This window comes from Panicum virgatum, chromosome 3K (genome assembly GCF_016808335.1).
Source record: "Panicum virgatum strain AP13 chromosome 3K, P.virgatum_v5, whole genome shotgun sequence".
In the NCBI taxonomy this organism is placed as follows: domain Eukaryota; kingdom Viridiplantae; phylum Streptophyta; class Magnoliopsida; order Poales; family Poaceae; genus Panicum; species Panicum virgatum.
Window position 1 is genome coordinate 14,437,680 of NC_053138.1, and position 60,948 is coordinate 14,498,627.

General features: G+C 48.3%; 4 protein-coding genes, 1 non-coding gene and 1 pseudogene across 6 annotated transcripts; 3 read left to right on the forward strand and 3 right to left on the reverse strand.

Moving 5' to 3' along the window:
- Nucleotides 1-18,979: 18,979 nt before the first annotated feature.
- Nucleotides 18,980-23,715, reverse strand: LOC120701238 (annotated as a pseudogene).
- Nucleotides 23,716-28,243: 4,528 nt separating this feature from the next.
- On the reverse strand, nt 28,244-29,597 carry LOC120697744 (DNA-3-methyladenine glycosylase 1-like). The gene has a single exon (XM_039981058.1). The coding sequence runs from the start codon at nt 29,516-29,518 to the stop codon at nt 28,553-28,555; it is 966 nt and encodes a 321-aa protein (XP_039836992.1). The 5' UTR covers nt 29,519-29,597; the 3' UTR covers nt 28,244-28,552.
- A 2,013-nt stretch (nt 29,598-31,610) lies between these two features.
- On the forward strand, nt 31,611-37,000 carry LOC120697745 (sugar transporter ERD6-like 4). 2 transcript variants are annotated; one of them, XM_039981059.1, is made up of 18 exons: nt 31,611-31,812; nt 31,936-32,332; nt 32,423-32,512; nt 32,817-32,876; nt 32,992-33,057; nt 33,965-34,030; nt 34,124-34,199; nt 34,389-34,453; nt 34,526-34,618; nt 34,746-34,826; nt 34,903-34,987; nt 35,294-35,340; nt 35,432-35,494; nt 35,572-35,631; nt 35,736-35,801; nt 35,874-35,933; nt 36,364-36,478; nt 36,558-37,000. In XM_039981059.1, exons 2-18 carry the CDS (start codon nt 32,018-32,020, stop codon nt 36,668-36,670), a joined length of 1,521 nt encoding a protein of 506 aa, XP_039836993.1. In that variant the 5' UTR covers nt 31,611-31,812; nt 31,936-32,017; the 3' UTR covers nt 36,671-37,000. The 2 variants fall into 2 exon arrangements, with proteins under 2 accessions (XP_039836993.1, XP_039836995.1); XM_039981061.1 differs by lacking the exon at nt 31,611-31,812 and having other exon boundaries at nt 31,833-32,332.
- Nucleotides 37,001-37,713: 713 nt separating this feature from the next.
- On the reverse strand, nt 37,714-37,873 carry LOC120701722. Its single transcript, XR_005686277.1, has one exon. It is a non-coding gene; the product is annotated as a U1 spliceosomal RNA (small nuclear RNA).
- A 4,502-nt stretch (nt 37,874-42,375) lies between these two features.
- On the forward strand, nt 42,376-44,355 carry LOC120701239 (GATA transcription factor 15-like). Its single transcript, XM_039985364.1, has 2 exons — nt 42,376-43,437; nt 43,857-44,355. The coding sequence occupies exons 1-2, from the start codon at nt 42,937-42,939 to the stop codon at nt 44,175-44,177; spliced, it is 822 nt and encodes a 273-aa protein (XP_039841298.1). The 5' UTR covers nt 42,376-42,936; the 3' UTR covers nt 44,178-44,355.
- A 9,447-nt stretch (nt 44,356-53,802) lies between these two features.
- LOC120697747 (polygalacturonase At1g48100-like) lies at nt 53,803-57,888 on the forward strand. Its single transcript, XM_039981062.1, has 7 exons — nt 53,803-54,345; nt 55,431-55,562; nt 55,899-56,075; nt 56,193-56,234; nt 56,328-56,535; nt 56,827-57,017; nt 57,105-57,888. The coding sequence occupies exons 1-7, from the start codon at nt 53,917-53,919 to the stop codon at nt 57,498-57,500; spliced, it is 1,575 nt and encodes a 524-aa protein (XP_039836996.1). The 5' UTR covers nt 53,803-53,916; the 3' UTR covers nt 57,501-57,888.
- The last annotated feature ends 3,060 nt before the right edge of the window (nt 57,889-60,948 follow it).

A 60,948-nucleotide genomic window follows, 5' to 3' on the forward strand; every position in this document is an offset into this window, starting at 1 on the left:
AAAGTTCAACATTTAGCCTGCAGTGTTCCTTCCAAAAACAACTACTAACTTTAAAATAAATAAAAGAGCATGGCGAGGGCAAACTACAAGCAAAACCCTAACTTGCAAACATGATCTAGCAACACAATTAAACAGCGTAACGTGAAGACAGTAAAGCATGCCACGGAATTTTTTTCCAACAATGAACGACGATCGAAAGCATTTGCCTTAACCCTAGAAAAGCAAATAAACAACAATTAGATCCACACACTAGCATATAGAACAAGCACCTGAAACTTTTTCAGTGAACTACACATACCAAGAGTAAGCTACTGCAAATTTTTTCATAATTTTTAGAGCCATGGAACTACCTACAATAATTAAACTAGGTTTAACGCAAACTGAATTTTCACCACAGAAAAAGTAACAAAATACAGGCACAAGTATTTTTCCTCAGAAGCTTGTGATTTTAGAAACCTAACAAAATTGGGTTTGCAATTTTTGGATTTTTCAACAAATTTACACGGATTTTTAAAGTTTCAGTTAAATTAAGAAATGGAAAACAATAAAAGGGGGGGCTGACAGCCGGGCCCCACAAGTCAGGGAGTCAGGCCCGCCCCCTCCCCTACTTTTGCCCGGACGCGAGCGCCAGGCGCCGGTCGGCGTGGCCGCGGCGGCGGCGCAGCCGCCAGCCCGCAGCTCGCCGGCGGCGGGGGCCAGCCCGGCTGCGGCCAGGGCATCCCAGCGGCGGGGCCGGCGCCGGGCGGAGCAAGGCGGCGCAGGGGGCTAGAGCGGCGGCTCGCGGCGGCGCAAGCGGGCAGGAGCGGCGGCGCGGGGTCGGCGCGGGCGGCGCGCGGCGTTCCGGCGGCGGCGAAACTCGGCGGCGGCGGGAGCGGGCTGCGTGAGCCTCGGGAAGGCACGGCGGCCCTAGGGCGCGCGGCAGCGGCGAGGGGCGGCGCCCAGGGAGAGCCGGCGGCGGTGCGGGCGGCGGACGGCGCGTTCCGCGGCGGCGCGGCAGCGATTCGAGGGCGGCGCAGAGCGGATTCGGATAGGGAGAGGGTCGGGGAGTGAGCTAGGGTTGCGGCCGGGCTCACCGTGGATCGATTTTGCGCGGAGGAAGGCCGGAAGGTGGTCGTCGACGAGAGGGGCGAAGCTCGGAGCGGAGCTTCAATGGTGGACGGTGGTCTGATGCGCGATTTCGGCCGGGTAGGGCTCGGCCGCGCTCGTGGAGAGATGGACGAGCTTCGGGGCGAGGTGTAGTGGGTTGGAGCGCGATGAATCGAAGCGGGGCGGCGAGCCGTGGCCGGCGCGACGAACGGCGGCGACCCTGCTCGGTTCTGCCCGCTTGAGCTCGACCTAGCTCCGAGGAAGAAGAATGGGGAACGGAACGGGAAGCTTCGGGCGTCCACGAGGATAAGGGCGCCGACGCCAAGGTCGGGCGCGATTGCCGACGCGTGGAGCGGCGCCGACGAGCACAGTCGCCGGTATGGCCGGCGAGCGCACAGTGCCGAGTAGTAGATACACTGTTTCTTCGTTTGAAAGATTTTAGCCCGATTTTGACTAGTTGAAACTCAAATTTTCATATGGGAACATGAAATTTGGCCAAAATAAAAGTTATAGAGAAAAAGAAGATCTACAACTTTCGTTTTGGGCGAAGGTTGATTTGGAGCTCGGATCAAGGACAAAAACGAGATCGAACACAGCTAAGTAGATGTTTGCTAAGCGAACGCGATTAGCGTTAACGATGAATTGAGTCCACGATTAGCGAGATAAATCATGATTAGCGAGACAATTAACACAGGGGTGTTACAGCCTTCCCCCCTTAAAAGAATCTCGTCCCGAGATTCAAGCATGAGAGAATTCAAACAGGCGGAAAGGGTTCGAAGATGTAGTACCTGGATGAGCGTTTAAAAACTCCGGATACTTGGATTTCAGAAATTCCTCCTTCTCCCAAGTCGCTTCATCTTCGGAGTGATTACTCCATTGAACTTTGTAGAATCGGTTGGTTGTGCGACGAGTAACTCGATCCTTGCGATCGATAATCTTGATAGGATGCTCAGAATAAGTGAGATCAGATTCTAATTGAATCGAGTCACTTGCCACAGCTTCAGTCGGAACTCTAAGGCACATTATGAGTTGCGATACATGGAAGATGTTATGAACTGCAGAAAGATTCGCTGGAAGATTCAACCGATAAGCCACAGGACCGCATCGTTCCACAATTGAATATGGACCGATGTAGCGGGGAGCTAGCTTTCCCTTTATTCCAAACCTTTGCACGCCTTTCCAAGGTGATACTTTGAGATAGACGTGGTCACCGACCTTAAAGACGAGTGGATCTCTTCTTTTATCTGCATAGCTCTTCTGTCGAGATTGCGCAATCTTTAAGTTGGCTTGGATAAGGCGAACTTGTTCTTCAGCCTCTTGAACCATGTCAGGCCCAAATATTGTTCTTTCTCCGGTTTCAGACCAATGTAGAGGTGTACGGCATCGACGACCATACAGTGCTTCGAATGGTGCCATTTTGATGCTCTCTTGATAACTATTGTTATAAGAGAATTCAGCTAACGGCAAACATTGATCCCATTTATGTGGATAGGTCAAGACGCAAGCACGGAGCATATATTCCAAAATTTGATTTATCCTCTCGGTTTGGCCGTCTGTTTGAGGATGATATGCAGAGCTGCGAATAAGATGCGTTCCCAAGCAAGCATGTAATTGCTCCCAAAAACGAGCAACGAACTGAGTTCCTCGATCGGAAATGATAGTCTTTGGCACACCATGTAAACATAGTATGCGATCCATGTACAATTCCGCATATTGCTTGGTCAAGTATGTCGTCTTAACTGGGAGGAAATGTGCCGACTTGGTTAATCTATCCACTATAACCCAAATAGAGTCGTAACCCTTTTGAGTTCGAGGTAAGCCGACGATGAAATCCATACTTATATCTTCCCATTTCCATTCTGGAATATTCAAGGGCTGGAGAGTTCCAGCTGGTCTGAGATGACTAGCCTTAACTCTTCTACAGATATCACACTCGGACACATACTTGGCAATTTCCCTTTTCATCCGAGTCCACCAAAATCGTTGCTTCAGGTCTTGGTACATCTTGTTGCTACCCGGATGAATTGATAGTCGTGAAGTATGGGCTTCATCAAGGATCTGTTTTCTAAGCTCAAAATTCTTAGGCACCACTAGTCGGTGCTTGAACCATAACACATTCTCAGCATCCTGGTGGAAGCAATTCACTTTAGGGTCTCCTTCTAATAGTCTTCTCTGAATTTCCTTCACCCCCTTATCTTGCTTTTGTGCCGCTATGATGAGATCACGAAGAGTAGGAGTAAGCTCTAAATGAGCCAATGTGCCATGTGGTACAATACTTAAATTCAGCTTTTCCATTTCAAAGCAAAGAGATTCGCTTAATGGTATAGCTGAGATGCAATGACAGTGAGCTTTGCGACTTAGCGCATCGGCAACTACATTCGCCTTGCCAGGATGATAATGCACTTCGAGTTCATAATCTTTAATCAACTCAAGCCATCTTCTTTGACGCATGTTCAAATCAGCTTGAGTGAAAAGATATTTGAGACTCTTGTGATCGGTATAGATGTTGCACAATGAACCTAAGAGATAGTGTCGCCAGATCTTCAGTGAATGGACCACAGCTGCTAATTCAAGATCATGAGTGGGATAATTTTCTTCATGTCTCTTGAGTGATCGAGAAGCATAAGCAATCACTCTGTTTTCTTGCATCAGGACACAGTCGAGTCCTGTGCCTGAGGCATCACAGTACACATCAAATGGTTTTGTAGTGTCTGGTTGGGCCAAGATTGGAGCAGAAGTGAGAAGTGTCTTCAATTTCTGGAAAGCTTCCTCACATTGGGCACTCCAATAGAATTTGACACCCTTCATAAGAAGTTCAGTCATCGGCTTCGCAATTCTGGAGAATTCTGGGATGAACCGACGATAATACCTAGCTAAACCCAAGAAACTGCGAATTTCAGGGACTGAAGTTGGGGCTTCCCAATCGAGTACATCCTGTACTTTACTGGGATCCACAGAGATGCCCTCAGCAGATATGACGTGACCGAGGAATGGTACTTCCTTCAGCCAGAAGTCACACTTGCTGAGTTTGGCATAAAGCTGGTGCTCTCTCAGATGCTGAAGTACTATGCGAAGATGATGAGCATGTTCTTCCTCATTCTTGGAGTAGATCAAGATGTCATCAATGAAGACCACGACGAACTTGTCTAACTCCGGCATGAATACCGAATTCATGAGGTACATGAAATATGCTGGAGCATTGGTTAATCCAAAGGACATCACCAAATACTCGTAGAGACCATAACGAGTAGAGAAGGCCGTTTTTGGTATATCCACCGGTCTGATTTTGATTTGATGATAACCAGATCGTAGATCTATTTTTGAGAATACCTTAGCTCTGGCTAGTTGATCAAAAAGAATATCGATACGGGGAAGTGGATATTTGTTTTTGATGGTGACTGCATTCAGCGGTCGATAATCCACACATAGCCTCAGTCCGTGATCTTTCTTCTTTACGAACAGAGCCGGACAACCCCAAGGTGAGGTGCTCGGTCGGATATAGCCTTTATCCAGCAACTCTTGTAACTGGATTTTTAATTCAGCTAACTCACTAGGAGTCATTCTATATGGCCTTCGAGATATGGGGGCTGTGCCAGGCTGTAACTCAATGACAAACTCAATATCCCGATCGGGAGGCATGCCTGGCAAGTCCTCAGGAAACACATCGGGGTATTCACAAACCACCGGAATTACTTCTAGAATTTTTCCCTCCAGATGGTATATGACAGTGGCTGGAATTGCATGCTGGGAAAGATGAATGTCCATAGAACCATACATGGAAGAGTTGAACTGAAGAATACGAGAAGAGGTATTGATGATAACGCCATGCTTCTTCATCCAATTCATTCCAAGTATGATATCTATCCCTTGACTTGGAAGAACAATGGGAGTGAGTGGAAAATTTTTCCCACCCAAGGTAAGGGAAACATTTCGAACTACTTGGCCAGCATTTAACCGGGTGCCAGGTGTCTGAATAATGTAGGGTCTCTCTAGGCATGTTACTTGTAAGTGAAGTCGTGCCACACATGCTTCACTGATAAAATTATGAGATGCTCCAGAATCAAATAGCACAGTAACAGGGCAGTGATAAATGGAGAACGTACCCGCCATCACTTGGGTGCCCTCCGGGACTTCCTCCAGAGTGGTGTAGTTCACACGACCAGTCTTGGCAGGTACAACCTTCTTTTTCTGATCTTTCTGGCTGGAACCTTGACTCAGTGCTGGAGTCTTGTAGATGTTCTGCCGAGGTGGCAGACGGCAGTCTCGTGCAAAGTGCCCCAGGTTACCACAATTGTAACAAGGGTAGTTGTTGGGGCGTGGAGCTTGTAGCATTAGCGGCCTCTGCTGCTGTGTCGGGAAACGAGGTACCCACGGTTGCTGTTGCTGGGGTGGCCTAGCGACCCAACGGCCCTGCTGTGGAGGACGGTTTGAAGCCTGCTGATTCCCTGTCTGAACCAGCTTGTACCTCTGGGGTGCATTGCTGGAGGATCCAGCAGGTGCTTTTCTCTTCTTATCCGCTTTGTGTGCCAGTGTGGCATCTTCCTGCGTGATGGCCTTATTAACCAGATCAGTAAAGTTGTTGCAAGTAGTGAGAGCCAGTTTGTCCTGGAGCTTTGTACTAAGTCCCCTTCTGAAGCAATCTTGTTTCTTCTCATCAGTGTCCACATGAAAACCACCATACTGGGATAGCTGGTTAAAGGTCTGAGCATATTGGAGTACGGTGTTGTTCCCTTGCTTCAGGGCTAGGAACTCTGCCATCTTTCTCCTCATCAAGCTTGTAGGGATGTGGTGGGCTTTAAAAGCTGCCACAAACTCATCCCAGGTGAGACGTGTACCAGCGGGAAGTAGAGCCTTGTGATTGACCCACCATATTTTCGCAGGTCATCGCAGCTGTTGCGCTGCAAAGGCGGCTTTGTCCATCTCTGTGCAATTGAGGATGCTGAACTTATCCTCAATGGTGCGAATCCAGGCATCAGCCTCAAGGGGATCATCGGCCTTATGGAACAGAGGTGGCTGGGTGGCCAGAAATCCGACATAGTCAGTTTCTGCTGGTGCTAGCGGGGGAGCATGTCGACCTCTGCCGGCATTGACCTGGGCTTGCACCAGTTGCCTTATCAACTCCGTCTGCTCGTTGCGGTCGGCGATAAGAGCTGCAACAGCTTGAGCCAAAGAGGGAGGTTGCTGGGGCAGTGCCTCGTGATTGTCATTGTCATGATTATCACCCATCTGCAAAATAATCATTCCCCTGGTTAGCCATTTCGCTATCAGGACTAATTCATGCAATATAAAGAATGTGCATATATAATATGAACACACAGCATGAATCCTTCCCCTCACGATATGGTTCACCGAGGGAAGATAAACTAGCTTGCTTTGGTTGAAAATGTATCAACACAACAAGTTTTCGTCCAGAGTAGCTCTAACGTATGCAAAACTGAACCTCGCTCAACAATGTTTCAGATTCGAAGACGATCAAAACACAACTCAAATCTGAAAATTCACACACTGACAGAAAAGATCATTACGGAAGTAAAATTTACAATAAGCAGCCACGCTGCTTCAGCTGGAACAAGGTTCAGTACAACCCAAGCCGTGCTACGGCAACAAACTAACATGGGAGAAGGGTTCACAAACGACCCTACAACACACCACTACGGGGTCTTACACGACCCGGCTACACACCACACTAGGAGGGTTATCCTACATGACTCGAACTACTGAGTCATAAAAGAATTCTCAACCCAAGGTTAGCCTAAAGCTCTATGTTGGTCATCCTACCCAACTATCCTACAGTAAGGCTACACTGCAAGGGGAGAATCACACTATCCATCCACGTCCTCACGGAGTCCCAGGTCCCGACTCGACTCCAGACACTCCCTCGATCTCCTCAGGGTCCTCTTCCTCTTCTTCTTCTTCTGGCTCCTCCTCTGCTGCATCAGCCTCCATCTCTGCTGCTGCCTGCACCTGAGCCTGGGCGTCCTCAATCCACTCCTGGGCCTGCTGAAGCTGCCCCTCAAGGTGCTGCACCATCTGAGTCCTATTCTCTAACTCCTCCTGCAACTCCTGAATCCTGATCTTCCTTGCTCTAGACTTGGCCTTTAGGGTCTTGATCTTGTCCTGGGTACCAATCATGTGCTGCTCATGGAGGTGAGCCTCTCGAGCCTTGCTCCTGCATATCGCATTCTCCTCACGAAGCTGCTCATACATGTTGCTCAAAGCTGAGGAGTAGCTGAACGAGAGTGCTGTCCTGACGCTATAGTCGGGCATCATGATGTTCAGGTTGCGGTTCACCCGATCTGTATAGGCCTGAGTAGTCTCATCCCTCAGAGGAAACACACTATAAGGAGTATCTATCACCTCTGCATTATGCTTCTCTGAGAACTCCTCAATAGCCTTCCTAGCTGCAATCTCCCAGGAGTCTGCCAGCTTCCTACCATAGACAGTGAGCTGCCACGAGTCCCAATCCAAGCGAGCGGGGCAAGCAGGAATCTTCACAATCATCTGACAGCGCTCGGTGCCCAGCAAGCTAGACTCGTGTCCGGAGTACTGTGGGGGCTCAGTGTAGTCAAACGCCCTGAGCATCTGCCACAGCAGACGAGGAAAGTGGCCGGTGTGGAGGGCACTGGAGTGCGCCCAACCCTCAGCGTCCACGATCACGTGCGTGAAGCTAGCCATCTGTAAGAACACATAGCGCTGACGTAAGTGACAGTTTTCAAAAGAAACAGGTTTAAACTTGGCATCGCAACACAAATAAATTTTTAAGAACACATAGTAAAAACATGGTGATCCAAATAAATTTCTGTGAAGCGCAACCGAAGGTAACAAAAATAAACAACAACTCAGGAATGCAAGATGCATGCCACGTTCTAGCGTTTCTCACCCAAACAAGTACCAAAATATGGTATACGAGAGCAATCGGTGGCACAATTACGTTCTCTCCCTATATATAGACTAGTCGTTCCTACGATCAAGGATGTTATAACGCGCTTACGTGGTTAGTTTCCTGCAGAAGAACACAGAGACAGATATAATATCCATTTCTGGACCCTTCGTGCCAGCACACACGAACGGCCCCCATGTGTCCTACGCCACACGGGTAACGCATATGCAGTTTCCCACATATTCACACATACATTACCATCCACTATAGAGATGGCACCCAGACATTCGACGCTGAATGGGCAGCGCTGCATACGTCATAACAACGTATTCACTTCCCGTACACTCGCCTTACGGGACATCCAAGGGTAGACGTGTCCCAAGGGTCACGGTCATGGCCAACCGCATGACAGGTTTACATCTCGTAACATTGCCTTACGAAATGGCCGTGATTACAATCACACGACATGAAATCCGCACTCCATATCAGGCGGCAGATAGCGAGTGGCAACCCCCGGAGGTACTCTTGCGATCCACACGACTTCCGGCAAAATCCGAATCCGAGTATCCCAAGAGATCTAAGCTAGCACCTTTGGGGTACCACAAGCCTATGCTTGGGGTGTGCTTGAGATACTGAAGGATCCTATTCACAGCCGAGAGGTGTGATTCCTTTGGGTTTGCTTGAAAGCGGGCACACAAGCACACACTAAACATTATATCGGGCCTAGATGTGGTAAGTGTAGCAGCACCGTCCAAATTAAACCGGCTTAAATGCACTAACCATCATCTTAATACTTAATCAAGTTACTGTGCACTTAAAACGGTGTAACCTGACAGGCTGTCGGGTAAAATCCCGATTAAACTACTGTACTCCAGGATCACAATTGCACTTAGACCCGTACGAAGACGAGCACAGGTGTTACCAGCATACAGAAATCTTCAAATTAATTTACAACACCAGTTTTACATAAAAGTCTTAAAAACAAACAACAGAGTTCAAACGCACAGTGGAAGTTTAAAACTGAGTTCGAAATACAATACGATAGCTACGACGACGATAAAAGGTGAGCTCCACATCCTGCCCACCGATGTGACGCCAACCTGCCCAATCTTCACGGGGAAGACGGGGCCCACTCGACGGTCCAACCTGGAGGAAGCGGCTGTCCAATCCAGGACGCACAGATCTCCTCGAAGTCCGCAGGGACACAACCTGCTCAGAAGGGTTACAACAACAACCCTGAGTATACTAATACTCAGCAAGGCTTACCCGACTCTTGGTATACTTAGCCCATTACCTAGACATGCAAAGCTTTTTGGCTCTGGAGTGCTTTTGCTGAAAAGCTGCTAGAAGTGAATCCTTACTTTCAATATTTTAGCCCCATTTAGTATACCAAGTATTACTAAGTTCGCCTATTCATCTAAAACACACATGGTGGAACAGATTATCTTTTAGTAACTCCAAACCAGTCTTTTCCATTCCGTTTCCATTCCACTTTCTTACTACGATGTGACAAAGAGATCAAGGCTCTCATAACCGCGAGTCACGGCGAATCGATCCGATTTAACCTTGCAAGGTGGACCTAACTCACACGACACATGCAAGCCCCGTCGGGCCACTCGCGTCAACTGTTTCCACATTACCACGGCATCTGAACTACGCCTGCTAAAACCCAGGTGATGGGCCCCTCGCAGTGAACTCCCGGAGAACCCGGAGGCGGCATCCTATCCAACACCCGCCAACTCCCACGCCCAGCGTAGCATGGCGGAATTCAAATCACCGCTGTAAGGTGGTACACAGCTTACCGGTTTCGACTACCTCCTACTTCCGGTATGTGGTTAGTACTGTTCAATCCTCGATCAGCACTGCCAACAACGGAACGGTCCTCAATCGACACAGGCGGAGCTAACTTTCCATCCATTCCATACCAAAACCAACTCATTTCCGCCCGGTCTCCATTTCTCTTTACTCCACAATTCATTTCAAGCCAAAGCTAAGGGATCAAGATCCTAAACTCGCGAGTGACAGCAATCACTCGACTTCTACCGAAATCCTATTTAGCAAAGCATTTCTATCGACACCTGCATACTAGTATAGGCCCACGGTACCTAGGGCACATGCATACTATGGTTCCATTCAACTCCTAGAACATAAATGCACAATACTTAAATAAACGATGAATACTTTAAATTATGGTTATGCTCCGGGGCTTGCCTTGTAGGTCAGCGGGGTTAACTAGGTCTCCGGGGGCGTGCTCAACGGCGTCCTCCTGCTGCGCTCCTGCTCGTGGCTCCTGGACCGGCTCAGCAACTAGCTCGTGGACAGCGTCGGTCGTGGCGTCTATACGAATAAAATATGTCATGCAATAGATAGGACACAGAGCAATGCATAAGTGTTTACGATGCGAAACCAAAGTTCAACATTTAGCCTGCAGTGTTCCTTCCAAAAACAACTACTAACTTTAAAATAAATAAAAGAGCATGGCGAGGGCAAACTACAAGCAAAACCCTAACTTGCAAACATGATCTAGCAACACAATTAAACAGCGTAACGTGAAGACAGTAAAGCATGCCACGGAATTTTTTTCCAACAATGAACGACGATCGAAAGCATTTGCCTTAACCCTAGAAAAGCAAATAAACAACAATTAGATCCACACACTAGCATATAGAACAAGCACCTGAAACTTTTTCAGTGAACTACACATACCAAGAGTAAGCTACTGCAAATTTTTTCATAATTTTTAGAGCCATGGAACTACCTACAATAATTAAACTAGGTTTAACGCAAACTGAATTTTCACCACAGAAAAAGTAACAAAATACAGGCACAAGTATTTTTCCTCAGAAGCTTGTGATTTTAGAAACCTAACAAAATTGGGTTTGCAATTTTAGGATTTTTCAACAAATTTACACGGATTTTTAAAGTTTCAGTTAAATTAAGAAATGGAAAACAATAAAAGGGGGGGCTGACAGCCGGGCCCCACAAGTCAGGGAGTCAGGCCCGCCCCCTCCCCTACTTTTGCCCGGACGCGAGCGCCAGGCGCCGGTCGGCGTGGCCGCGGCGGCGGGGGCCAGCCCGGCTGCGGCCAGGGCGTCCCAGCGGCGGGGCCGGCGCCGGGCGGAGCAAGGCGGCGCAGGGGGCTAGAGCGGCGGCTCGCGGCGGCGCAAGCGGGCAGGAGCGGCGGCGCGGGGTCGGCACGGGCGGCGCGCGGCGTTCCGGCGGCGGCGAAACTCGGCGGCGGCGGGAGCGGGCTGCGTGAGCCTCGGGAAGGCACGGCGGCCCTAGGGCGCGCGGCAGCGGCGAGGGGCGGCGCCCAGGGAGAGCCGGCGGCGGCGCGGGCGGCGGACGGCGCGTTCCGCGGTGGCGCGGCAGCGATTCGAGGGCGGCACAGAGCGGATTCGGATAGGGAGAGGGTCGGGGAGTGAGCTAGGGTTGCGGCCGGGCTCACCATGGATCGATTTTGCGCGGAGGAAGGCCGGAAGGTGGTCGTCGACGAGAGGGGCGAAGCTCGGAGCGGAGCTTCAATGGTGGACGGTGGTCTGATGCGCGATTTCAGCCGGGTAGGGCTCGGCCGCGCTCGTGGAGAGATGGACGAGCTTCGGGGCGAGGTGTAGTGGGTTGGAGCGCGATGAATCGAAGCGGGGCGGCGAGCCGTGGCCGGCGCGACGAACGGCGGCGACCCTGCTCGGTTCTGCCCGCTTGAGCTCGACCTAGCTCCGAGGAAGAAGAATGGGGAACGGAACGGGAAGCTTCGGGCGTCCACGAGGATAAGGGCGCCGACGCCGAGGTCGGGCGCGATTGCCGACGCGTGGAGCGGCGCCGACGAGCACAGTCGCCGGTATGGCCGGCGAGCGCACAGTGCCGAGTAGTAGATACACTGTTTCTTCGTTTGAAAGATTTTAGCCCAATTTTGACTAGTTGAAACTCAAATTTTCATATGGGAACATGAAATTTGGCCAAAATAAAAGTTATAGAGAAAAAGAAGATCTACAACTTTCGTTTTGGGCGAAGGTTGATTTGGAGCTCGGATCAAGGACAAAAACGAGATCGAACACAGCTAAGTAGATGTTTGCTAAGCAAACGCGATTAGCGTTAACGATGAATTGAGTCCACGATTAGCGAGATAAATCATGATTAGCGAGACGATTAACACAGGGGTGTTACAGTAAGGTAAAGCAAAGACCCTATCATAGAACGATAGAGGGATTGATCAACCGGTTTACCGTCCACATCCAAGTCGAGATGCCCATTGGTTGCCATGGGTGTCTTGATCGGCTTGTATTCATCCATCTTGAACTTCTTCAAGATATCTTTAGTATACTTTTCTTGATGGATGAATGTCCCTTCCTTCAATTGTTTGACTTGAAAACCAAAGAAGAAGGTCAATTCGCCGATCATGGACATCTCAAATTCCCTAGACATCATGGTAGCAAACTCATGGCTTAGTAAATCATTAGTTGAGCCAAAGATAATATCGTCAACATAAATTTGACAAATGAAAAGATCCTCGTTGACGTCTTTTGTGAACAATACGGTGTCCACCCTCCCGATCTTGAAGCCTTGCATGATTAGGAAGTCACAAAGCCTCTCATACCAAGCCCTTGGAGCTTGTTTGAGCCCATAGAATGCCTTGTGCAACCTATAAACATGGTTAGGATTCCTCGGATCTTCAAACCCGGGAGGTTGCTCAACATAAACAAGTTCGTTAATAACATCATTTAAGAATGCACTTTTCACATCCATTTGATATAACTTGATATTATGATGTGAAGAGTAAGCAAGAAGAATGCGGATAGCTTCAAGTCTTGCGACCGAAGTAAAAGTTTCACCAAAATCCAAACCTTCGACTTGAGAAAACCCTTTTGCCACAAGTCTTGCTTTATTACGTATCACCACCCCATGTTCATCTTGCTTGTTTCGGAAGACCCACTTGGTGCCGATAATATTCTTGTTTTTCGGAGGAGCTTCGAGGACCCAAACTTCATTGCGGGTGAAATTGTTCAATTCTTCTTGTATGGCCATCACCCAATCCGAGTCCTCAAGTGCTTCCTCTGTGCTAGTGGGTTCAATACAAGAAACAAACGAGTAATGTTCGCAAAATGAAGCATGCTTAGAACGAGTTCTTACTCCTTTGGAAGGACTACCAATGATTTGACCAATTGGATGATCCTTGGAGATGCGACCATGTTTCACTAGCGGTTCATGCGTGGATGCTTATTGAGGTGGATCATGGGTGACTTGTGCTTGTGGTGGAACATTTTGCTCTTTTTGTTCTTGGACTTGGGGTGTTGGTGTTGGCACATTTTCTTGAGATTTTGGATCATCTTTTTCTTGATCTTCATCCACTTGGGGTGCCATGGAGGTGCTTGGTGTAGACGAGGAAGGTCATCCCCTTGATTATTGCCTTCATGCACCTCTTCCGGCTTGATATCCCATATTGACATCTTCTTCAAAGCTTCATCAATCTCCTCATCACCTACATTGTCATAGTCAACAACCTCCTCTTGGGAGCCATTAGATTCATCAAACTCCACATCACATGTTTCTTCAACTAACCCGGAGGTTTGATTGAATACTCTATATGCTTTGGAGTTTGATGCATAATCAAGAAAGAATCCTTCATCACATCTACTCTCAAACTTACCGAGCCTTTTCTTCTTATAAATGAAGCATTTGCAACCAAAGACTCGAAAGTAGGATATATTTGGTTTCTTCCCGGTGATGAGCTCATATGGCATTTTCTTGAGGAGTTGGTGGGGATACACTCGGTTGGATGCATGGCAAGCCGTATTGATTGCTTCCGCCCAAAACTTCTCGGGCGTGCCATAATCATCCAACATTGCTCTTACTAGAGTGATGAGTGTCTTGTTCTTTCTTTCCACCACTCTATTTTGTTGAGGCGTGTAGGTGGCAGAGAACTCATGCTTGATGCCCCCTTCATCGCACCATTCTTCAATCTTCATATTCTTGAACTCGGTGCCGTTGTCACTCCGGATCTTCACAATTGGAGAGTTGTACTCCCTTTGAGCTCTTCTTGCAAATGTCTTGAAGACTTTCGGAGTTTCACCCTTATCGCCTAGAAACATGACCCAAGTATAACGTGAAAAATCATCAACTATTACTAGGCAATAGAGGTTACCACCAATGCTCTTGTATGTAGTTGGACCAAAAAGATCCATGTGTAGTAGCTTGAGCGGCTTGGAGGTAGACAACATCGTCTTGATGGGATGATGTGTTACAACTTGATTTCCGGCTTGATATGCTTTACATAATTTGTTCTTGTCAAATGTGACGTCCTTCAAGCCGGTGATCATCCCTCTCTTGTGGACTTTCTTGAGGTTACTCATGCCAATATGAGCAATTCTTCTATGCCAAAGCCACCCAAGAGACGACTTGGTGAAGAGGCATGTCATGGAGCTTGTTTGCTTTGATGAGAAATCCAAGTAAATGTTGCCATGCCTAAACCCTGTGAATACCAATGACTTGTCTTTTTCAGGAGTTACTACAACACCATTCTTGTCAAAGGTACACGTTAGTCTAAGATCACATAATTGAGCAATAGAAATAAGATTAAAACTAAGTGCTTCTACAAACAAGACATTAGAAATAGATAAATCTTTTGAAATTGCTATTCTACCCAAACCTAAACCTTTCCCCCTTGAGTTATCACCATAGGTGACATGTTCATGATCGCCGGGGTCTTCAAGAGAGGTGAACATGCTATCATTACCGGTCATGTGTTGAGAGCAACCGCTATCAAGTACCCAATGTTTTCCACCGGCTTTGTAGTTCACTTACACACATGAGAATTCACTTTTGAGTTTTTGGAACCCAAACAAGCTTTGGGCCTTGCACATGTGTGACAAGAGCTTTTGGGACCCAAAGTTGCTTGGGGAGCTTCTTCTTTGACTCCTTATTGATTTTGCCAATGAATTTGGCCTTCACCTTGCCCTTCACTTTACTCGAAAGAAAATGGTTATTTTGAAACATTGATGAGTAATTCTTTGGTAAAGTGGGAAGAGGGCGTGATGGTAAGGTGCACTCCCTAGTGTGGTGCCCGGTGACTTGGCAATGTTGGTAATATGAACCAACTTCCTTGATGAAGCTAGTCTTGATCTCCGGAGAAGGAGTAGTGCCTTGATTTGGCTCCGGAAATGAACCAAGACCTCTCTTGCCATAGTCACGAGCATTGTTGAAGAGAATTTCCTTGTGGATGTATTCTCCTCTTGAGAGCTTCTCCACACTACTCTTGAGGCTTGCCACTTGATCCATCAATTCTTTTTCCCTAGAAGGAGCAAGCTCGGGTACAATATTAGTAGCACTTGCATTAATGAGTAGGTCATCACATGAAGTAGAAGCATTGACCTTTTCAATAGTTTCATTGACAAAGTTCTCAAGACTTGGGTCAATTGCTTCATAGGAAAATTCAAGTTCTTGATATTTGTGAGCCAACTCCTATGCTCTTGTTTAAGCTTTTTGTGGCTCTCTTCAACTTGCTTAGCAAGTACAAGTGACTCATTGTGCTTTTTGAGCAAGTCATTGTACTTGCCAAGCAAATCGGAGTGGGCAAGCTCTAACTTGGCATGAGTGCTCTCAAGAATCTTGACTTTGCCCTTTTCCCTCTTGATAATGGATGTATACTCATTAATGAGGTTAGTAAATTCATAAGGGTAAAGCTCATCATCACTATCATCTTCACTCTCACATACCTTAGAGTTACCTTTGGCCATGAGGCACATGGGCGGTGGAGGTAGCGATGGTTCTTCATTTGTGAGAGCGATGGTGACGATGTCTTCTTCATCACTTGAATCTTCGCTTGATGAGACATCGGTCACCCATTCTTGTTTTTCCACCAAGAAGCTTCTCTTGGTGTGGCATTTCTTCTTTGGGAAGAGCTTGGTCTTCTTGTCATGGCTCTTCTTCTTCCAAAGCTCCTTTTCATCTTCATCATCATCGCTTGAGTCATGGCGATGTTTGCTCTTGTTGTCCTTCTTTCTTCTGTCCGTCTTGGGGCAATCGGGAGAGATGTGACCTTTTTCTCCACAATTGTAGCATGTTTTGTACTTGACATCTTCCCTTGGCCGGAACATTCTTCTTTTAGGGTCAAAGTTATAATCCTTCTTGTTTATCTTGTCACTCAAGCGTGTGAATTTTCTCATCATGAGAGCAAGTTCTCCATCTTCATCATCGGATGAGTTTTCATGATGGTCTTCTTCTTCATTGCTTGGGCTTGATTCTTGCTTGATCATTTTGAGCTTGCGGGGCTTGTTTGCCTTGGTTTTGAGAGCGATTGACTTGCTTGTAGTTGGCTCTTCGGACATACTAAGGATACCCATTTCATGAGCGCGAATTTCGCCCACAAGCTCTCCCACTTCCACCGTATCAAGATTCTACTTTTGAAGCATAGCATTGATGATGTTGTACTTGGGCTTCGGAAGGAGCATGAGAATCTTGCGGTTGATGGAGCCACTGTCAATTTTACATACTTCAAGAGCATTAATGTCCTTGACAATGACATTCAAGCGAGAATACATATCATTGCAATTTTCATGAGCTAGCATCTTAAAGGAATCATACTTAGCTCTAAACAAGTGATATTTTTGTTCACGCAACGCTGGTTAATCCGACGATCCTCCAATTGTCAGCGTCAGTTTAACCGATGAATGCAAACTGCCCCTTTTGGAAACTAGCCGTTACAACTCGGGCAGATTAACCGACGTATCATCGGTTTAACCGGTGAGTGTAGTTGTCCACTGATCAACCGAAAAACCAACCCTCTGGACAATTGCACCGACGTCAACTCAAATCCATCGTCGGTTTAACCGGTGAGTATAACTTCTGAAATCCCTCGAAAAACCAACTCACTGGACAAATGCACCGACGTTAATTTCAAATATCGTCGGTTTAACCGGTGTATATAATCTTGAAACACCCTGGAAAACCAATCTTCTGGACAACTGCACCGACGTTAATTTCAAACATCGTCGGTTTAACCGGTGTATGTACTTGTCCAGACTCTGCTAACTGCGTTTAACCGACGTATAGAAAAATGGAGTCGTCGGTTAAACCAGTGTATAGACTTTTTCTGATTTTGACTTTTCTGATTTGAGTCTTGAATGAAATTCAAATATTCTTGAGATATAAGTTGAAAACCACTTATTTGAACTTCTTAGAACCTGAGTGACCATAGTGTGCATCCAATTTTAATTGACCATGTCCATGCTCAAGTTACTTGGCCTTAACCCCTCTTAATAGTGCGATCACTACAAAACTATAAAACCTATACTAACCTAAGTGTCCTTCTCAACCTTACGACACTTAGGACTAGAAAGATCCTTAGTCTTGATATATATTTGAGTTAAATACCGAGATCGCCTTTTTGAATAATGAAATTGAGGGGCCTCTTTAACAAATGACCAAATGAGCGATAATATTTTATTAAGCTGCACAAATTCATTAGTCACAATAATGGTTGTCATTAATCACCGAAACATACCTAGAGGGCCTAGATGCTTACAGAGGAACTAGGGATCCTTGAGCCATACCAGCTCAAATCTGAAAGTAAGTTTCCTCATTGATTGTTTTTGAGAAGAAGTCAATACGAGGGGGTTATGATCAGACAATTCTTTGGGTAGTTTGTGCATGAAGTATTCAATGAAGTCTATTTGACAAACTTTGTATATTGATGGGTTGTAAATCGCGAGACGAATCTAATGAGCTTACTTAATTCATGATTTTCATCAGTGATGCTACAGTGACCATCCGCTAATTATAAATTAATCACGAATTAATTAGGCTCGTTAAATTCATCTCGTGATTTACAACCCATCTTTGCAAAAAAGTTTTGTAAATGGACTTCGTTTAGTACTTCATGATAGCAACATTTCCTTTCAAAATTTTTACGGGTAAAAATCTAAAGTTTCTAAACACACCCTTAGCTTAGCGCCATGATTGCAACCAACAGTTGAAGCGGACACGTCTTTCCAAAGCCTTGCTGGACCGAATTGCATTCACCCAATAGCCAGATCCATGGGTGGTGAAATGTATCCTTGGGTACGCACCCTCCATTTCGCGTGGCACCCACTTGAAACAGACTCCATTTCATAATTAGAGGTGTATGAGTCGTTCTGCTTCACCACTAATCTGCTTTCTATTGCATTCTTTGCGGGAAGGGGGAAATAGGTTGAAGGAATCACAAAGAAAATGATCCACGGAAATATGTTTACATTGCATAGCACGAGAGGTCTTGCTTAATTAGTTTTTGCTTTTGCCACATGGCCAAAAGCCAAAAGCAACAGGTACATTTTATTGGAAGAGCAGGACTGAAGATGCATTCGTTGGCTTACGTAGGACGTTTTGTTGAGGTCACTGTGTCCTGTACAACTTATTAATTCATTCAGAAGTCATTTTACAAGAAGTACAGTCTTTCAGCTCACCAAAGGTAAATTTTTTTAGCGAAAGGGCCTCTAGCTAGTGGTTACAAGAGCCTCAATAGCATCTGAGGTCCTGAGTTCGACTCCCCGTGGGAGCGAATTTTCTAGGATTTAATGGCATTTGTGATTTCAATGGTAGGCGATGTTCCCGTCGACAGCGGAGCGTCTGTGGTGACTTCGTCAATCTCGAGGATTTGCCGGCTCAGTCTCTCGGAGGTGCTCATAGGGGTACGGTTGTGTGCGTGTATTCATAGGGATGAGTATGGGTGCGTGTTTGTGAGCGTCTGCGTCTGTACTGTGTTTCTCAAAAATAAAAAATAAAGGTAAATTTTTTTACAAGACCCTATTGAAGACAGCTTCTGAAAAGCAACTGGCTAAATAAACAAGCCATTAGTTCTTTTCTTAACACAAATCCGGAAGCTAGCAGGATGGTATGAATGGCACACATGATCTTGACCCATGCAACAGAGAATTCAGTATGTAAACATCGTGGAGGGTGTCACATCGTAGATGATAATCACAATCAGTGGCCCCTTTGCCACGTTGTCAATTGGCATGCCGCATGCAACCAAAGCTTCGATCACAGAAACGACTGCAAGCGTAGACGGCGGCTCGCGCTCCCAAAGGCGGTGGACATGTCAGTCTCGCCGCCCTCTCCTGCCAGCCAACCAGCTGCCGACGCCTCCGCCATGGCCTCCCCTTCGTTTCCTCTTACCCCAGCCACCGAGCCGTCACCGTCATCGTACCGTGCTTGGAAGACCACCCGGAGCTTCCCGGCGAGCAGCATCTCCCTCATCGCCCCGCGGCGCAGCTTCCCCGACGTCGTCTTGGGCATCTGGCCACCGTCGACCAGCACGACCAACCCAACCCTCACCCCTTCTTCTCGCAATACTGCTTCCCTTATGCGGTCGCAGAGTTCCCTGTGATCGCCGACGCCTCCCTTCTGCAGCTCCGCGACGACGGCCACGTCGGTTTGCGAAAGCGACCGCGGCGTCGACGACGACGTCGTGAAAGCCGCGACGCAGCCGCCTCTCAGGCGATCCGGCGCGCTGCCGAATGCCGCCGTCTCGACGTAGTGCGCGTGCACGCGGCGCAGCCGCCCGCCCTCGTCGAGCGCGATGACGTCGGCGCTCCGGCCGACGACGTACAGGTAACGCTCTGCCCCCTTGACCACGCCGCGGTCGCCCGTGCGCACGAATCACGTGCCGGCCCGCCCCGGCACCCTCGCGCAGAACACCTCGCGGCTCGCCGACGGGTGGCCGAGGTACCCCGACGCGTTGCTCGGCGAGGACACCCAAACCTCTCCCTCCACGCCGTCCTCCACGGGCTCGCCAGTCTCCTCGTCCACGACGGCGATCTCGATCTCCGGCCACACATCACCCGAGGACGGCGGCGGCGGCGGCGGCGGCGACAGCCTCGCCGACGGCAGAAGCCTCATGTACGACGGGAGGTCATCGTCAGAGCACGCGCCCCGCCACGCGGTGGACACGAACGTGCAGTTCTCGGCGAGGCCGTAGGACGGCGAGATGGACGTGGCGCGCAGCCCGTCGCGGCCGAACGCCTGCACGAACTCGTCGACGCGCGACTTGTAGATGGGGTCGTTGATCAGGATCAGGTTGCGCAGGCTCCCGAGCTCAAGCGGCCGGCGGCCGTGCGCCGCCGAGCGGCCGCGCCGGAGCACCAGCGGCAGCGCGAACGACGGGACGGGCGTGCACGTCGCCCTGAACTCGGTGACGAGCTCGAGCCAGAGCTGGGGCCGCCGGACGAAGGCGCCGGGGGCGGCCAGCACGCACGTGGCGCCGGCGACGACGGTGAGGAGCAGGAACATGAGCCCGCAGTCGTGGTACTGCGGCAGCCACGACACGACGACGCTGCCGGGGCACAGGTCGTAGGCCTTCCTCGCGGCCCGCACGTTGTGGGCCGCCGAGCCCGCGGTGACCCACGACGGGCTTCGGGACGCCCGTCGCGCCGGAGGTGTACTGGATCAGGTAGGTACAGCGCTTTTTCTTTTTTATATTTAAAATTTTTTTCAAAAATATATGACCGTTTCAATAAATTACAAAAATAACCCCTATCGCCCATTTGGGGGCGACAGGCACCTGTCGCCCAAGCAATGGGCGATAGGACCTTTATGTAAAATTTTTTATTTTCAAACAGATCCCTGACGGGGACGCGACGGCAGGGGGGCCGGTCGCCCGTCCCACGGGCGACAGGGTGCATGGCTCACGAGCTCGAACTCCCGTGGACGACGCACGCAGGCATCATGTCACTCGCTGCTGCTGCTCAGGCCTAGTTGACATGTTGGGGGTCAGATGAGAGGTCAGCAGCTAGCTTCTAGCTCTGCATGCCTGAACGGGGGAGATGACAATGCTGGGCTGTCGTCTGGCCAATAGTGCTCTAGCTAGCTACTACACCCAGGGAACAGGGTGACGACTCCATGGCTCATCCATGGATTGTTCTTGTTCAGTCCATCCACCATCCACAATATGATCATGTCCTACAATCTACGGCCTTGTTCTCTTACAAAAATTTTACACCTAAAAATATCACATCGAAAGAAATTTTACATGTATGGAATATTAAATCTAAATGAAATAGAAAACTAATTGCATAGTTTATGATCATGTCTTACAATCTACGGTTTTGTTCTCTTACAATAATTTTACACCCAAAAACATCACATCGAAGGGAATCTTACATGCATGGAGTATTAAATCTATACGAAATAAAAAAAACTAATTACATAGTTTGTTTGTAAATCACGAGATGAATCTAATGAGCCTAATTATACCATAATTAGACACTAAATTGCTACGGACTAGTTTACGAATCTTAAAAAAATCGTCTCGAAGTTTACGAACTAGTTCTATAATTAATTTTATAATTAGTCTATATTTAATACTTCAAATGTAAAAAGATCTCCCGTAAACTTTACGGAGAACCAAACAAATCCTACATACTAATTATAAGTTGCTGACCTCCCCGTTTACATACCCGTTTAGATCTCCCCCGTTCAGGCATGCAGAGCTAGAAGCTAGCTGCTGACCTCTCATCTGACCCTGACATGTCAACTAGGCCTGAGCAGCAGCGAGTGACATGATGCCTGCGTGCGTCGTCCACTGGAGCTCGAGCTCGTGAGCCATGCACCCTGTCGCCCGTGGGACGGGCGACCGGCCCCCTTGCCGTCGCGTCCCCGTCAAGGATCTGTTTGAAAATAAAAAAATTTTACAAAAAGGTCATGTCGCCCACTGCTTGGGCGATAGGTGCCTGTCGCCCCCCAAATGGGCGGCAAGGGGTTATTTTTGCAATTTATTGAAATGGCCATATATTTTTGAAATTTTTTTAAATATAAAAAGGAAAAAAGTCCTCAAGTACACGTCGTCCTGCCCACAGCCCACGTACCCCACCGCCGATCCCGGCCCACCACTGCCGCGTTCCCGCTCCAGCTCGCCGACGGCGAGCCAGCGCAGGCTCCTCAGCATGGCAGCCAGGCGGCCGGACTCTCCCCCTGCGGCGGCGGCGGCGGCCGTCCTCGTGACGGCGTCGATGTAGCGCGCGTCGGCGATGGCGACGCTCGGCCTCGTCTGCGACACGGCGCGAAGCAGGTGCGCGTGCGCGGGGCCGAACCTTGCCGGGTCGGGCGGGATGACGGGCACCGCCGTGAGTAAGGCTGGATGAAAAACTCGTGGCTCGGTAGCTCGCTCGGCTCGACTCATTAGTGGCTCGGCTCGGCTCGTAGAAAAATATAAACGAGCCAAGCCAAAGTTTTGGCTCGGTCTCTTATCGAGCCAGCTCGCGAGCCGCAACCAGCCAACGCTCAAATCTAGCCGGTCCAGCAGCCCAGCTTCGACTCGATGAAAGTGAAACCCTAAGCCTACCTCTCCGGCTCTCCCAGTCCCACACTCCCACTCCCACCTCTGCGCGGCGGCGACTCGCGAGTCCTGTCGCCTCCCCCGACCTCGCCCCGTCACCTCGCCCGTCCGGTCGTCCCCGGCAGCCCGGCCCGCCCCTCCAACGACCCGCCTCCGGGGGCCGGCGCCCTGCCCTGCGGCCTCGCGGCCGGCGCCCCTGCGCGCGGCGCGCCTCGCAGCCGGGGCCGGCGCCCTCCCTGCGGGCTACGGCCTCGGCGCCTCGCCCGTCGCCTCCCCGGACCTCGCCCCGCCACCTCGCCCGTCCGGTCGTCCCCGGCAGCCCGGCCCGCCCCTCCGACGACCCGCCTCCGAGGGACGGCGCGCTTGTGTGCCTCGCGGCCGGCGCCCCTTGCGCCTCGCGGCCGGGGCCGGCGCCTTGCCCTGCGGCCTCGCGGCCGGCGCCCCTGCGCGCGGCGCGCCTCGCAGCCGAGGGCCGGCGCCCCTGGGCCCTCGCGCCCCCGCTGGACCTGCTCGGCGCGACGACGGCTCCTCCAGCTGCAGGCCCCCCTCTCTCCGCAGCCATGGAGAAAGACCCTGGACATCTTGTTGCGCCACCACCCCGCAGCCATGGAGGCATCTGGCTCTGCTAGTGCTAGCTGGCTGGGTTTTTTTTTTGAGCTGGCTCGTGAGCCAAACGAGCCAGCTCGAGCTGCCAAACGAGCCGAGCCGAGCCTGACTTTCAGCTCGGCCAGATAACGAGCCGAGCCGAGCCAGCTCGTTACCATAACGAGCCAGCTCGAACTGAGCCGAGCCGAGCCGGCTCGACATCCAGCCTTAGCCGTGAGCCCGGCGCGCTGGCACGCGAAGAGGAGCTTGACGAGGCGGAGCCCCGGCGAGGCGAGCACGAGGACGGCGTCGCCCCGGCGGAGGGTGCCGAGGAGGTTGCGCGCCATGCTTTCGACGGCAGAGTCGAGCTGGGAGTAGGTCAGTGCGGTGTGTGACGACGCGTAGGGTGCCGAGGAGGTTGCGCGCCATGCTTTCGACGGCAGAGTCGAGCTGGGAGTAGGTCAGTGCGGTGCGTGACGACGCCGCGTCGTCGTCGGCCCAGATGAAGGCCGGCTTGGCGGCGAACACCGGCAGCTTGGCCCATACCGGGAGGTAGCGGTCGACCACCAGCTGGTCGGGGTAGCACGGGTCGTAGTTCTCGGTGCACATGGCCGGCAACTTCATGCGCTGCTCGTTACACTCCTAGTCCAGCAACTTAGCTAACGCGTGGAATGGAAATGCTGTGCATGAGACGATGCGTATCAGGATGGAGAGTTGGTCTATTTATATGGGAGATGAGGTGATCGAAGGCAGGATTTTTTTTTTGTTCCCTTCCCTTGGAAAAAGAATGGCAGGATTTTTGTCCATGTTCCTTCAAAAACAATGGCAATGCGATTTGTTTCCATTCACTCAAACGTAACTAAAAAATCACAATGCGACGGTTCGTGCAAATCCCAATCTTTCAAGCTGTGGCATTGCTATTCATACTGCGCAAACGAACCTGCTGATAGCGTTCTGCAGACTAAGTAAAACGTTGGTGACGTGGGTGAAAGCAAAGTGCAGGTTGCCGCCGCAGGCAACAAAGCAAAGTTCTTGTTCCCTTCTCTTTGGGCTTTTAGCCCGGCAATGGTGGATATCTCAGAGCATATTCCCCACTGCTGACCTGCTTATTTACGTTTTGTATGCCAATAATCTATGTTCATGCCAAAAACAAAGCTCGTTTTTCTTTTGGAGGGCCAACACTTGCACATTCATTCAAAGATGGCACACGAATGGAAGAGCCGAAGAGGAGATACGCGGATAGGCCATGTTTAGTTCTCAAAAAATTTGGAGTACACATCACATCGAATCTTTGGACACATACATGGAGCATTAAATGCAGTTGAAAAAATAATTAATTACACAGTATAATTGTTTCATACAAAATGAATCTTTTAAGTCTAATTAGTTTATGATTGAGCATTAATTGTCAAATAATAACGAAATGTGCTATAGTTAGGGGTGGTAGTGGGCCATGGCCCTAGTGGCCTCTTTACAATCCAACAAGGCTCTTAAATATTTTAGTTCAAAATTATATAAGATTAGAGTCCAGTCCTTAAATTTTCTAGTTCAAAATTTTGGACCCTTTATCACAATCAGCAAAAGTACCAAAATCCAAACTTTTTCGCCAAATAAACACAGCCTCGCCGTTTGAATCCGTCGACGACAAAAGGGTAGGGGAGCGACCAAGGTGCAGGACAAAAGATGACCAGAGTAATCAGCATCTCGCAGAGTATATTCCACTGTGTATTTTCCTGGGGGAGAAGCGATAGCATGGCGCCGGTGCCGGCGTGGCCTACTGGTCATTTGTCCTTGGTCGGATTACTTGATCAGGACCGCAACAAGGACGGACGGTCTAAGAAAGATTACCACAACCAGCATTTGCTGCTGATAAGGAGGAGATCAGCAAGAAAGATTCAGGCCATGGCATCATAACTGCATGGCATGAATACAACGGTAGATCTCTGCATTTCAGCGAATGCTTGCTGTACATGGATTCTTTTTTGATAAAACAGTACCTGTATTATACCAACATCATATGTGTACAAGACCAGGACCATACAGGCACCTACTAGAACCATAGAGAGGAAACAGTTGTCCACATACATTTGCACAAAAGACCTTGACAAAAAAGAAAATTACAACTAGGTCCAGCAGATCTTTTGCACACACTGTGGCCACCAGACGTCGCCGTCGCCGCCGCCTTCCTCCGCCCATGGTCAGGGCCAAAAGAAGACGACGTGAACACCGAGGTCAAAAAGAACTCCATCGCTGCAAAGCTTTGAATCGAGCCGCAATAGAAGAGAACGAAGAAAGCGCATCGGTCGGGGACACACCCCAAGCTCCTTTGATCGTGGATCCGCCCTCCTCGCCGACGAACAGCAAAGAACAAGTCCAGATCCACCCACCACATAACCAACAAACCAGCAGCCATCCCCCTCCAGAGCTTCGCAGACATACCTTGCTGGAATCTCTGGAAGCCGACTCCTACCTTGGAGTCACGAAGGACCAGAAGAAACCTCGCGTCAACGAGGCACCCCGCTCCATGGGACCCCACCCTCACTAGCCCCACGCCGATGCCGGAGTAAGCATCATCGAGACGATGAAGGAGCTGAAGGGACTTATTTCATCGCGCCGCCGCCGTCATCGCCTCGCCGACGCCGCTTGGACACCTACCTGGAAACACAAACCTAGACAAGCTAGTACCTAATCTACACCACCGGGCAGAGAACCGGAGATCCCCCTCACATCCGAGGCCTAGAAGGCCACCGGAGGCGGGGGAGATCAACGGCCTCGCCGGCGGGAGCGCGGGCGGCCTCCTTTTCACCTCTCCCAACTGTAGCAGAGGAAAGGAGAGAGTTCGAGAGGCTAGTCGAGTGCGCTACTGGATCTGAGGGCTGTACATGGATTCTGACCCCGATGAGGACCAGCAGATGACGCCAACGAGCCGCACGCGAAAGGAGGTATAACACAGAACGAACTGCCGAACTGGCCGCTGCAAGTGAGAACGCCAGTGCCAGTGACATGGCAATAACGACCGCTACAGTTTTACGGCACGACTGTCCGTATATCCTCTCCAGATCCCCCAGTCAATCCGACCTGCACCTGTCCAGTTCGCAAAGCGCAAACCAATTCACGTGGAGGGTCCCACGCCCACGTCACCATCTTCTCGCATCTTTATCCAGTGTCTAGTCTTCTCCTTTTCTTTTCTCCTTTCCGCTTCCTCTCTCTTCTCTTTGCTGGATTCTTTTCCTGCGACCATCTTCTTGCTTGCAGCCTGCAGCATGCGCGGAGAGGAGGTGCGGAGCTATAGCGGCGAGCAAGGAGGGTGGCAGGCCAGCGTCTGGAACTCCACACGGCGGGCGGGGATGCATGGCCCAGACGTGGCCGGCGTCGGTGACGACGGAGCCCGGCGTGGCCGGAGGAGCTGCGGCGGCGCTTTTGCTCGTCAGCTATGCTAGTGAGTTGAAAGCGCTGCGATGGCTGCCTCAATTTTTCTTTTTTCTTTTGTTGTATAATTTTTTTAAAAAAAGTTGTCCATAAAACTTTTTTGCTGGTTCATGAATTTGTTGATCAAATGTTTTGTTTGTCGTTTTTTGGTTCTGAATTTTTGTTTTTTTAAATTCTGGTTCTAATTTTTTCTCTCTCAGATTTCTTTTTTGTTTCAAAAATTTTTATCCTAATTTTTTTCCTGAGTTTTCTTACAAACGTTTATACAAAATTTTGTATTTCAACAAAATATATACATGCAAAACTTTTTTGTTTGAACAAATTTGCATAAATAATTTGGAACACAAATTTTGTATTCAATAATTTTTTTAGTGAAAAGTTTTTGTTTTAAATATTTTTCACGCACTTTCCCCATCCAAATTTTACACACAATTTTCTTACAATCTGGAAAAAAAAGAATCGCTTCTAAGAAATAATTCCTGCCCGGTGCGGGATGCAATAGGGTAAGGGTCGGTGGGGGAATCTCATTTTCTGTAGCGCCAGAATTGATTTTGATGTCTCGCCTAAATGGAACGTATGGGACCTGGACATATATACCAAAAAAGGGAAAGACGAAGGATGTCGGAAAATCGACCGTACCAATGAAAATAAACGGGCGACCGTAAACTAGATATGCCCTCCAGATCCCCATGTTAAAACCATTGAATAGCTGGAGAAGACAAGGGCACGGCGCCCCCTTGGCGGGAGCACGAAATGCACCTGACAAAATGCCGAGCTCCACCTGATACTCCAGATCTCTGATGTTCCCCACGACACCGAACGGCTTAATCAGGAATCAAGAGAGCTTGGGGCGACGCGTAGTCAGATCTCTGATTAGGGCTCCCCACAACACCGATGATACTGGCATCTCGAATGATTCAGATCGGAACAAATGTCAGGCAAATGGGCAGCTGTCATGTTAATTCTCTGTCGAAAGTGTTGATGCAGCTAAAAGAACAAACATTTTCTGGATTCATATTCATCACCGTCCCCTGTCGTGATGGTGGATCGCACAGCACATGAAATGCTGTTCTTTTCATACAATCATACCACGCATGCCATAAGTAAGGATATACTATACTGCAACATAATCTTTTCTGATTAACAATCATCGCTACTTTTGTAACGAACCCAAATCTTGATAGAAGCGCACATATAGCTTACACTCACAAGTCATCCAAAAGAGACTAAAAACATCATTAGTATAGACGGGATAAAACGTCGTACACAGTAGTAAGTACTTGATGATACTATGGTTTTTCCTCCCCAGACTGGTTACACCGTGAATTCTTCACTACAATCCTAAAAGAAAGGCAACCTTAAATCTTAGGAGGAAGTGCTTGGCAAATAAATATTTAGATTCCCACAATGCATCCTCTCTCAGAACAAAGATGCTATGTTCCTATTGGTTTATCCTAGGATAGCAAACCATTTTGCAGCCCCAGAGAATGGTACTAACCCGAACCCCACCAACATCTCTACCTGAAAGCGGACAGATCAATCTTGGATTATTGCTTCAAACCTAATGGAGCAAGTGTGGTTGTTTCCATATCCTGTTCATAACCTGCATACTTCTGTTCAATGGGAACAGATCGAACTTACTTCATACCAGTATTCCCTCTTTCCAAAGCTCTCAAGAACATATCACAACTGTGATATTATGGTTGTTTTCCTCTTAATGCGAAATGTGCATAACACATACCCAGGCATGTTCTGGAAAATTTATTATTATGGTTTCCAATTTTTCAGGTTTATGTGCTCAATCACATCATATGTTGTTTGTTCATTTCAACCGCAAAACAATTATGCAAATGCTCTAACATGCAAACTTTGTACATGTGTACTCTATACAGTAAATACCCATTCTGTCTTACTAAGCAATGGCACGAAAATGCCAATGGAATTAGAAGAGGGATTCGTGTGCCTAGCATGCTCTTAATCATTTCATCACAGGTAAACTTCAAGGATGGCACAATCCCAGTGGGATTCTAAGACACTGCTAACAAATTTTACAATGTAAAGAACGGCTAGCCACGATCTTCACAGACTTTTGACAAGGATAAACAACACAAACCACATCAATAATTTAATAAGTTCAGACCAAAGTACTCATTCCCAATGCTACACTCCGGCCATTACAAAACAATAATGTGCAGAGAAACCAACTGATTCTCACAGAATCCATCATCCATCTAAGATGAAGAACTAATAGGTGAGTGATAACGAATTTACCCCATTCCTGGGAGCATCTGAAGGGGATCGATCATTTGGATGACGTTCTGTTGTTGCTGCTGCTGTTGCTGCTGATGCTGTAGCATAATCTGGCCATCAGGCGAAGGGAGGGCAAGTGATCCCACAGGGATGGCCGGCGCCGGCTGCGGCACTTTGGACTCAATGAGCCGCCACATATACCACGCCCCGACGGAGCGGTAGGGGCGCCACCGCTCGCAGAGCTTGTCCATCTGCGAGGGCCGCGGCACGTCTTCGAGCTCGTAGAGCATCTGCACGCCCTTGCGCACGCCAAGGTCAGCGGAGGGGAGCACATCGGGGCGCGCGAGGGAGAAGATCATGAACATGTGGACGCTCCAGGCGCCGATGCCCTTGACCATGGTGAGCATGGCGGCGAGGGAGCGGTCGTCCATGTTGATGATGGCGGAATCGGAGAGGATCCCCGAGACATACTTGCGGGCGAGGTCGTGGAGGTAGGACGCCTTGCGCGGGGAGACCCCGATCTGGCGGAGCTGCTGAGGGCTGAGCGCGAGGACGGCGTCCGGGGACACGCTGGCCTCGCCGCCGAGGAGCGAGAGGAACCGGGAGTAGACGGAGGCGGCGGCCTTGAAGGCGAGCTGCTGGTAAAGGATGGATCGGACGAGGGAGTGGAACGGGCGGTGCGGGCACTGGAACACGGGGGCATCGTGGGCGTCGATGACGGCGGCGAGGACGGGGTCGGCGTCGCGCAGGTGACGGATGGCCGCGCCCACCTCGCCGGCGGCGGAAAGGGGCCGGCCCGGGATCGCAAACGTCAGGCGGGGCTTCTTCGGCGGGTTGGAGTTGGGTGGTGGGTGGGCCGCCTTCTTGGGGCGCGAGGCGGCGGCGATGGCGAGGGAGCTGGAGGTGGAGGTGGACGCGGCGGCGGCGGGGGGCGACGGGGAGAGGGGCTGGGGCTTGGGCTGGGAGAGGGATTGCTCGCCCATGGATGGAGGACGGGGAGGGGAGCGTCTTGACTTCTCGGCGGATTCGGTTCGGGGTTGGATTGGGGGTGTTTGTGGTATTTCGATGCTTTGGCTAGTGATCACCAGGGTTTTATTTCCCGACCCGTAACCGGTAACCGCCGGGCTCCGGTTCCGGTTTACCGGACCGGTTTGATCGGTTACCGGGCGGAACCGGTTGAATTCAAATCCAAATTTAAATAAATTCAAAAGCTCCCGTGCAACCGGTTCCGACCGGTTTACCGGCCGGTTTGAATTCAAATCCAAATTCAAAAGCTCCCGTGCAACCGGTTTACCGGCCGGTTTGACCGGTTTGACTGGTGGGCTTTAATGGGCCGGCCCATTTTTTCTTTTTCTTTTTTGATTTAACTTTAAATCCCCGCAAACTATACTAAATGAATGAATTTTTGAGAAAATTTGATACCATTAGATTCATCGCAAGTTGAAGTATTTTTAGAAATTTTTTGGGAATTTTTCATTTTTTGAATTTAAATTTAAATTTTGAATTTTGGCCGGTTGGGTACCGGCCGAAACCAGAACCGGTCCGGACCGGTTTGACCGGTAACCGGTCAAACCGGACCGGTTCCCACCGGTAAGGTTAACCCTGGTGATCACTAGGGAGGGAGGAGTGAGGTGCAGCCGCGCAGGTGTTTGACTGCAGAGTTTTATTTGCTTCAGAAAAAAATCTTCATTCTATTCGACTGGACGTGGCTGTGACTGGTTATTATTTTTTTTCCAAAAAATATGCTTATCTCTATTATTAGTTGAATTTGAAATCATGGCAATCCATTACCATATGAATTCAGAAAACTGCAAGGTGATTTTTAAGCTAAAATATAGTTATATTTATATTTATTCAAAGTTAAATATTTTTGTCTTTATTAGTTAACAATATTTTAAAAACTAATTAACTTTAAATATAAAAAGTTAGATGTTATGATAGTTACTTTTTGTGGCGAATCAACTAATTTTATTTCTATATAGTCAATCTTTATGTTTTTTTACTATTCATAGTTAAAGTTTAAAAAATTTCATTTAGAAAACCTAAACATAGGTAGAGGGAGTATGATACTTGAATAATGCATGGTTGATTATGGTTCATAAACACTTAATATATGGGTGGTTTCAGTGGCGAACCTAATAGATTATGCCACTAAGGTCGGGTTTATTGGTTCATTAGGATTAACTATAGAGATGAACAGTGTTGTATGTGGAATTTGACAGATTTTATTAGGGTCCAGCAACACAATAAGTAAAGGCAACTCCACCTCTTGATCCAATGGTCCAAAATTCGAATGTGGGGAAGGAAAAAAATACCCAGGTGTGATATAGATAACCCCAATATATTTGCATGGTCATGTCTCTTGCTCTTCATTTTGTTGATTAGATTCCATACCGTGGATCTTTAAGTCAATTGGATACCAAATTAAATACGTAATTATTTGTATGGTCACGTCACTTGCTCTTCATTTTGCTGATTAGATTTCATACCGTGGGTCTTTAGGTCAATTGGATTGGATACCAGATTAAATACGTAATTATTGTAATCTAATGTAGGTATAGTTGAAACTATCATATATAGTTATGCAGTTTTTTTAGTTCATCAGCCCACACACATAACTGTATACTAATATAATATAAAAAACACAATTAAATTATATTAACTCAACATTGAAAGTTATGGAGTTGTTCCATATATCTCTCCATGGTTGTTTGTTTGTCTATTAGATTAATTTAAATATCGCTTGAGATTAGTTGATTATACATATAGGTATCAAAAGTGATAGGTTAGTTGATATGCATATAAATAATCGAAAGTGATAGGTTAATTAATATTCATATAAGTATCGAAAATGATAGGTTAGTCGGAACAGTATTATCTAACAATTTATAATTATTTTATATAGAAGCTCTTTTATAAGTTTGAATTACCAACACGTCAGGAATTACCACATTGTAGCTTTTTTTGAAAAAAAAAAGAAAAGCTATAGAGCGGAAAGAAAGGGTTGGATGCATGGCCACCTCCTCTGTCCTGTCCAGCTCACCAGATTTCTCTGCCCACGACACGGACCAAAGGAAAACGGAAGAAACCATACGGAAAGACAGACTACCACTTGCTTCCCTGTCCGTCCGTCCGTCCGTCTCTCTTCCCTCAAAAATCTCTCCGCAATCAAACCGCGGTCGCTCGGACCCTTCGCGAAACCGCCGGGCGAAGCGCGAACGCTATCCGCTGCTGCCGGGGAGATCCGTCCGGCCCTGGTCTCTCCTTCCTTTTGTCGGTAAAGGGATCCTAGCTCTGGTTGTGTGGGTGTGGATTGATTGATTCCCTTGTTCTCGATCAGATCCAAGTTAAGTTTGTATCCGTCCGCCCGGGTTTTGATTGCGTTCGTCTTCTCCGTCAGCGGCTGAGCGCTCAAGATCGGCGCTGATTGGCGCCACGGCCAATTAAATTTGGCGCCCTGAGAAGAATTGGGAGGTCCAGGCATGAGCTTCCGGGACCAGGAGAGTGGCGGGGAGGATGGGGTCCGGACGTCCTCCGCGTCGGACCTGCGGAAGCCGCTCCTCAACAACGGGAGCTGGTACCGGATGCCGCCGCCGGGGGGCATAATGGGCTCACGGCAATCCAGCCTCATGGAGCGCCTAGGCTCCTCCGCCTTCTCCATCCGCGACGTCTCTGTCTCGGCCACGCTCTGCACGCTCATCGTCGCGCTAGGTCCCATCCAATTTGGCTTCACCTGCGGATACTCCTCGCCCACCCAGGACGCCGTGGTTGCTGACCTCGGCCTCTCCCTCTCCGAGGTGAACCACTGTTATCTCTCATTGGTGCGTCAATCCTTGTAATGCCTATCTTTACTTGATGTTGCTTGCCTTTTTTTTTTGTCTGTGCAGTTTTCCCTGTTCGGATCACTGTCCAACGTTGGGGCGATGGTGGGAGCCATTGCCAGTGGGCAGATTGCAGAGTATATCGGACGCAAGGGGGTGAGGTTTTTCTCTCTCGTTCTGTCTTTCCTATGTCATGAGATGCAATACAAGAGGGCAAGAGGAGAGATTGACTCATGCTCTAATTTTAAATCATTTATTTGAGTTCCCATTGTAGCAGTACTATAAAAAGGGCGTACCCAGTGCCGTAGGCTTCCCGCATTGTGCGGGGTCTGGGGAAGGAGGGTAAAAAGGTTGCAACTTTGTTAGTGGAGTGGGAAGCTTCGAAGATCCACTTTTGACGATTTTCAGCTGAAATTCGCTAGTGCACTGATTGATGTTCTCTCTTTGGCTGGTCTTGTAGTCTCTCATGATCGCTGCGATCCCGAACATCATAGGGTGGCTTGCGATATCTTTTGCAAAAGTAAGGTTCCATTACCATCATTTTTTATGCTCCTGCCGATGATTTTTCTTTGTTTTTTATGATGATAGGATAGGATGTGAACATCTTAGTTTCGTCTGAATTGGTTTATTTTCAGGATTCCTCCTTTTTGTTTATGGGACGGCTGCTAGAAGGGTTTGGAGTTGGTGTAATATCTTATACGGTATGCAACTCTTTTGTCTTCCCTCTTATTAGAAACAATTTACACTTTCATGCTCCACCGTCTTCCAACCCTTAAAGATTATAGTGCTTTGATATGTATTCTTTTTCCAAAATAGAAAACAATACCTGTCATAAAGATATAGTCTTCACAAGTTCATATGAACAAGCAATCCCAAGATTCAACACAATGGAAACAAAGTAGCATGGTGGAATTGGAAAGTAGCAACATACTAAGGAGTATAGATTTATAGGATGAAACAAAACTAAAGAAATAAATCTATGAAGATTTACTCTTAAATATAAGTTATTTCCTTTTGTTATGTACTTCAAAAATATTCATGAACTAGACAAGAAAATCCAGCACTGATCCTCATTCAATAATATGGTATGCATATTTCACTGTCAAAAGATACTAGCCCTTAAAAGTAACAGGAATTCGGTGTCGACTTATTTTTACTAATCTGACTTGCTGAATATGTCCCATATTGTACAGTGAAATTTATTTTTTTAATGAAACCTGAATGATAATGAATTTCAATATTTTTTCCTTGCTTGGCAATAACATAGATAGGTAGCCTTTCTATTCCTGCACACTTGCAGGTGGTTTCTCAATAGTGCATTCATGGTTAAACAATATCGTTTTTAAGTACATGTTAGCAACACATTCATGGTTAAATAATACCATTTTTAAGTACATGCAGCCTTATGTGTTTGTACTGGGCGGGTTACAGGCCCTTATCTGTAACACTTGGGGCTCTTTTCCCCACCTTTTCTTCTTAATATATAGATGCGCAGTCCTGCGTGTTTGAGAGAGAAAAAAGTACATGCTAGCAACTTAGTTGCTGATGCTTTTTTTTTTCTTATGACCATTTACTTGTCTGATTGTAACTCGTATTTCATGGCCTCAGGTACCTGTTTATATTGCAGAAATTGCCCCACAGGACCAGAGGGGAGCTCTCGGTGCTGTCTTTCAGGTAGTTTCTGATGACTGATAGTGAACATCAGCATTTTATTCATGCATAACATGTTTTTCTCAACTTCAAACCAATCCATAATTTCTTTTGCAGCTCTCAGTTACTATTGGTATATTGCTTTCATACCTGTTTGGCATGTTTGTTCCCTGGAGAATTCTTGCTGTTCTAGGTATGAATATGATGCGTAACTATGGTCTTTTTTTTTAACCGAAAAAACAGTGAGGGAGGCCCCCACTGTTAAACTATGGTCTTTTAGTTTAGCATGAAGCAACATATGCTATGCAATTGGCTAAGTTGATTGTTTTATTTATACAAATCATCTTACTAACTATTCTCAGTTACTTCTTCATATTTTTAGGCATTTTACCTTGTTCAATCCTGATTCCTGGGTTGTTCTTTGTTCCTGAATCTCCAAGGTGGCTGGTAAGTATTGCATCATAGTAACTTTTCATAGCATCAGTGGCGGGGCCTGAATAGAACAGATTGTTGTTTCAGGCGAAAATGGGAAAGATGGAAGATTTTGAGTACTCACTGCAAGTTCTGCGGGGATTTCAGACTGACATCACAGCAGAAGTAAATGAAATAAAGGTAATCATCCTGGTCAAGCTGTCAATGTATTGCTAGTAATAAGAGATGTTGTAGAGTTCTCTTATTTTGCAGTATAATGTAGCCAAAGGAGGTTTGAATTACATAATTATCTGCCTTGTTTACACAGCGATCAGTGGCATCGTCAAGGAGGAGGACGACCATTAGGTTTGCCGATATCAAGCAGAAGAGATATAGTGTTCCTCTTATGGTTGGTGGACTGCTTCTAATTACTTTGTGTTTTCACATATTGTGTTTGATTTTTTGCTTACTGGCTTGGTTTTTAGATAGGAATCGGTCTCCTCGTGCTGCAGCAACTAAGTGGTGTCAATGGCATCCTATTTTATGCTGCAAGTATCTTCAAAGCTGCTGGTATATTCTTCAGGACATGATCAATCTTTGTATTACTAAGCATACTTTTGTGTACTAGTTTTTTGCCACAAATGTTTCAAAACTCCGATTCTGGATTCTACTATAACTGAGATGTGCTGACCAATGCTTGCCGTCTTCCATATTTTGGGACTTGCCTAGCAAATGAAAACCACCTTGTTTCTGTGTGATTTATGCTTGTGTGGAGATGCTGTCAATGTTTCATTTGATACCTGCATTGGGGAGATAATTTTCTAGAATATAGACTTCATCAAGTCTGATATCTTACCAGATTCTCTTTCTTAACAGGTATTACAAATAGTAATCTAGCAACATTTGGTTTGGGAGTTGTTCAGGTACATTTGTTTCGCAGGTGTTTTATCCCTTGTTGCTCGGATAAACTTTAGCAGAAGTGAGCTTGGTATTTATGGGATCTAATCATTTTAGGTGATTGCTACTGGAGTGACAACCTGGCTGAGTGACAAAGCTGGTCGAAGGCTTCTTCTCATTGTTAGCTTCCAACTTTCCCTCACAATTGTTTATTCGGCGTGCTTATCCAACTATGCTAATTGAGTTGTTCTTTTCAGATTTCTACTACTGGAATGACCATTACTCTCGTCGTTGTTTCTGTGTCATTTTTTGTTAAGGTAATGTCACTTAAAAAGGTTAATAGTAGCATGTAATTGTTTGTTTCTGAAATAATCGGTTATATTATCATTCCTTTATGAAATATTCTTCAATTCTGAAACAGGACAACATAACTGCTGGCTCACACTTATACTCTGTAATGAGTATACTTTCGTTGGCTGGACTTGTGGTTAGTTGCATACTATTTCATCCCCATGTTGTGATATAAGATTGTTTAAGGCCTCGTGTTTTCCTACTCCAGGCATTTGTGATTTCGTTTAATCTTGGATTGGGAGCCATTCCCTGGATCATTATGTCTGAGGTATAGGTTGCTCGTCCTGGCTTCGCTTCTTATAGTTCAACTGTTGGCTCTATATTGTCTTATCTTTACTTGATTATTGTGACTGTGAATTGACTCCCAGTTGTGAATTTCTACATTTTTTTCTGCTTACCAACAGATAATGAAACCCCCAATCCCCAACTTCTCCCCAACAGAGTTTCCTTTTGGATTGTTTAAACTCACTGTTATCCGTTAACTAGTTGCTCTTGCTCCCACGAAACTGCATTATTCTCTCTAGCCAGATGAAATTAATCATATTCATAGTCACAATTACTGCAATCACCTCAATTAGTAAACTGGTAAATTTTAAAGTTGCAAGTAACAGCCTATAATTGTGCGTGTATAATGAAATTCCTAGAGCTCATATACCAACTTCTAGGGAGATTTATGTATTTGCCTTGTGTTCCTTCAGATTCTTCCTGTTAGTATTAAGAGTCTTGCTGGAAGTGTTGCCACCCTTGCAAACTGGCTGGGAGCATGGGCCGTTACTATGACCGCAAGTTTGATGTTGAGCTGGAGCAATGGAGGTACCCTGCTGTCCCTCTTACTTAAAAGTATCTCCTTTCCCTTGCAGCATCAGATCTGACCATTTTTTGTTTTAATCAGGAACTTTTGCTATCTATGCTGCCGTGTGTACCATGGCTCTCATTTTTGTGTGCTTGTGGGTGCCGGAGACCAAAGGAAGAACGCTCGAGGAAATTGCATTTTCATTCCGCTGAAGCAGTCCAATGTTCTGAGACCTAGCATCATCATGAGAGTCTGAGATCTCCCCATGTGCTATCAAGACGTGCCATTTGGGACGCTGAACCCATGAAGTCCGCAGCAATCTTGCAGCCATGTTTTGTTTGGATGTACCATCTTGTGTCTGTACATTGTACAATATGATTCTTTAGCAGGAGGCAGCTGTGTTTATTATATGTGTAAGATATAATGGAATATTAGGCACTGAAAACCCTTGCACGGGTTACGGAAGAGAGCGATTTGTTTATTTCATTGAGACACATTTAGAATAAATTTTTTTTGAGCAAATACATCTCCGAAGCTGTCAACTGTGAAATGCAACTCAATCTCAATGCGCCTGCCTGCCTGCCTGCCTGTGGTTGCCAGCCTCTGGTGCTGGCGTGGTGGCGGCTTGGGAAAGACTGGCACGCGAAGCCCATCCCCACGGACGGCGGAACTCATCAACCGCGGCGATGGCGGATGGCACTATGGCAGGGGCTTCATCCGCCGGCGCCTCTCCCGCAGTACGAGCCTTCAGCCTTCGTGCACCCGCCGTGGATCAGGGACGGCAGGGCCAAGCCATGTTCACCGTGCCCAGTCAACACTAGGAAGGCCCGCTTAATCATCCTGTCATCACCTCTCTACAGCCCATTGAACAGCCCAACCGGATGCGACATCGGGGCCAAGACTCTAGTTTTCCAGGCTGCCAAAATTTAGAATGTTAAGACATTTTGTCCAACTCAAACTTCATCATTTGAAATCCGAAGAAAACAAAATTCAAAGTTGACAGTTTATTTCATGTAGTGCAGAACCGAAAACCAAAATACTAACAGTTTTTTTAAAGTCTGATCGACGGAAACACACTTTCTAATCAAATTCCATCTAATCTAAAAAATTAAAAATGTTTATAATCAATAACTTAAATTATTTATCATAGAACACACTATTAATTAAATTAAATATTAAATAATGAAATTAAATTAAATTAAACAAATAAAAATCAATCAACCAATAGATTTAGATTAAAATTTGAAGTTTATTGATAGGGGCCGCGCGAACGCGTACCCCTCTACCACAAATTATGACATCCACTCTCCCACTTGGGGAGATGGTAGGCTAGTACTCCTTCCAAGTGCAATGAAGGCCACTAGCCTAGACCATGACCCTTCTTGATCGGCCATCGACCCCGTCCAGGTAAGTATGGAGCAGGGTTGCACCCTGGAATCGTTTTGTAGCTGATCCCGGGGAAGGCAACTACTAGAGGACCAGTATGGGACTAAAAACTTATGCTAATCCCCTCCTGTGTGGTTGGGTCATGTCGATGTCGGAGATCCGAGAGGACTACGATACGGTTAAGGCCTCCTGTGCAGCCCGTTGGGTCCGGCCAAGCCCGTGCCTTTCTTTCTGGCTGTCCGCAAAGCAGGCCCACGAGAATCCCCACGCGGCCCAACTCCCGCCGCATGTGGACCGTGTGTTATTGGGTGCCCACGGGCCACGGCGCCGGCGCGCCGAGCTGCCTGGCAACGCTGCCGCCTGGCGGCGCGCCGCGGGGTGTTTCGACTGGCCAGGCCGACGCAGGTGGGGTGGGGGGCGGCGAGCTCGGTCAAAGCTGCGGCGGGCGAGCCGCCAATGCGGCGTAGCGGGGGCCGGGCAGCCGGCGGCCTTGAGGATGCAGAGCTCTGGGCCTCTGGCCGCCGGGCCAAGGCGCAGACGACGGTGGCGGTGGTCCCACCACCGGGTCAAGCGAAGACGCCGGCGGTGGTCCCGTCTCGTAGAGCTAAGCTAGCCGCCTAGACAACTCGGTCGTATCTCTGTCTGTGTACCTGCGAGCTCGTACCAGCATGTACAGTGCCCCGTGCATGAAAAGGCACGACCAGGCCAGCTGAGCTGCAGCTGCCTCTGCCTGCCTCGGAGGCCCGGCCGGGGTGCCACCCTACAGGCAGGCTACTGTGCCATGCTTTAACGGCTCGGGGGGTAGTCTTTGCGAGAAGAGTTTCGCACACGTCGGATGATTTTCTCGGGCCGGGTGACGTAGTGAGGAGCTGGCAGGCGGCAGCATCGGCCGAGGGCCAGGCGAGCGGCTACTTGGCTTGCTTTGGGGTGGTGCCCATCGACAGACGACGCCATGGTCATTTGGTCAAGGAAAGGGGGAATCAGCATGTCTCAGCTCTCAAGGCGACTTTGCAGAGCTCAAGCTCATCCGCCCCACCGCCTCGGATCTTTTTCTGGCTATCCATCTTGTGCAGGGCATATTCAATCGCTGGGTTTTGGAAGTCAAGTTTTATACTGGTAATCCTACCATGCATATATGCGTGGTAACCCAGCAGGAAATTAAAACCATGCATTTTTTCCTCCATTTCCAATTTCTTCATCAAAGCATTTACAGGATGTTCATCGCAACTACTCCATGTATGTCTGCTCATCAGTGGTGGTGGCACTCTTCAGAAGCTAAGAATAGAAGGCATGACTGCAGATGCTAATGCTACGCTGCTAACGCATTGAGGGCGGCGTGTTAGAATTTGGTGAGACGCCGGGTGCCCTGAGCGGAGCAGCCCGGGGTCCGGCCAGGCGGCCACCAGCTGCTAGCTAGGGTACAAAGAGGACGCTGCAACTGCATGCTGCTGAAAACCATCTCAAAAGATGCTCTCGATGTATCTATCTCTCGTGCTTAGCGCGCGGGGGGGCGTTCTTAAAGCAATCTCGAGGACTTTTTTTGGCAGGCGGCGACAGCCTTTTTGAACGCCCTGCCAGCATAATCACCGTCTCCTCCTCCGATCCTATAGTTTAGCGCGGTGCCCCTCCCCGACCGATGCGCTGCCACCGGCACCAGGGAGGGTAGGAACAAATACTGCTCCGAACTAATCAAATCGATGCGTTGATCCGATGGATGTTTCGCCGTCACACGTGCGATGCGATGCATACCCTTGATTGTGTTGCCAAGCTGGAGATCACTAAACAATTACCAGTAATTTTTTATGAAAATCGTAAACAATTACTAGTATTACTGCTAATTAACCCCTTCTGCTTTTTTTTTGCTGGGCTGTCACAAGCAATGGCAATGGCTGTTTTAAAATCGAAATTTGAAATTCCTGCGATTTTCGGTACTATGTAGAGATCTTGCTCCGAGGCCAGTCCATGCTTCAAAAAGTTTGTGCGTGTTCCCAAGCAATGTGTCCATCGACCCAGGCTAGGCTACGCGGCGCTCCTTTACCTCGTGAATCTGAGCTATGCTCTCTTGCTGCTCTTCTTTTTCTTTTTTGGGAATATCTCTCTTTCTCTTCTTTGACTCGAGGAGTCCGATTGCAATAACGAAGAAGGGGAAGAACTTAACAACAGGCATGGGTCGGTACGTAGGAGTAGTGTCCGTTGATCGAGTTCGTCGCTATTATACTACGTGGGACACATGCGTGCGTCCATGATTTACCATCGATTTATCTGCGCGCCGAGATCCGTGCGTGCTTGCGACCCCGACGAGAAGAACTGAGCCGATCGATCGATCCAGCGATCAGCTGCCATGAAAAGAAGAGGGAGACCGACCGACCGACCGATGTGCGCTTTGGACTGGGCATTCTGCAGAATTAGTTGGGGTCTTTGCATGCTATTAAGAAGGTGCATTGCGGCAAAGGCTGGTAGTTCTGATGCTGGAGCATTCTGTTTCTGATCACTTTCATTCTTTCATCACACCTGCTGCTACTTTGGTTTATTCCGTTGGTTACCTGTCACTTCCATTTGGACTAGAAGTAACATAGGCTGTGTTTAGGTAAAAAGAGTCACATCGGACACTGTGGCACATTGTAGTATTTTTCGTTTATTTGTGGTAATTGTTATTCTACCATGATCTAACTAGGCTCAAAAGATTCGTCTCGTCGTGTACATCAAAACTATGCAATTAATTTTTTTATTTATCTATATTTAATGCTCCATGCATGAGGCAAAAGATTTGATGTGATAGGTGAATAGTGAAGTTTGGAGAGAAAAATTTTGAAACTAAACACAGCCATAGTATAATGAGTTAAGTTATGGCAAACAATAATGAGACCTTCAGTGATGTCTAGGTAAGTTAAGTTATGGCGGCGAAAACTGTTGGCAGATTTGCAGGCCGGCTAGAGATGTGTAAGGAGCTCAAATCCGTTGTTACAATGAGTTGATACCCTGAACAGATGTCAAATGTGAGAAAGTAGAGATTAGTTGTGCTTGATTTCGTGGGCAAACAAAATTGTTCGGGAAGTGGGGGCTTATTTTAAGCCAATAAGCACCCTGCCATAATGGGCTTAAAATAAACTTTAGATATCTTTGGAGCTTATGCACAATAAGCAAATAAGCACCAGCAAATAAGCACAATAAGCATGCCCTCATGATGCTTACAGGTGTATGGGTGCTAAAACTGGTGTTTGAAGGCTTAGTTTGTAACAAGATGGCTTATATTTTGGCCAACTTTTTTTCTTTTTTTTAGCAGATGAAAATTGTTGCATAAGAAAAATCGTTCTCCACAGCAGTCGAGGCCTGGGATTCTGCTGTCCACGTGATTAATCTCACCATCTCAGAAGTCAGAAGCGCCCCGGCTTTTTTTTAAAATAAAGACAGAAGCACTGTCATCATATAAGAAGAAGAAGCGCCCCGGCTTGGCAGCTGGGCTCGCACCACATACGGAATGCAGCACGCGCATCGGCATTCGCGGCAGCTAGGTACAGCATCGTCTTGGTGAATCACAGCGCGTACGCCACCCTCTAGCTCTGTTGACATGTCATGGGCTGATGGGCGTACTACGTTCCCCCGGTGCAAACGAGTAACGACCCGGACGCCGGGGCATTGATCGGTCGGGTCGATCCATCGCTGCCGCGACCCGCAGCGCCACCGCCCACCGGTCACCGGGCGGGGGGCCGGAGGGGATGGCAGACCCCGCCGCCTCCCGGCCGCGCGACACGCACCGGCGCGCACGTACGCGCGCCATGACGTTACCTAGCCGCCCGTATCCAGCCGCACTGCCGCCGCCCAGCGTCGCAGGGCCCCCTGGCCCCCGTGAGCCGCCGCGCGCGCGTACGACCCCGGCGAGCTTCCGGCCGGCGGCACTGCAGCGGCCTGCAGGCGCCGGGCCGCCGGCCGTGCCGTTGCCGTGGGCGTGGGTTGGGTACTTGCAGTACTTGGGTGGGCGGGACGCGCGCGGGCCTCGATGCGACAGGCCGGGGGGGGGGGGGGGGCAGCGCTGGCGCCGGGTACGTATTCCGGTGGCATGGCAACAGCGCATCCGCCACCGCCTGCGGCGTCGTGATCCGCGCCGGCGGGCGCGCCGATGCGTATATGCACGGCCCCCGCGTGGGAGACTGTTCCGACGGGGTCACATGCAGGAGCCCGGCTTTTGACCGCCCGATCTCGCGCGCCGTCGATGCGTCGCACGTCCAACTCCTCGACGCGCCGAGAGAGAGGCCGCACGAAGCGGGGCTCACTGGCAGGCTCTCAGAGGCACGCCCGTGGCCGCGTGGCTAGGCTTGCTGCTGCCGGGATGCCCTGGCGCGGCGCCAGGGCTTTCGTTCGATGCCCCTTCCCTCCGGTCTTGTTGTGATGTAAAAGGCCCGGAACAGTCGCTCGTCATTGCTATATATGACGCCGCCTGACCAGGCTGGCTGGCTCGCTCGATCGTTATCGTTGCCAGTTCCCAGGACACCGGCAGAGGCATCGTCGTCCACCGCTGCTGCCGTCTCGGCCTTGGCGCTGGCAGGTGCTAGCCTGCTCCATTGATTCTCCCTACGGATTGCTGCGGCTTGCCTGGCACGGGCACTGCTCCGGTAGATAGCGTGAACAGTGAAGGAGGCGGGCGCGTGCTCCGGGATAAGTGCGAGGCCGGGATCGCAGCGGCCAGCGGTTCTGCTTCGACCAGTCAGTCCGTCGCGTCGAGCCTGACCGGCCACTGCGCGCGCCACCGCATCCACAGCGCCTCGGTCCGGCGGCGTACTCGTTGAGCCAAGCTAGCGCACGCAACGCGACCGAGGAGGCATCATCGGTAGTATTCAAAGCAAGCAAAGCTTTGTGTCTCCAAGCCACGGCATTGGAATTTGGCCCCAAATAATCGACCAGACAAAGGCAAATCCGCCTGTGGCAAGTGAATCTAATCCTATAAATCCTAGCCCTGCTCCAGCCTCCCCTAGCTGAGCTCCTGCACATTGCCGTCCCAGTAGCCCAGCCTGGTAGCCAGTTCAGTTCCTCGGCAGCTCGGCTTGACGCCTCGCCCCTGCCCTTTAAGACCCGCACTGTGGCCTCGCTGCGGATCATGCTTCGCCACTGCACCGGCAGCAGCCACCACCAGAGCGTCGCAGCCGCCCCGGGCACCATGGCGTCCACCACCTTCTCGCTCTTCTTCCCGCTGCCGCAGGCCCAGTGGCCGGTGGCGGACGAGGCCGCCGCGTTCGACGACGACCGCAGCTCCATCACCACCTCGCCATCGTCCCCGTCCTCCGCGTCCTCCGCGGGCTCCGTCGACTGCACGCTCTCGCTCGGGACGCCCTCGTCGCGCCGCGCCGCCGCCGCCGACCGGGCGGAGCTGGCCAGGCGCGCCGCGCAGCCGGCGTACCCGTTCGTGTCAGCGTCGCCCGTGTCGTGGGACGTCGCTGCGGATCAGTCCTACTACTGCTGCCAGGCCAGCAAGCCCGGCGCCGCCAAGGGCGGCGCCGTGGCGCGAGCCGAGCACGACCCGCTGCTCACGGACCGCCGCTGCGCGAACTGCGGCACCTCGTCGACGCCGCTCTGGAGGAACGGACCTCGCGGGCCCAAGGTATGCTTTCATCTTCAGTTCTTCACCTGCAGACACCTGCCATCTCCCTAGTGTTGGTCCGGCCAGTTGCCACACCAAAAATGTTGAGTTCCTGACAAAGTTTTAGATCATCCTCAAGCATTATTTTGTAGCTTAAGCATTATCATTATTTTGTAGCTTAAGCATTAACATTATCTTGTAGCAAGGGATCATTGATTAAAAAAACAAGTCAGTGCGAACGTGACATACTGCAATAGCATCGCGACGTCACCTGTCACGTGAGCACGGCATGATCTCGCGTCGTGCCCGTCTCTGTCCCGTGACACCTTTGACGCCCTGTTGAAACTAGCGCGGTCTTCCATATATGCCGAGCCGTATGCTCTCTGGTCGTCGCATCCATGAGCATGACTTTTGCCTCTCTCTCTCTGTGTCCCGTGCAGTCCCTGTGCAACGCCTGCGGCATCAGGTTCAAGAAGGAGGAGCGGCGCGCGGCGGCGACGGCGGCCATGGACCCTCAGGGCGCGTGCGGCTACGCCGCGCAGCGGGCGCAGTACGGGTACGGGCCGGCCGCCGGGAAGCAGGCGCCCGCCGCCGCGCCCTGCTACGGCGAGGGGGCCTTCCCGTGCGGCGGCGGCGACGTCGCGGACGCTGCCGAGGCGCCGTTCCTCGCGTGGCGGCTGAACGTCGTCGCGCGGGCGCCGGCGCCGGCGACCGCGTTCGGGGTCTGGCCGGAGCGGGCGGGCTTGTTCCAGTACAACTAGCGTGGGTGTAGTGCCGCCGCCTCGGTGGGGTGGGTGCACCGGTTCATTTTTGGGGGGCGTTTTGGTGCGCGGGTGCACGCGGCTGGACTTGGCAAGGCGTAGGGTGTGGCACAGTGGGTCTTCATGTAATCATTGTGTTCTGTTCATCCATAAATTTAGCTGATCGGATTAACTAGCATCCCCTGCTCTTTTCACCAACCTGTCGTTAAATGGGGTTCCCAAAATTCGAATTACGAGCGCTGTAATCTGTCCGATCTCGTTTTTGTTTATCTCTACTCAGATTGTTCACCTACAGTACGCACGCAGGGTTCATCATCAAGTAGCACGGATAAATCAGAGCATGTCCAAGACGTTTAGGGTCATTGCATCATTGATCTTGCTTTTATCCTGCTTTTCAGTTTGGATTCATGGGCTTTTTCACCGGCCCATGTGCTTGTCAACGACGTACTCAAGCCCATATCTTGCTTTTCAGTTTGGATTCATGGGCTGGCCTGTATTTTGTATCACATCACACACCTGCCCACTGAATCAATCTCAAGAAAAAAAAAACTGCCTACAGAATGATTCGAACAGAACAGGAAACAAACAGCGATTTATCCGTGAAGAGCTCGGTGGCGGCCTGGCTGGGATACTTCTACAGCACTGTCAGCAGCCAACATCCAAAGGAAGATACACCCGTCATTTCTTGGGGTGTTGGTTTCCATATCATACCTATCGCATATGATTCCCGAGAAAAAAATCTCACATGTATGGAGTACTAAACGAAGTTTATTTGCAAAACCTTTTCACGAATGAATGTAACTTTTCAGCACATGATTCCCGAGAAAAAAATCTCACATGTATGGAGTACTAAACGAAGTTTATTTGCAAAATCTTTTCACGAATGGATGTAACTTTTCACAACGAATCTAATGATAGTAATTAATCGATGATTGGTTACAGTGATGCTACAATAACTATTCTCTAATCGTGCGGTCAAAGGACTCATTAGGTTCGTCTCGCGAAGTAGCGCAAGATTATGGAGTTAGCTTTGTAAATTACCTTTATTTAGTACCTCTAATTATTGATCAAAATTTTTGTGCTATTTCAAACCAAACAGCCCCTCGAACACGAGAGCGGGCGAGCCCAAGCATCGGCTGCGATGTCTTCTTGCTGCTGCGGTGGGATGTGACACCTCCGACCTGCCAACCGGCGACTAGCTGGCACCCGATGCCACGAGGCAGTCCCCGCATCTAGTGGTGGAACCATCAGTCTGGCGTGCCCATGACAGCCGTTATATATCTACCGGGCGACAAACACCCCGATTACCATTATAGTTTATCAAATATAACTGATTAGAATACAGTAGGTAGCAGTAGATTGCGTACAGCCACCCGTGCCCCGACTGGCGGTGTTAGCGTTGGGGCCATCCCCGTTCACAATCATCAAGTAAAATCGCCCTAAAAAATTATCAAGGTAAAATCTAACGTGTTAGGCAATTTAATTGAAGTTTCACTACATTAAATCCTACGATAAATCATCAATTTTGCTGATATGATAAGAAGAGAAAAGAAGAGACTTTCATGGGATGTGAGAGGAGTTTCATCACCATAAAACTCATCTGTCATAATTACTTAATTTTCAGACTTAATAATTGTGCCATGAAACTGTGCATTGAGACTGATTTTAGAACATGTAAAACCAATGCGGGCCAAGCCGTCTCACGTTTTTTTTCTTTAAGGAGCCAGGCCGTCTCACGTGGGAAGCCAGCAAAGAACGATGGGTTGGGCTGGGTTCCATCGTTTTGCGATGGCTTTCATCCATGCGTCTTTTTTATTTTTGCATTTTTTTAAAAAAAAAATTACAGAAATATATTTTTGGATTCAGGTTTTACAAATCTATACCCCTGCCGCCCGGTAGGGGGGCGGCAGGGGGCCTACCGCCCGGCAGGTGGGCGGTAGGGACCTATATATAAATAAAAATAATTTTTTTTGCGCTGAGGTCCTTGGATGGAGCCTGCCGCCCCCTGCCGGGCGGCAGGCCCCCTGCCGCCAACTGGTGGGGCGGCAGGGGGCAGGGGGGCGGCAGGCTCCCTCCTCAAATATAAAACTCCAACCCTTCTCTCTGCGAACTCATTTTCTGCCCACGAGATCCAGAGAGGGGAGAGGGAGAGAGGTGGGGTGAGGGAGGTAAAAAAACCGGCGAAGCCCTGCAGGATTTTTGATCCGAACCGCAGGTAACCAATATTTTTCAACTTTGTCATTCCAGATTTTTTTTTATATTTAATTTTATGATTAGTATTTTTTATTGTTGTAAGCACTTAGGGTTCGGATTAGTGGTTATAATTGAAGACATAGTATATTTGTAGATATTAGATTAATTAAAATGAAGTCTTTGCACTTCCAGATATGTCGAGCAAAGTGGCATTTCAAGTTCATTACGGTGACTTCTATAGAATTACTCATAATTCCTATGGAGTAAATCTATCAGCATTGGAAAGAAGACAGTGCAGTCTAGACAAACCCCTAGAGAGGAGTTTTGAGTCCATACGGAAATGTCTTCACAAGATGTTCAATGTGAATTCAAAGACCCATTTGCTTACGGTTCATACCTTGACTTCCTGGGAAGCTAATGGGGATTTCTGGGAGTTGACGCATATAAATAGTACGAAAGAATGGCAACATTACATGCACGCAGCTCTTGAAAGTGGGTGGCCTCTCGCAATGGTAATTCAAAATCACCAGAAGACCGGTGATTTAGGTGAAGGGTCAACACACACAACATCTGACTGCAATGAAGAGATGGAAGATGATAAAGAAGAAGAGAACGTGCAAGCTCTAGAACCAGAACCAGAACCAGAACCACAAGGTTTAGCAGATGAAGGCGAGCGGATACCTGGAATTGTGGAGGATATGGAGAAAGAAGACCAAGATGCACAAATAATAGAGCAATGTGGGGACTCATCGGACGATGAGGACGATGAGCGCTTCCCAGTGCTAGGTGAATGGCGTAAAGAGGGTTTTGGTAATACAGTGGTACAAGATATTAGATGTCCGGAGTTTGAATACAGAGTGAATGAGGTCATACAAGGGGCAAAGTATCGTACCATTGAGGATGTGAAGGATGCTGTGAAGCTCTGGGCTGTATCTCTGAGGAAGGAATTCAGAGTACTGAAGTCTAGCAGCAAAGAATACGAGGTGAGGTGTGCAGATAGAGACTGTACATGGCGAGTGCATGCATACAAGGGAAAGTTCAAGACACACTGGGAATGTTCAATTGTTACACCACATACTTGTAGAATGACAGGTGTAGTGGGACATCATCGTAATATCACATCAACTTTCGTGGCTAAGAAGATGTATGGGGTGATTCTTGACAAAATGGATTATGAGCCTGCATTGATAATTAGGGACATCGAACAGAATTTCCAGTATGTGATCAGCTATGCAAAGGCTTGGCGGGCTAAACAAAAAGTACTTGAGATGAGGTTTGGCACTTATGAAGCATCATATGACAACCTACCTCGTATGCTTGAAGCAATTGTGCAAAGAAATCCTGGAAGTGCTTTTGATACATACAGTTTACCGTGCTTGTCAGGGGGGCCAAGCATTCTGCTGCGAGCTTTCTTCTGCATTGGAGCATGTGTGAGGGCATTCATTTACTGCCTTCCTGTTCTGTGTATTGACGGCACTTTCCTGACAGGGAAATATAAGGGAACAATATTGACGGCAATCGGAATTGATTGCAACAAGCAGATAGTTCCCATCGCCTTTGCCTTTGTTGAGAATGAGAACACAGAAAGCTGGTACTGGTTTCTTGAACGTTTGAAGATTCACGTTGTTGCTGGAAGGCCTAATGTTTGCCTTATCAGTGATAGGCATGCAGGTCTACTTGCAGCTATAAGACAGCTCCAAGAAGGTAGTCAATTTTCACCTCCTATATGGCCAGATGTTGTCAATAGGTGGTGTGTGAGGCATATGGCTGCTAACTTTTATGAGCGGTTCAAGAATAAGGATCTGATGAATTTGTTCAAGCGATTGTGCACTCAGAATCAACAGAGGAAGTTTGATGCTTTGTGGGTTATAATTGATGACATGAGTGCTGAATTGCTTAAGAGCCAGGCCTCATCATCCAGCAGGAGACGTTCTACAGATTCATTAGTTGGACATGCTAAGCCATTTTCACAGTGGATTGATGGTGCACCTAAAGAGAAGTGGTCACTTCTGTATGACACGGATGGGAGACGTTATGGGATCGAGACGACCAACTATGCTGAATGTTACAATATGGTAATGCGTTGTGTTCGTGGATTTCCTCTTGTTGGCATTGTTGAGTTCATCATGTATGGATGCATAAGGTATTTTCGGGAGCGATACACATCAACCGCTCCCTTACTTAATGATCCAGGAGTGCATTTTTGCAGAAGGGTCAATGAGTACATGGAGAAAAAAGTTGAAAAGTCTCGATTTCACTCAGTCATATCGATGGGCACAAAGGAGCAAAGATTTGAGGTATCATGCAGGGACAGGACCGGACGGGGTGTCCGCAGACAAAGGGTAATTCAAGAAGTTTTGATAACCATTGACGGGAGGGTGTTCTGCCGATGTCAGAAGCCAAAGGTGCTTCACTTACCATGCTCCCATGTCATCGCGGCTTGTTCTGTATCTGGGTTAGATGCTGCGTCATATGTTTCTCAATATTTCACAAAAGAAGCCGCAGCACAGACTTGGTGTCATGAGATATACGACATTGGTAGTCTAGGCCCATTCACTCAAAAAAATCTGCATCCAATTCTCAACCCTGATGCAGCTACGAAGCGGGGCATAGGCCGAAGGCAGACACGTCGTATCCGGAACGGAATGGACGAGGCCGAGGCTGGAAAGAAGAAAAAACATTGCAACTTGTGTGGAGCGGACGGTCACACTTACAAGAAGTGCCCACAGCTATCAGTACCCAATGCTGCTGTCGAGGCTGGACCTTCCGGGAATCCGACGGATGGATCAGCTCCACCTACAAGAATTCGCCGCATCGAGTTGTGCATTTATTTGTGTGTACGAAATTAAGTATATTGTGTATGTACTATGTCTAAATGTCTTGTTTAACTAGTTGGCAGTGCGTATTTCTATAGAATTTGGTTGTAATGAACGTAACCTTTAATGTAATATCTTATGTGGTATCTTGTTTAACGTTATATTTATATATCGTTCATTGTATCAAATTGGCTAGCCCCAAATGCTTGGACACATAATGTGACACATAGAAGATAGCTAAATGAGTACACATCCATGATACTGAAGAATCCAAATTATTTCAGTACAGTTTGCTTCACAATCTAGACTGATGAACAATATATGTTACATATTATTTCATGAAATCATCTAGGTAGTCACGCACAGGGGGAGGAACATCATCTCTTGGAGGTCATGGTTTGGGGGGCATGAAATCATCTAAGTCGTGATCCCAGTTAACAGAACTTGGTGCTGGAGGTGGTGCAGTTTGACTTGACGAACCTCTTGACTTTCTCTTTCTCTCTTTTATGGTTCTACTTTCATGTACAGGGGGAGGAACATCAGGTGTTCGAGGCCACGATTTGGGGGGGCATAAAGTCATCCATATTGTCATCCCAGTTTACACAACTAGGTGCTCGAGGTGGTGCAGCATGACTTGACGAACCTCCGGTCACGTGTTCTTGCGGAGGCCGAGAACTATGACCCGAAGATCTTTTCCACCTCCTTCGTCTAGTTTGCGGCATAACTCCACCGAAGATACATACCAATTTTTTGAAATTTGGTATCGATTTGTTAATCAACTCCGTGTCCTCGGGGTAATCATAGCATATAATTACACAATAATTTTACTATTTCGTAAATATGGATTACAAATAACGGACGTGATTAGAACTGAATAAGAGTTATCTTAATGTGCATCTCATACATCTCTGGCCGCATCCATATGTTACAAGTAGTTTGTAAGAATCAAATAACATGTTGATGATTCGCTAGTTCACATACCCTCATGTATATCTTCCTACGTTCTAGCAGGTATTCCTTTAAATCTTGCATTGTAATACCTCGAAACAATGTCAAATATTTAAACTCAACTAATTTGGACAACACCATCTCTATCGTACCATCCGCTAATGGATCCAACTTCTTACTGATTACAAGACGTGTCATGATCTCAAGAAATATACTGGATTTTTCTTCGGTCCATGAAAATCCAATAAAATTGGAGGCAGACATTGCCTTATGCTGCAATAACAGTAAGGTACTGTCATACTAAGTTTACTATTCTATATTTCACTATCTAAAATCTAAATCTATTCTAATTCATGATTATTTTAGAAACAAGTCTATAATAGTTGAGAAATATTGGTTACCTGCGGTTCGGATCAAAAATCCTGCAGGGCTTCGCCGGTTTTTTTTACCTCCCTCACCCCTCCTCTCTCCCTCTCCCCTCTCTGGATCTCGTGGGCAGAAAATGAGGTCGCAGAGGGAAGGGTTGGAGTTTTATATTTGAGGAGGGAGCCTGCCGCCCCCCTGCCGCCCCACCAGTTGGCGGCAGGGGGCCTGCCGCCCGGCAGGGGGGCGGCAGGCTCCCTCCAAGGACTTCAGCGCAAAAAAATTTTATTTTTATTTACATATAAGTCCCTACTACCCACCTGCCGGACGGTAGGCCCCCTGCCGCCCCCCTGCCGGGCGGTAGGGGTATAGATTTGTAAAACCTGAATCCAAAAATATATTTCTGTAAATTTTTTTTTGAAAAATGCAAAAATAAAAAAGGCGCTTCATCCATTCAGTTTGGATCACGGGCCGACCTGCACGCACTTGGGCTCGACTTCCATAACTGCACCCGTTAATTCTCTCGAGTTCTATTCCGGCAGGCTCAAATCTTGGCGGCACACACATGGGGGGTGGTACCGTCCACTCCCATGCTAATTTCAACTTTAAATTTACGCAGCTGCAGCTCATGTTTGGGCACGAAATTTCGCCGGACATTTGGTATTTCCAATCCCCGTTACCACGATCTATCTCCTGATTTCCCCCGCGTCTCGGTCACCGGCAAATGGGAGCGCCGGGGTGGACTGTATTCGAAATACCGACCCGCCTCAAGGAATCTCTGCTTGCGAATTCGCGAAGATCCCTCCAGTTCAGGTCGCTCTCCGTGTGGAAAATGGCTTGCGGGACTCAGGCGCCCTCACATGGATGGCTGATTGGTAATGCCGAGGATCGCGGCGACATGCCGGCGCCGGGCCGAGCCCGTCACGGGCTGGGCGCGCGCCATCCGTCACGGCGCCACTGGAGCAGCAGCTAGCGCGGCCTTTTCTTCCCCAAGTGGCAACGCCGTGGCCGTCCAATTGCCGGCGGCAACTTGCTTGCTTGGCCGGAGGGGGGACAGGCAGCGCCGGGCAGTGCCAGTGGCCAGTGCTCTGCGCTTTGCTCCTCGCCCAAGAAGGTTTGTTGCGAATGGTGTGCGCCCGCGCGCGCGCAGCTGTTTCGGTGCTCCTCCTCTGCTCCTGTCAGTCACGGAACAGGGGACGTCCAGCCATTGAGCCATGGCGTCGCCGAGCGTCACGTGGTTGCTTGCGCGGAGCTACTGGGCATTGGTGCATCGCGTGAGAGATGAGGAGATGCATGTTTGTTCTGGAATGTTCCGAAGATCCGAAGGGCGAAGGAGACAGCAGCTGCAGCTGCAGTGCAGGCGATGGAATCAGGGGCGATCCGGCAGGCGGCGGCAGCAGGAGCCCCGTGAACAAGAGGGCCGCTCAACCCGGCGCCCCAGCCGCCAATCATGTCCGGGGAACAAACAAAAGCTCTGCCTCCCTGACTGTCAGTGGCCAATCAGTCAGCTCCAAGGCTCCAAAAGGATCCATCAGGTAAGGGGCGGTTACATGTATTGACACTGCATAACCCAGGAGCTCACGGCACTCAGAACTCTCAGATCGCAAAGGTTTCCGGCGCCGACGAAGCATGCATTTCGGCGACAATTTTCTGAATTAGCGATCGCCCCCACTGTACTCGAACCCAGTGCCAATCTGAAAAGAGCTCGCGATCCCAGCTAATCTGGACACACCCGGCGATGCGGCTCCGATGTGCCCACGCGTGGACACGTTCTGCAGCCGGCGGCGCGCGTTCGTCGGGCACGCACGTTTGCGCCGGATACACCGGGCGCGGATTGGATAGCGATCGCCCGAATTGAGAAGGGAGCCGAACGGGTGGAAGCTACGGGAGGCAGCAAGGGCAGGGCGCCGTCGAGTGGTGGTGGTGGCGAGGCGAGCGCCCGGGAGGAGCGCGGCCGGCAGCCGGGCATTTGGTGGGTGGGTGGTTGATGGGTGTCGCTGCCGTTTCTCGCCGGGGTCCCGTCCCCGTCCCGGTGGGCCTTGCTTGCTGCTCCGCTATTATCATCTCGCCCTCGCGCGCGCCCGTGACCGTGGAGGGCGAGGAGGCCGGCAGCTAGCTCGCCACTTGTGAAGTCGTGAGCTTGTGATTGCAAGCTTGTAATGTTGCGCTACTTGTATAATGCCGTCTCATAAGAAATTGTGCGGCAACCTCCCAACTGTATAATGCACCACCTACCAGGCTACCACGTTACATTTAGCTTGCATCTAGGCTCGGTATGGTTTGGTTCCAACCACACGGTCGCCACCTGCCAGCAATGGCAGCTCCGGACATTCCAGATGTAAGCTCAGCTTCTCTGTGATATAAACTAATACTTCTACTCCGATAAAAAAAAACTAACACTTCTACTCAAGTAGTCAAGTGATTGTTGAGTAGTCTGTTGGAAAGAAACAATGGCAGGGCAATGTTGTCACTTAAATCGGGCCACACATTACCAGTTTGGTTAAATTTACCAAATCTGATGGCCACTTGTGTCGGCCCTTGGAGACCTTGTCAGCGTGCTTCCACACCTCCTCTCCTCCCCTTTGGGACCCCGGCCAATCACTGTCTGAGCTTGGTCTTTGCAATCATACAACGACCTGCTCGCCTGTAAAATGTGTACAGCTAATAGAAACGCCATAGGCACTGTTCATCAAATTACCATAATTTTAATAATAAAAACAGTTGTATAGCCTTTAGCAAGCTCATACTGTCACAATTGAACGACAGACGCCAAAAGAACTCGCATTATTCTCCAGCAGCGGCCTGCGGACGCCGATACAAGACGAACCAAGCAGTCAGTTTAATCACCTGACAGATCGTGTCACACATCAGACTAAGAGCAAATAATGCGAACAGGCCAGTACATACAGACACGCCACTTCCTTCCCCCGTGAACCATCAGCAGTTTAGTATAGTACGAGCACAGGTAAGCTGCCTTGTCTGTTTTTTTCTGGACTCTGGCAAGTGGCAAGTGGCGAGAGCCAATGTCTTCAAGATGATTCCTCCAACCAATTCTCACGAAAAGAAGTCGGTAAAGGAGGATAAAACTGTGATATGTTCATGCACAAAAGTGACAAAGAAACAAAGACGCCACCTTAAATTCTGTGTGATGTTACGAGCCAATGCTCCCCACAAATGCACGTGAGCTTGGGCTGGTCCCTAGCCATTTCCTTCTTTCACTCGACCTTGCTGAAGCAGAGACGATGGCCATGGGCATCGTTATTTAAACCCCCCCCCCCCCCCCCCCTCTTTCCCTCCTCGAAGCCACATACTCTATCCCCGCCTTTCATCATTCCTTCTTCATCTCTTATCTTCCAAACACACATACAGACACACACCAAAGCCGAACGGGAGATAGATACAAAGTTACGAACACAAAGATGAGGCGTGGGCTAAAAGGTCTCACCTTCCTGCTTCTCCTTGTCTTGCTTGTTCTGTGCTCCAGCATTCGTCTATGCTATGCAAGAAGTGGGAAGCATTGGAGGCGAAGCAGAGCGACCTCCACCTCTATGCTGAGAAAAGGGAAACCAAAGAGCAGCAGTTCCCACAAGCAAAACGGCAAAGGAAATAGGAGTCCATACCAGCCAAGTCCGAGCACAAGCCCTGTCAGCCCGAGCACAAGCCCTGTCCAGAGCAAAGGAGGCCAGGGTCCAACAATGCCAACACCAGGCGGTGGCAGTGGATGTACAGTGCCACCTCCACCACCGTTGCAGCCGCCTCCACTGCCGTCTCCACCGGCAGCGCACGACACAGTCTTCAACGTGGTTGATTTTGGAGCCAAGGGTGATGGGGTTACGGATGATACTCAGGTCTGCTTTGAAAATACTCTGCTTCCAGCTAACACTTTTGTCACCTGAATCATATATTCTGGGTTATAATTTCTTTTTCCAGGCACCCCGGTATACTTAGTTTGTTTTCATGATTGCTATTACTATCCTCAGATGAAATGACTAAGCTTATGTCCATCCGCAAAACACCTCATAACCATTATAACAATCGAGTTCAATTTTAGAATGCCACTAGTATTGGAATTTCAAATGAATGCTCAGCCAGTAACATTATTTCACATTGATCACATTTCCTGCAGTAAGTCTTCTTAAAAAGTATTTTGTTTAAAAAAATGCTATCATATATTCTCACTAAGCACACTTCAGGACATGATTGCCAAAGTTACCGTTCTTTATTAAAAATGGTCACATGATATTATTTCCAGAGCACTAGCCTTTTAAAATGGTTGTTCATTATATATTGTTCATTCTTCAAGCTTGGAGTCTCACATCAGAGTGCAAGTGCATATAGCGCCACAACCAAGTTTTTTTTTGAGCTTTGATTGCTCATTTCTCACATGATTGGGTGCATTTCTAGAAAGGCATACGTCTTTAGTCTTTACACATCATGCTGGACACTGCATTTATTTGGAGTCTAAGGAAATGGGAATGTGTAAATAAATGGTTCGCAATAGCGCAAACATCTTATAGCAGTACTTGCAGAACTTGTATGCCTGTGATTTCCAAAGAATATGACAATTATCAAATTCGGTACGGAGATTTGATATATTGATTCTTTTTATCAGTTCTTTTCTGTGTCCTTTGCTTTTTCATGAGCACAAAGAATTTTTATGCTGAACTAAACTAGAATCTGTTGTCATCACCTGAAAAATTACCTTTGTTCTATCACCTAGAGTTAACAAGAGCATAAATGGATTTTAGATAATATAATAATTATCTTTCACCATTTATTAACACAGATATGCTGACAATCATGCACAATAAAAGAAACTTCCAACTGCAACTGGAATCTGAGTATATACTTGGGCTCAGTTTTAATGATATAATGACACAGAGAAGCACCCTTTCCCAATGAGTTGAACTAAATAATTAAAAGATATACACAGGCTTTTGAAGCAGCATGGGCAGCAGCATGCAAGGTGGAGGCATCTACGGTTCTTATACCATCTGAACTCGAGTTTGTCGTTGGCCCAATCTCATTTTCTGGACCTTACTGTAAACCAAACATTCTATTCCAGGTAAATCTACTTCAAAACCCTAATGTGTGTCCTAAAATAACAAGATACAAGGCTTGGGTTTTTTCCCCAGCCATAACGCCTAGTGTGCCTGAAACGAGATTTTTTTTTTGAATTATATGTCAGTATCAACCTGTTTTTGCTGTTTCATTAGACATCTTAAAACCAACTCTTGGTGGATGTATATTTGTTTGCCAAAAAACGTGAGATCAATTGAAGAGCTCTATACTGTATTTTTTGACCATGTCCCAATAAGTGGGCAAATTATGCAGCAAAAATATAATCCAAACGAACATAAGGAAAAATGCTGGTACTAAATGACAAGTTCTAATTGTGCAGCTGGATGGGACTATTTTAGCTCAAACTAGTACGAGAGTGTGGGGTTCTGGTTTGCTTCAATGGCTTGAGTTCACAAAGCTAACTGGAATAACAATCCAAGGCAGTGGTGTAATAAATGGTAGGGGGCAAGAATGGTGGACCTACTCAGATCCAAACGGTGACGATGACGATGATGCCGTAAGACCTGATCATCTAACGACATCCAACTTATAGACAGTATTTTTCTTTTTATGGATACCTATAGACAATTGAAAGTAGACAAATTTATTTGCTTACCTGGGTGCTTTGCAACAGTTCAGAGTGGAGCTGGACAAGATGCCACAGATTAAACCTACGGTAAGTAGACTACTATTGCAGGCTTGCAGCAATTGACCATCTTTTTAATTGCATACAAACAAATTACAGCTATGGTTGCTTACTCTGATGCAGGCACTGAGATTTTATGGCAGCTCCAATGTCACAGTAACGGGTATCACGATTGTTAACAGCTCACAGTGCCATCTGAAGTTTGATAGCTGTCAAGGAGTCATGGTTCACGATTTAACCATCTCTTCCCCTGAGAATAGTCCCAACACCGATGGAATACACCTGCAAAACTCCAGAGAAGTCAACATTCACCACACTAACATGGCTTGCGGTAATGCTCATAAAATTCATATAAAGTAGTTACCCAATACGATCAGCCATTTATGCTTGTTAAACAAATTCACACGAATTTTAGTTAAAAGCCACCTCATGTAGTATAAAGAGACAGATTACCTATTCTGCTAACCGGTCACTTTAGATAGCCGCAGAATTTCTAAAATGGCAAGATTCAGGACTAAGGGAGCAAGCTCAAAAAACACTAGTAGGACCTGGGTTATCAACTGATTTCTTCTAAAAGTAAAACTTGCAATTAACATGAAATTTTGTGCTTTGTGCAATGCAGGTGATGACTGTGTTTCCATCCAGACAGGATGCAGTGACATAAACATACATAATGTGAACTGTGGACCAGGCCATGGGATCAGCATTGGTGGTCTAGGGAGGTACAACACAAAAGCATGTGTATCCAACGTCACTGTGAGAGATGTCAACATGTTCAAAACAATGAATGGTGTCAGAATCAAGACTTGGCAGGTAAGCATAACGTGACAACTCCAGAGTTATGTACCCAGCAAGTACCGCTGCATTCACCGAGCTAAACACACTGAAATCTTGATGCAGGGTGGTTCCGGGCTGGTTCAGGGTATAAGGTTCTCAAACATACAGGTCTCAGAAGTTCAAACGCCTATCATCATAGACCAATTCTACTGTGACAAAACAACATGCAGAAATCAAACTTCAGCAGTGGCCGTTTCAGGTGTTCAGTATGAGAACATCAGGGGGACTTTCACAATTAAACCGGCCCACTTCGCGTGCAGCGACAATTCACCTTGTTCAGATATCACTCTTACAGGAATACAACTCAAACCTGTGATAGTACCGCAGTACCACCTATACAACCCCTTCTGCTGGCAAGCCTTTGGAGCGCTGTACACCCCTACTGTACCTCCCATACCTTGCTTGCAGATCGGCAAACCAGCAGGGAACAGCGTGCTGTCAGATGGTGACCTTTGCTGAAAGGCTGAGGCTCTCTGAGAAGGAGCAGAAGTGCTCAAGTGCCTTAATCGGATTCGGAACAATACTGTTTGTGTCTATCAGTTAAGGCGGTCGTCGTGATTCTTCCGACCCCTTTGCACAATGCCAAGTGCTGTGCATATATGCAGCTGTTGTCAGGAATCAGGAATATGGCTTCCATGGCACGTGCCAACTCGCCTCTTGATAGGAAATATAGGAAGTGGATGATATAGTATAGGTAGTGTTTGTCCAGCGTTTCCAGTGATGTATCATGCATACGTATGAGATGCTTCAAGGGAAAACATAGAATCAGCAGTCTGTACTCTGTAGCCCGCTTCAACGCGATGCACATACAGATAATGAATGGTAGCAAAGCCTTATTCTCTCTTCAGACGCAGCTATCGCTGGGCGGCAGATCGAACTATTCTTTCGGTTTGGGGGTCAGGGAATGAACTGAACAGAAACCCCTTCAAACCCGGCGCTATCGATGTAGTGTATCATGCGTGAGTGATCAAAGACCAATTGAAGCGGGAGAGGAATAGAGGATGCTAACCGGTAGCGAGGTGGCTGTCGGCAGCGGCTGCGGCGGAGTAGTAGCTGCTGAAGCCTCTGCGTGCACCGGTGGTGAGAAGAGCTGAAGGGTGGAGGTATTTCCAGCGGCTGAGAGGGCGCTAGGGAAGCGCCACGCGAGTTGGCGGAGGAGGTGCGTGGAGGCGCGCTGCCGGCGCCGCCCCCAACCCCAAGTGCGTCGCGATCTGTCCCGTCTCATCTAGCCAACCGGCCACCTCCCACCTCCCACCTCCACTACCGCCCGCCTGTGGAATGCGCCATTGAAAGAGCTTGCTTATGGTGCCGTGCGCATGGAAGCACAGGCTGCGCTTGGAAGCGTGGCCGCGTGGGAGGCTGGGGAGCGGGAGCTGCGCGGTGCCCGATTGGCGCTCGACGAAATGCGTAGGCGCGCGGAGGAAGAAGAGAATGCTTTCGCCCATCCTCTCATTTTTTTTTCTTTTTTTTTGGATTCAGCACTCATCAATTAAGCGTCCGACCGAGGACTGGTCAGTGGTCGGAGTTGGCCATCCCTCGGTAACCAGTTCATATTCCAGATACTAGTAGATTCTCCCGTTCCGATTCTACGAATAATGCCTTGTATCAGCACTTCTTTCCCTTCCGTGATTGCACGCCACACACGAGAAGGTGATGCGCCCTGATCAGCATCCAAAGAGTCCACTGTAGGGTAATATACAGCTTTAAGTATTCGTGAGCTGAGGGAATTTGGTGCCTTCAGTATCCACCAAGCTTGACGTGCTAGCAAGGCGAGGTTGAATAGCTCAATGTCTCTGAACCCAAGTCCTCCCAACCTCTTGGGTTTGATCATCTCTTCCCAGGCGACCCAACATGGTTTTCTTTTACCTTCTTTGCTGCCCCACCAAAAGCCTCTGATAATTCCATTAATGTGCTCGCATAAGCCTCTTGGCAGTTTGAAACAGGACATGGAATAAGTTGGAATTGCTTGTGCTACAGCCTTGATCAAAACTTCTTTCCCCCTGCCGACAAGCATTTTTCCATCTAGCCCTGGACTCTTTCTCAGACTCTGTCCTTCAAATATTTGAACGCGCCGTTGACAGACATGCCCACATCTGAAGGCATTCCCAGATATTTCTCACTAAGTGACTCATTCTGCACATTCAACAAATTCTTGATTGTCTCTCTGGTGCTATTAGGTATTCCTTTCGCAAAGTGAATCGATGACTTATCCATATTGATTTGTTGGCCCGATGCACAGCAATAAATGTTCATCACATCATTGATCTCCTGGGCATTCTCAACATTTGCTCTAAAAAACAGCAAGCTGTCATCCGCGAAGAGGAGATGGCTTACCACCGGAGCCGATGGAGCCACCTTAATACCCTTGAGGTTTGATGACTGTAGTCTTGAGTTTAAGAGGCACGAAAGGCCCTCTGCTGCCAAAAGAAACAAATATGGAGAAATAGAATCTCCCTGACGGATTCCTCTCGTCGGTTTAAAAGAATCAAGTCGTTCACCATTGAATAAAACTGAGAAAGAAATAGTAGTAATCAACCGCATTACCATGTCAACCCATAAATTATGAAAACCGAGCTGGGTCATGATAGCACATAAATACTCCCACTCCACACGATCATAAGCCTTCTTCATGTCAAGCTTCAGAGCACAGCATCGTGTATCCGTTCTTTTTCATAAAGTGCAAGCCACTTTTCCTCATGAGTCGGCCAGGGACAAATGCTGACTGTTCCTCAGTGATGACCTGAGGGAGAACTTCCTTCAGCCTATTCGCGGCCACTTTTGAGGCGATTTTGTAGATGACGTTACACAAGCTAATAGGGCGGAACTGAGTCAGCTCCTGTGCACTTGCTACTTTTGGGATGAGCACGATTAGGGTATCATTCACACATGATGGATCATCCTCACCCTTCAAAATTCTCAGCACTACTTCCGTAACTTCCTCCCCACACAAGTCCCAGTGACGTTGGAAAAAATGTGCTGGTAGGCCATCAGGCCCTGGCGCTTTGGTGGGAAACATTTGGAACAATGCCTCCTTCACTTCCTTCTCCGTGAAAGGGGCAATCAAAAGGTCATTCATCTTCGGTGTCACCTTAATTGGCACCGTATCCAGAACCCTCTCCATATGTACAGTTCCCTCCGATGTGTACAACTCCTTGTAGAAAGAGGAAGCAAGGCCCCCCATCTCGAGTACATCCTCAGTGAAGTGCCCATCGGGTTTCTTTAATTTTGTGATTCTGTTCTTTTTTCTTCGCTGGCTCGCTCGCAAGTGGAAAAAGTGAGTGTTTTTATCTCCTGCTGCCAACCAGAGAATCCTGGATCTTTGTTACCACATCACCTCTTCCCTGTAGTTCAGCTCAACTATTCTGTCGTTGATCTTGATCTCCCTGTGTGTTGGGCCTGTCCGAGCTGGGTCAGACTAAAGCTTCTCCAGCTCCTCCTTTAGATTTTTCAGCTCTTGGCGAACATGAACAAATGTTGTCGATCCCCAACCATCAAGTTTGCTTGTCACGACAGCCATCTTCCTATGTAAATCCTACACCGTCTTTGCCTTTCCCTCCTCCTGCCATGCATTAGCCATCCATGGGGTAAAGTTTTCATGTGATTCCCACATAACCTCATACCTGAACATCTTCTTTCCTCTGGATTTTCGTCGACGTCCTCCCTGACGCCATTGGAGTAAGATAGGTCCGTGATCCGAGGTCGCTGCGGTCATATGTCGCACTGTTGCAAGAGGAAAACGAGCACTCCAGTCGGGGGTGGACAAAGCTCGATCTAGCCACACTCGGCAATACGAGCCTCCAGCAACTTTTTTCTCGAAAGTCCAACTACGTCCTTCATATCCAAGATCTTGAAGGCCGCATACATCCACCATCTCTCGGAAGCCTTCAATTTGGGCATAGCTCCGCTC

Coding starts and splice junctions, on each gene's coding strand:
- LOC120697744 (XM_039981058.1), bottom strand. CDS start 29,518: ATGGGCGAGCAATCCCTCTCCCAGCCCAAGCCCCAGCCCCTCTCCCCG.
- LOC120697745 (XM_039981059.1), top strand. CDS start 32,018: ATGAGCTTCCGGGACCAGGAGAGTGGCGGGGAGGATGGGGTCCGGACG. Junction 32,333..32,422: donor TCGGCCTCTCCCTCTCCGAG/GTGAACCACTGT, acceptor TTGTCTGTGCAG/TTTTCCCTGTTCGGATCACT. Junction 34,827..34,902: donor GATATAGTGTTCCTCTTATG/GTTGGTGGACTG, acceptor CTTGGTTTTTAG/ATAGGAATCGGTCTCCTCGT.
- LOC120701239 (XM_039985364.1), top strand. CDS start 42,937: ATGCTTCGCCACTGCACCGGCAGCAGCCACCACCAGAGCGTCGCAGCC. Junction 43,438..43,856: donor ACGGACCTCGCGGGCCCAAG/GTATGCTTTCAT, acceptor TGTCCCGTGCAG/TCCCTGTGCAACGCCTGCGG.
- LOC120697747 (XM_039981062.1), top strand. CDS start 53,917: ATGAGGCGTGGGCTAAAAGGTCTCACCTTCCTGCTTCTCCTTGTCTTG. Junction 55,563..55,898: donor AACCAAACATTCTATTCCAG/GTAAATCTACTT, acceptor CTAATTGTGCAG/CTGGATGGGACTATTTTAGC. Junction 56,076..56,192: donor GTGACGATGACGATGATGCC/GTAAGACCTGAT, acceptor GCTTTGCAACAG/TTCAGAGTGGAGCTGGACAA.